General features: G+C 36.7%; 8 protein-coding genes across 8 annotated transcripts in view; 6 read left to right on the forward strand and 2 right to left on the reverse strand.

Moving 5' to 3' along the window:
• Positions 1-6,290, reverse strand: part of LOC110744661 (MICOS complex subunit) — a 6,724-nt gene extending 434 nt beyond the window's left edge. The window contains exons 1-12 of the mRNA XM_088255137.1: positions 6,133-6,290; positions 5,979-6,042; positions 5,253-5,885; positions 4,921-5,049; positions 4,652-4,804; positions 4,462-4,539; positions 3,950-4,042; positions 2,636-2,755; positions 1,767-1,844; positions 1,451-1,630; positions 282-383; positions 1-184 (exon numbers count right to left, since the gene is read on the reverse strand). The exon at positions 1-184 is cut by the window's left edge and continues 434 nt beyond it. Of these exons, the coding sequence (XP_088111263.1) occupies positions 1-184; positions 282-383; positions 1,451-1,630; positions 1,767-1,844; positions 2,636-2,755; positions 3,950-4,042; positions 4,462-4,539; positions 4,652-4,804; positions 4,921-5,049; positions 5,253-5,885; positions 5,979-6,042; positions 6,133-6,143 (1,825 nt within the window). The 5' untranslated portion in view covers positions 6,144-6,290. The remainder of the gene's footprint in view (positions 185-281; positions 384-1,450; positions 1,631-1,766; positions 1,845-2,635; positions 2,756-3,949; positions 4,043-4,461; positions 4,540-4,651; positions 4,805-4,920; positions 5,050-5,252; positions 5,886-5,978; positions 6,043-6,132) is intronic.
• A 10-nt stretch (positions 6,291-6,300) lies between these two features.
• On the forward strand, positions 6,301-8,536 carry LOC110745272 (DNA-directed RNA polymerases II and V subunit 8A-like). The gene is made up of 5 exons (XM_088255138.1): positions 6,301-6,383; positions 6,697-6,806; positions 7,442-7,599; positions 7,906-8,015; positions 8,326-8,536. The coding sequence occupies exons 2-5, from the start codon at positions 6,734-6,736 to the stop codon at positions 8,438-8,440; spliced, it is 456 nt and encodes a 151-aa protein (XP_088111264.1). The 5' UTR covers positions 6,301-6,383; positions 6,697-6,733; the 3' UTR covers positions 8,441-8,536.
• Positions 8,537-28,734: 20,198 nt separating this feature from the next.
• On the forward strand, positions 28,735-33,313 carry LOC110773610 (RNase L inhibitor protein-like protein). The gene is made up of 10 exons (XM_088254063.1): positions 28,735-28,990; positions 29,096-29,124; positions 29,260-29,306; positions 29,758-29,823; positions 30,237-30,277; positions 30,524-30,660; positions 31,484-31,574; positions 31,998-32,069; positions 32,604-32,716; positions 33,057-33,313. The coding sequence occupies exons 1-10, from the start codon at positions 28,914-28,916 to the stop codon at positions 33,176-33,178; spliced, it is 795 nt and encodes a 264-aa protein (XP_088110189.1). The 5' UTR covers positions 28,735-28,913; the 3' UTR covers positions 33,179-33,313.
• An 809-nt stretch (positions 33,314-34,122) lies between these two features.
• Positions 34,123-36,105, reverse strand: LOC110773617 (uncharacterized). Its single transcript, XM_021978147.2, has 2 exons — positions 35,980-36,105; positions 34,123-35,304 (listed from the first exon to the last, which is right to left on the reverse strand). Exon 2 carries the CDS (start codon positions 35,232-35,234, stop codon positions 34,257-34,259), a length of 978 nt encoding a protein of 325 aa, XP_021833839.1. The 5' UTR covers positions 35,235-35,304; positions 35,980-36,105; the 3' UTR covers positions 34,123-34,256.
• Positions 36,106-36,297: 192 nt separating this feature from the next.
• Positions 36,298-41,178, forward strand: LOC110773611 (SAP domain-containing protein). The gene is made up of 5 exons (XM_088254414.1): positions 36,298-36,758; positions 37,761-39,207; positions 40,057-40,254; positions 40,334-40,485; positions 40,569-41,178. The coding sequence occupies exons 2-5, from the start codon at positions 37,791-37,793 to the stop codon at positions 41,034-41,036; spliced, it is 2,235 nt and encodes a 744-aa protein (XP_088110540.1). The 5' UTR covers positions 36,298-36,758; positions 37,761-37,790; the 3' UTR covers positions 41,037-41,178.
• A 3,439-nt stretch (positions 41,179-44,617) lies between these two features.
• LOC110773616 (ENTH/VHS family protein) lies at positions 44,618-51,015 on the forward strand. Its single transcript, XM_021978146.2, has 7 exons — positions 44,618-45,197; positions 46,250-46,497; positions 47,002-47,160; positions 47,329-47,485; positions 47,631-47,773; positions 47,918-47,953; positions 50,131-51,015. Exons 1-7 carry the CDS (start codon positions 45,122-45,124, stop codon positions 50,887-50,889), a joined length of 1,578 nt encoding a protein of 525 aa, XP_021833838.2. The 5' UTR covers positions 44,618-45,121; the 3' UTR covers positions 50,890-51,015.
• A 3,284-nt stretch (positions 51,016-54,299) lies between these two features.
• Positions 54,300-54,668, forward strand: LOC148293737 (protein FAR1-RELATED SEQUENCE 5-like). The gene has a single exon (XM_088254584.1). The coding sequence runs from the start codon at positions 54,300-54,302 to the stop codon at positions 54,666-54,668; it is 369 nt and encodes a 122-aa protein (XP_088110710.1).
• Positions 54,669-54,683: 15 nt separating this feature from the next.
• Positions 54,684-56,708, forward strand: LOC110767039 (protein FAR1-RELATED SEQUENCE 5-like). The gene is made up of 2 exons (XM_088255636.1): positions 54,684-56,446; positions 56,530-56,708. Exons 1-2 carry the CDS (start codon positions 54,684-54,686, stop codon positions 56,621-56,623), a joined length of 1,857 nt encoding a protein of 618 aa, XP_088111762.1. The 3' UTR covers positions 56,624-56,708.
• Positions 56,709-63,149: the final 6,441 nt, after the last annotated feature.

A 63,149-nucleotide genomic window follows, 5' to 3' on the forward strand; every position in this document is an offset into this window, starting at 1 on the left:
GGTCTGTGATAGCCCTATTCCTAGCACGCTTCACCCATTCACGCACTACTTCTGTTGCTTGGGTGCCTTTCACGCCTTCTTCAAGTGCCTCTGCTGCTTCGGCTATTTTCCCGTCAGCAAGGCAGGACTCCACCTTGTTGATGATGGATTCAATTCCATCCCCAGATTGGTCAACTTCCTTTACCTAAACAAAATCCCAAAAACAAGTACAATGAACATTCGAATAAGTTAATTTATACTAGTGATTTAGAATGGAAAACCCAGGCCGCTTATCTACTTACCTTCAACCAGGATGCTATATGTGCCAAGGAATGTGCCAAAATGCCGCCACCACCAAGAGGGATTAAGCTGAGGTGCCGTACTGTCCCTTTCAAGGCATCAAACTGCAAGAAGAATGAAGTTAGTACAGCACTAAGTATTACCCCACTTACTAGGATTTCAAGAATTAACAATTCAGAACTTGAAGCACTCAACTATTCTCATTTCATACTAAGGATTTCCATAATTCTTGTATCTGCAGCAAGTTGAATTAATATCTCATATATTTTTTGTATGGATAATCATTAACTCACAAAATGGCTCGCACTGAACCTGTATCCTTTATGCATTTATTAAGGAAGTCGCTAAGCCAAATTTTTGAATATCCCAACCAAATAGAAGACCAGTGATCAAACAAACATTTGAGAATACTTGAAATGTTAGTCAATACGTCCTTAATGAAGCATATTAAATTTAATCTTACACGTTTTTACAACCAAAAAGTACGCACGAGATAGAGAGAGGGAAATTAGAAACAAGGCTTCAATTTGTCCAGGACAAAGGGAAAAGGAGTAAAAAGGTTTCCAAATTCCGAGCATATGAAGCGGTGCATTTCAGTCAGCATGATAAAACAATTTAAGGCAAAATACTAAAGAGATCCTAGTCAACAATAACTATTTAAGAATATCAGCCCCAATTAAGTTCTATAGTCATGTCTTTAAAATGACAAATGGGGCAATTGCCACCCTTGCTAATAAATGAACAAATGAGTAGACAGAATCTCATCAACAGTTCTGAATGCTTATATACAGAACAATTCAACCCAAAAATCTAATCAGACATCTTTCATGCAGTAGTAACATAGAATATGTTACGTATAAATAACCTGTTGCTCTATGTATGACTTCTGAGGCAACTCTTGAGCACAATTTTAACAACTTTATGTCAAAAAACTTAGACATGCATGAATTACTAGCAGGTCAACGTTGGGCATTCAAACTATCTAGGAGGAATATTATTCCTCCCGTCAACTATATAAAGCAGTAAGGTCGATGTCTTGGCCATTAATTAGAGTGGACCAAAGCAAAGTTCAATCGTAAAAGTAAAAGGTTACAGAAGGATGTTAATAGTTGACGGCATACGAAGGGTGAGTCCATTAGCAAATATTTAATGAAGTAAGAAAATAACTAACCTTCTGATTCAATTGCAGTAAGGTATCTGTGCCATTCCTTCGTGTTTCCTCAGGAAGAGATGACAGGACCAAATCTAAAATTGAATCTTTATCAATGCCTTCAAGATAAGTGTGCAAAGCCTCTATTTCTGTCTGGATTGGTAATCCTTTTGAAAGTGCATCTTCTAGTGCAAGTGCTCCCTGCAAAGAACAACAAAACATATCATTGTTAAGAAGTAACTTACAGGCTTAGAAAATCACTGATGAGGGTATTAACACATTAAGTTATCTTCTAAATAAAAAGTTGGAAGTCAACGAAAAGAATAATAATATTCACCAAAGCAAGCTTGTGAGCAGAGTGAGTCTGACGAGCTTCTTCAGATCTTGCATAGAATGCCACACACAAGGCATTTATCTATAAAAAGAACTTAAACATCAGATTTCGTAATGGACCAATTAGTCATTATTAGAGACATTAATACAGACAAACGTACCATGCACCACCCAACATAGAACTATTTAAGCAAGATTCATCAGTAATTATCACAAAGCTGTATACAATTGAAGTTTACATGAATTAACCCTCTGAACAGGTCATATGTGGACCATTAAGTATGACTTCATTACTAAACTTTGATATACAGATATACAGTTAATTCACTTTTTGACATACAGAGGCTTATAATCTAGAAAAAGCAAGCAAAACTACAAGCACATTTATATATTTAGAGCAGTTTACACCATTTAATGTGGCCTGCAAACTGGAGTTACATTTCCTTCATGTTGAACATGGGCAAAATGGATCTACAAAAAAATAAAAAAAATAAAAAATTTGTATCCCAGCATCTATCACCCTCCTCCTTATTGTTTTGTTCCTTTCCTAAACTACAAAGTTCAAGTAGCCACTAACATAACTACGACTGATTGTATTTGACTGCTTGAATGAAGTGGGAATTTACATCACATATGGGTGAAGTGAGTTCATTTTCTGAGCAATATTCTATTAAGCAACTGTTATAGGCAACACTATGAAGCATCCCCACCTCTATTTTTCTGGTTTTAAATAATCCCCTCAAAATATTAGCATTTTCACTAAAACCCTTTTTTTTCCAGACAGTTCAAATATAAATCAACAGCAAATTAGGACCATAAATCCACATTTTGGTGTGTTCATCCATTCTTAGGTGATTTGAGCAGTCATCTTACGTGAAGATTTGCTTCTGCCATTTTCTCAATCTGGGTTGTCTTCTCACTTGCAATGGCTGCTGCCAGTTCTGCTTTTGCTAATTCCTCAACCTTTTTTAACTTCATTTCTTCTTCATTTTCCTGCATTTACTTAAAATTATCAACTTCAATTTACCAGTCATCATCTGCTGATGCACCATAAAGAAAGAAAAAAGGCTTAATCATCGATGTGTCCCTTGTGCTTCACCAAAAATCCCACTTTACCCCCTACATTTCAAACTGGGTCAATATGCCCCCTGTGCTTTCTTTCCGTGTCCCTCGTTCCCCGTTCCCCCATTCCGTCAATTTGGTTAGTAAAATCGTTAACTTGCTGATGTGGCATAGGTATTTTAGTAATTTTAGCTATTACAAAATTTCAAAATCTAAATTAAATTTAAAAAACAATTTAAAAACATTTTAATAATAATAAGATTAGAAAGATAAAAATTTTAAAAAAAAACCCAGCACCCGAATAGCCCCACTACCACACCACCACACCTCCCACCATAACCCAACCCTTCCCCATGGCCAACTACCGGCCCCAACCCATGGCCACCATTCCCTCCCCATCTCGCCACTCTGGTTTCTCCTCCGCCGTGGTAAAAAACTATTGAAAATCAAAATAAAGTTCTTCATGACTGCACAGAGAATATGGGAAAAGGACACGCATGAAATCAAACCTGGTTGGAAAAGAAAAGAGAAGCTGTGGCTTGGGGTTTTGGTGTTTGGGTACTCTGTTGGGGTGGCTAAGGCTTGGGGCAGATTGGATTATTGAGGTTGGGCGTGAATTTGGGGTGGCGGCTAGGGGTGAGTATGGCTGGGGGGTGAAGGTGGCTAGGTGGATTGGAGGGAGTGTTATCAATGTTTTGTTGTGGGTATATCACCTGGGTGGGGAGATCATATTTGAACCATGGCGGAGTGCAGGCCGGGTGGGGGCGAGAGTAGGGCGGTGGGAGGTGTGGTGGTGCTGGGGCCTCTCTTTTTTTTTTAAATCTGTCTAATCTCATTTATTATTAAAATGTCTTAAAACTAGTTTTTATATTTAATTTAGATTTTGAAATTTTTTAATAGCTAAAATACTAAATTAGCAATGCCATGTCAGCAAGTTAACGGTTTTACTAATCAAATTGATGGAATGAGGTAACGGGGGACGCAAAATTAAAGCACAGGGGGCATATTGACCCAGTTTGAAATGTAGGGGGCAAAATGGGATTTTCGATAAAGCACAGGGGGCGCATCGACAATTAAGCCAAAAAAATTTAAAAAGAAACTGACAGCACCAAAGTAATTATGCACCTTCTGCTCAAGTTCTGTCTTAAATTCCTCTTCAAGCTTTTCTTGAAGTGACTTGAGTGCAGCAGCTGCTTTTGCTCTTTCTCTCTTTAATTCCTGAAAAACCCAAAAAGAAAAAAAATGTAAGAACAACAGCTACATCTGAAGTAAATAGAAACTATTTGTAGGTCCTGAATAGTCAAAACAAACTGGATCTGAGGGTGGGGAAGAATCTCATGAGACTTTGTGCACATGCAGGTTATCTATCTCCACTCCTCATGCATTACATTACTAGTGTCTTCCAATTTCCAACACAATCTGTGTCCTCATATAGACCTTCATGCAGAGAAGTGACGCTATTTTCTAAACTCACAAAGTTCTTCAATAATAGAACCAAAGATTTATTCAAAACCCAATTCAGGTTTAGACTTCTGACATGATTGCAAAAATCCACCCCCCTCCCTCTCCCTCTCTCTAACAAGAAGATAGTCTTTGAAAATAAAACAAAGAGAAGATATATAAGAGAGCTCTTTAACCTTGTCTAGCATTGCTGCCTTTTCTGCAAGCATGAGTTCCCTGACCCCAGCATCCTTTAGTTTCTTTTCATACTTCTCCTGTGATGAGGTAGGTGGTCAAATTCATGAATAGTACAGAGCTCTCAACAACACTTTAGTCGACCATTTTAAAGCAAGGGAATAATAAATTCTTGTAAGTAATATTAGAAACCTTTAACGTTCTCTTTTCTTCAGAAAAAACACGAGCGTCTAACTCAGCTTGCCTTTTTTCAGCAGCATGAATGGCTTGTAAGAAGTCAAGAACTAGCTTTCCATCCTTGGATATGTAAGCATCATTCAACCCTTCAATTGCATCAACGAGAGCCTGTTATTCAGAGAACCAGAATTTAGTGAGTTCCATTGGACATTCTCTTTTGGCATTGCAACAGCACTATGCATAGAAGAGAAAAAAAGTAAAATAAAATAAATGCTGATTACTACCTCTTTTTCTTTAGAAACTTGATCGTTTTCATTGTTAGAGTTGGTTGTGATGCTTTTATCAGCCTCATCGCTCAGATTATATGTCTTGAGGAGAGAACCTGATGGTTCTTCATTATTACCTAATGCAACCTGTAACAAAGTTCCACCAAAAGCAACTTCATATAAATACCATTCAAAATAAGCTCCCCTTTGATGTTAAAGTCTAAATGACAATGTTAACATAATTATTGTGATGTATCAAGTTTCATTGATAAGTGCAGCCTAAAATTCTAGCATTCACAAGTGTATCCACAAGTATTCAGCTTGTTAAAAGGAACCTAAATGAGAACTACCTCTGCCTTGTCTTCTGTGATATCCTGTTGATGCGGCAATGTTTTCACCTCATTTTCTTGCTGCTGATCTGCATTAGTCTGCGAAACTATTGGCGATGTTTGTACCTCCTCATTTATCTCCACACTAGTTTTTTCCTCTGTGCTCTTCACATCTACATTCCCTTCAGATGATAACCCAAGATTTGCATTTTGGGAAAACTCAGGCAAACCTTTCTCACTTGTTATGTCACTCTCAGATTTATTATCATCCACCTGAGAATGTTCTTCACCATCTCTTCCACTCAAACCCTCAACATGAGCAACATCTGAATGAGTTTCAATCTTCTCCTCAACATTGCCAGCTTTTTCTTCATCGTGCTTTTCTTCTTCCACAAGTTTTTCCTCCACACCAATTCCAGCTTCCTTATGCGAATCAATCTTCTCTTTTGCACCGAAAATTGAGTCTAGATACCCAGTTTTGTAAGCTCCCACAAGCCCAGCACCAACAACAGCACTTCCAAGGAAAACTTTGGCACTCGAACCGCCGTTCTCCGGCGGCGGCGGCGGCGGCAAACTGCCTGCACCACCAGGTTGCTGCGGCGCAGTTTTGGACGCTGCGGCGGAGAATTCCCTTCTCAGAAATCTCGAAACGTGCTGCAAATTTGAAGTCCCTATGTGTTATTATCAACAAAAGCATCACCAAATTCATACACTAACTAGCTCTAAATCAAGTGGAAATTTACATGCCTGAGTTGAAATCGACCTCGGAATCTTCCTAAGTCCACGACGACACGAAATTTGCAAAATTGATCTGTGGAACAAAGAAGAAACAGAGTGTCAATAGAGGCATTGGCGTCGCTGAAAGTAATTTGATAGAGAGATTCCTGAGGATTTCCAGTACCTTCGAAACATGGCTTTGTGTGAGAGAGAGAGAGAGAGTGAGGCGCGAAAGGGCGGAGGAGGTGTTTGATGAAATGACGGAGTGAGTCGGTGAGCGACGGAAAAGAGGGCTCGCTTTGGAGGGCTAAAACGAATCGTTTTGGGTTATTAGCTTGGGCCGCGCATATAATAATAAGCCCTAGACTTTCAAAATAAAAAGGTTTTATTCTCTGTCTGACCAAGGAAGAGCCCAGCTCCCAAGCCAACTCCACAGTAAGTCCCTGCTTCTGCTTCTTCTCCTTCTCGTTTTCACTGTTTATGAAGCTCTCTCAGTCTCATCCATGGCTTAACAAAACTACAGCAGAAAAGTAGAAATCCTAGAAAAACCAAAATAAAATAAAAAAACGAAATATAATTTTTTTTCTAAGGAAATGTGTCATTATCTAAACCCTAAACCCTAGACTTTGTTCATAATCTTATTGAGAGTTTCTTTTAATAATTATTTGATTTTAAATCCTGTAGTTCCTTTCTGTTTATGAGACTTTTTCTTATTTATATGTTTTCTTTTTCTTTCTCTATTATGTAGGTATAGCTTTGCTGTTGAGGACAAACTTTCTGTAAGAATGGTTGATTTCCTCTTTGATGATATTTTCACCATTGAGAAAGTGGATCCAGATGGCAAAAAATTTGATAAAGGTTTGTCTGAATTCTTGTTGCCCTCTTATGATTGTATTGAAGGGACTTATGATTCTCGTAACCGAAAAAAAAAAAAAAAAAAAAGGGACAGGAGATTACAGTTTGTACTGATAAGAAGTGAAGCAAATTGTTACCAAAAAAAAAAAAGTGAAGCAAATTTTCCTTGTCCTAAATATAGTCTTTTTGTTTTTCAAGCTTCACCAGATGCAACTATCTGCCTTTCAAGCTTTTCCATCAACTCCTTTTTAGATTAATTATGGTCATGATATGCAAACAATGGAGAAAACAGTTGTCCTCTCGCTGGTGGTCTGTGGATATTGTTTTCTTTTTTTTTTCTTTGAAGTTGTGTAGGGTTGAGGTTTATTTGATTTATGCTACATTGAATTTTGCAATTTAAAAATATGGAGAAATTTCTTCTAGACTGTTTTTAATGGTTTCTTTCGGGTTTTGAGACGTTGCTTTGATTTGATAAATTGTGTAGAGGAGTTCATTGTCACCGACCCCATATAGTTATAAAAGACCTTTTACATTCTATTAGCTTAGGCATGATCGATAAAACTTTTGAATTTTTCTGGAAAATACTCTAATGCTTTTTGGGTGCTTTTGTTTAAATTTTCACAAATGTGCGTCTTTAGTTTCCCGAATTGTAGCACAAAGTGAGAAGCATGGTGTGTCGCTGATCCTAGATGTGAATACGGAGATATATCCGATGCATGAGAAGGATAAATTCTTGATGGTGCTGTCTCCCACACTTAACTGGAGCGGAGCACCTGTTGCTGGAAAACAGGGACAGGTACTGTACTATACTTATGAGGTGAACTTAGAGAGCGGGCGTATCAAAATTATGTCAATTTTAAATGGGAGAAAATTCCATCCACAGATTCATGTCTAAGATTAGCATCTTCCTTGCTTGGCCAATATCCCATGATCACTCGGTGCTGATAATCATGATGGTGTGGATTGTGTAATTGAACAGTGATGAAAATTAAGAATAACATTCTGTTGTAGTTTGTATTTCAACATTTTCTATGGACTAGTGCCTGTATGTTGTGCTTTCTGAATAATTGCCCATTTACTGAAGATGATTACCTTTTGGCAGGTTGAGCAGAAATCTCTTGCAGACAAGTTTGATTATATAATGCATGGATTGCTGTATAAAATGTCAACAGCAAAAGGAAAATCAGAGTATTCAAAAGAAGGTGTCAAAGTGTAAGTGACTACTGCTCAAACTATATATTTCTTGCAAATTATTCACAGAGTGATCATTACTTCCATGTTGAATTAGCGTATTGAGGTACAGTGATGTCTGGCAATTATTTAGGGATTGCTTGTGAATGCAACTAGAACTTATGTTGTAGAAATCATAAAAGGGTTGAGATCCATTTGGTCTCTTTTATATTGCTTTCGTCTTATAATATCTCGAATTTAAATTGTCCGAGTGAAAGAAATCCATTTCTGTTAATCTGAATTTAGTGGCTTTGTGGTTATCTAATTTACTGGGTTTTCTAATTGGCTTCAGGGAGGTATATGCTTCATTTGGTGGGCTTCAGATGATGCTGAAAGGCGATCCAACCAGTTGTACTAAGTTTAAGATTGATCAGAACATGTTTTTGCTTATTAGGAAATTGATATGAAACTTTGTCATATAATTGAACACTGTGGCTTGTTAAACTCACAATTTTTCTGTATACGCCTTTAGATACACTAATTCTACTTTTGTGTTTCATTAACGGTGATATGTTGCAGATTTTCAATGTTCTGATATTCCTTGTTTCTTTTTTTACTTGGTGAACCGTTTTCTGAGATTAGGCAGCGGGCTAATAATTTATAGTGTATAAGGTAAAACAAAAGATATATTATTCCCAGACTTCCACAGGCAAAAATCTTGGATGATTTTGAACTCAATAAATTCTCAATTAATCTCCTTTTTTATGAAATTATTATTAATCCTCCTATCAATTGGTTTATCCCTTATTAGGGGATGGCCATGGTGCAAACTTTTTTTGTCTGCATTTCTTTTCATATTTGAAGGGGAAAAAAAGAATTGTAGACTTTGTGTGGGAATTGCGTATAATTTGATTGTGTTGATATTTGCTCTTTCATGCATCTTCTTTGTTATATTTAGAGGCTCTGGTTGTAAATCTCTCTAGAGAATAAGAAAATGACAAAACAACTGCCAATATAGAAATTAAGACAGTTCGAAAAGTAAATAGAAAGCAAAAGTAAATTGAACTTATAATAACTTAAAAATATAAAATGCCAACAAAATGTCACTGGGGCTTGTTCTTTTCTTTTTCTTTTTTCTTTTTCGGGTAAGAGGGGCCTTGTGCACATAGAGGGCGTGTGCTTAGAGCAAGTCCAGCAGCTAAGGCTGGACTCGAGCTGGGGGGGTTTTGGGCGAAAAACAGGTTCCAGCAGTGCAGGCTAGCCCGAGCTGCATGTGGGGGCCACGAAGACAGGCTGGCCAAAGGGCAAGTCCAGCCCCAGGTCCAAAACTTGGGCGGGCTGACGTCAGCAACAAAAAAAAATTTAAAAAAAATCTAAAAAAATACAAAAAAATTCAGATTTTTTTAAAAATAAATACTTAGTCATATTTTTCACTTCCCACACCAAAAATCTTATCCGAAAATATTATCCAAATTAATTGTTTAGGTAAACAAATTTGTGAAAAAAACATAAAAATGAATAGTGTTTGCCCTTTGCCATGGCAACTGCTGGAAACCAACATTGCTTTTTGCAAGGGCAGCCACTATTCACGTGAATATATACATAAAATAAGACAATGAGGTTTCAACCTAAATAAACTCTAGCCCAGCCGTCTTTTTGCAAGAACTCCAAAGACTCCAGCCGCCTAAAATCCCGCAGCTCCTAACTGCTTAAATCCCGGCTGTTCAAATCCTGGCTGCTCCCAAACTGGACTCCAAATCTAGGCTGCAGCCTCCAGCGCAGCCTGGCCTCCTTCTCCAGCCATACTTTTAAACATAGCTTATTAGTTCATAATTGTATATCAGTTTGTACCCCTCTAGCTTATGATTTGGTTATGTTATTGAGTTAAACTTGTGTTTTTCATCCCTTTTCTGTTTATCATTCAATTCATTGGGCCTTAGGTAGTAATGGTGGCTTTGGATAGGAAAAGATGCAAAATGGTGCAAAAACGAGCAGACTGAGTTAGCAATTTGTTTCGGCCTTATCTTCCTCCTCCCAACTTTTATTGGCCCAATTTATATGTGGTTGGAAAGAAGAGATTCTGAACTGCAAGATGGACTGCTAAAACGTATCAATTGATGAAGTCAATCCCAATCCGTGGGCCCATCAAAATGCACACCATACATTCCAGTCTATTTTCGGCAGTCAACTTGCAAGGCCCAAAACGTACACTTGTACTGCTCATATGGGAATGCATTCTTCATACAAGTTGTTCCAATGGGTGTCTATTATGACATATCCAAATTTGAGCCCAATTTGATACATATTGAAAACCTCAAGCCTTCCTACACTAAGCCTAGTTCAGAAGAATCTTTTATTTCCAACAACCCAAAGAAAACCCACATGGGTTGGCAGTAAAAGGCAGCCACAATTGAACACCTTTGAACACCCATGTGAAGAAAGCTTGAGGTGCAGCAAAAGAAGTATGAGATGAGATTGATTCCAACCACACTAACATAGACAAGATAAAGTGGGAGTTATGGATTGTATTAAAGGAGGAATGGTGGTGTTGGATTTCATCATGATGTTCCTCCCTCTTAGCCCTATAAATAGAGAAGTCTTCAAGCTACAAAATTGACTTCAGCCATCCTCCACACTTCCATCATTCCATCAACACATCCAGAAATCATCCTCATACATTCCCACAACCTCAAACACTCCAACAATCAACCCAATACTCTAAATTGCCCCAAAATCACCAAAACAGCTCCAGAAAACCTCCCTTCCATTTCCCTACGAATTTCCTCTTTCTCAACCATCACAACTCACCCAAACTCATCCCAAATCACTTACTAGCTGTCATACATCATTCTAGACGTGGGGAAGCTCTTGGAGAAGCATTAGACATGGAGAAGCACTTGAAGAAGTCTTGGACACCACAAGAACTTCAAAAAAGGGGTTTGCCATTGAATGCCCAAATGTCAAATCTTTTAAAATTTCTTTCCTTTCGAGGCCTCCCTAGATCCATGGGATTGCATTGACGGAGATATTCTATATGCTTGATTCTTTCTTGCTTTGGAACATTCAGAATTCTTATCAACCTCCTCGATTTCTTTCCTTGTGAAGCCTCTGTCACATGCATGTAATCCTCTGAAAATCCTGGGCTCGAATCGGTGGCTTGGGCTTGGACCTCCGCGCTCTCTTAAATTACCACCCATTTTTATTACAAATAATATATAATAAAACTCTCATGTTCCAGTTGCCCAAAATCCTTCAATCTAGCCCCATCAAAAACCCCCAGCCACATATTCGTATTTATTCACTTGTGTATATTTATACATAAAATAAGACAATGAGGTTTCAACCTAAATAAACTCTAGCCCAGTCGTCTTTTTGCAAGAACTCCAAAGACTCCAGCCGCCTAAAATCAGGCAGCTCCTAACTGCTCAAATCCCAGCTGTTCAAATCCTGGCTGCTCCCAAACTGGGCTCCAAATCTAGGCTGCAGCCTCCAGCACAGCCTGGCCTCCTTCTCCAGCCATACTTTTAAACATAGCCCAACCTCAATCAAGTCTCCGGTTCTGGCCGCAATCGATCCTCTAGCTCCATCCGGCCGCAATCGATTCTCCAGCTGCTATTCGGCCGCAATCAAGTGCAGCTCGGCCGCCAAAATCCCGATCGCTCCTCAAGCTTCCGGCCCGACAGCATTTCGAGCTCCAAGCCACAGCCAAGCCGCCTTCTTGCTTCCAGCCACATCCGGTTGCATCTCGCAAGACTCTAGCCGGCCGCTAGTCCCCAACCATATTCGCACGCAGCCCGACCATTCATACACTGCCCAACCATTCTCTAGACCTCCAGCAGTTCTGACTGGGTTCTAGTGCAGCTCGACCCACCTTTTCGCATCCAGCCCATATTCTTTGTGCTCGGATTCAATTCTCGAACCCGGTCGTAACTCCTAGAGCCCAGTTGCTCGTATTTTCGAAAGGTGCCCGGGTGCGCAAGGAGAAAATACCCCCCGACCCAGCTTTTTGCAAGACAAGTGGCTGACCAAGGTAATTAAGGCGTGCCCGGCCCAACTTTTTTAGAAGTGCCTAACCACTTTTGCAAAAGGAAGCGTTCGGCCACTTTTGCAAGGATACGCTCGACCATTTTGCAAAGGGAAGCGCCCAACCATATTTTTGAGAAGGCACCACGGCTTTTGAAGAAAACACCTCGGCCGCATTTTTTAGAAGGCACCATGGCCTTTGAAGAAAACACATCAGCCACCTTTTTGAGAAAGCACCTCGACCACTAGGAATTCCGCCGCTAGAAATTCTTCGGATGCTAGGAATTCTTGGCGGCTAGGAATTCTTTGACCGCTAGAAATTTTCAGCCTCTATGAATTCTGGGCTACTAGTGATTGCGCCATTAGGAATTTTCGGCCACTAGGAATTTCGCCACTAGGAATTCCTCCTTGGCGGATTGGGTGAATTTTGACCACCCCCAAACAGTAGGGTAGCTAGAATATAGCGTTTTCGCTTTAGGTAATAAATGGTCTCCTTTTATAGAGCTAGCTACAGTCAACTGTAAGAAAAGGGTTGAGCTGGCGCATTGTTTTGTAATTTCAGTATATTTTATTTTGTTTTTTTCTCCCTATTTTCTTCTTTAGCAAAATGCCCTTATCGAGATGATCAAATTGCACTGCAATGTCTGATTGGTTTCAACTAAAGGAAGCTTCCAGAACCCACGAACTTCTTAGCTACATGACAGTTATCTACAAAAAGATATGCATAAATAAATATTCAAATGTGTAGTAAAATAATACATAGCCTAAATAAATAAATAATTAACGAGAGATGAATTGATTCCTCATAAATAAATAAAAACAGATATGCATAAATAAATATAAAAAAGTATATATCACTTGTGTAGCGAGAGATGAATTGATTCCCCATTAAAGAAAAAAGAGAGATGGATTGTATGCATGTAGGTATAGTAATTTAATTGAATGCAATATTTTCTATACAAAAATATATTTTATATACACCTGTCATTGTAAAAGATTTGTGCAGCTTTTTCTTCGTTACATTCATGTATTAAATATGCTCGTTACAGGTCCCCCAATCAGCTGTGGGCTCTGTCGGCTACGTGACTTTCTCAACTTGTCCCTTCAACCCACAACCTCTTCTTACCCTTGGATAATTCCACTTCCTCTATTTTTGGGCTTTAAAACTGCTATTTGTCTGTTTTATATCATTTTTTTTATATTTTTATACCCTGGTTTATATTTTCTCCTTTCTCATTAGAAACAAAATATATTTTGTACAACACAATTTGAATATTTTAATTATTCGGCAAAGTTTCCTTTCTCTTTTTTTTTTTTTCCACTTATAAAATAGAGAATATCCATTTAAAATTGCTTCTTTTATGTCACCTGTGACTATAATGCCAAAAGACCAACTTTCAAGAGTGTTCTGAAGCAGTGCTACAGCCTATAATGCCATTCTCGGTGGGGCGATTACTTGAGGGGCTTGAAATCTTCCGTTGTTGGTAGACGATGCTCAACCAAGTCACGACTCAATCCAGACATCTCGGTGTAATCCCAAGTGAAGCAATCTATGAACTCTCTTAAAAGCTTTTCCATCTCGGTGTAAAACGCAAAAGTAAACCGAACATAAAATAACTCAAAATATAAAAACGCAAACAAAAGGCAACTAAGGGCTTGTGCTTAATTTTTTTTTCCTGGTAAGAGGTGACTTGTGCTCAAAGGAGGCTTGTGCTTATTATTTTCAAGGGTTTCTTATATCCTTAATGACTTTAGATCGCTTCCAAACTTCATCCGTGATGGGGCGCTCTTCAGGGTTGTTTGCGAGACATTTAAGTATCATGTTGGTCATCTGAAAACTCGCTGCAGAGGCATATTACCCTCTAATGGCAAGATCCACAAACTTCTTAAACTTCTTTCTCTGAAAAATTTCCAACAATATATAATATCAATAATATTAATTCTTTAAAATATATTACTAGTTATAAAGTATTTACCCAATAACGACGCTTATTTTTACTATCCTCCAGATACTTTAAAGTATCTATTAACTTAGCTGTCGAATCCCAACAATCTCTCCACTAATTTTCCTTAACCTCCTCATATGTAATCAAGTGTATACGATAATTAACTCATGTCATTAATTTCCTAGATATATTTTCTATTTGTATACCAATATCAACAGTATATAATTGTACATTGTTTACCTCAATGACTATCAAGAATCATATTTCTACATGGTATTTGCCTAAACACTAGTCCTTTCTCCTTAGTTTTTTTTTTTTTTTCGATATGTCCTACGTATCTCAACAGTTGATGGACATGTCAAAAGTTCCAAAACTATAGCTGAATTCCTCACTCATGCCAAATCCTTGGCCGATGCACTTGCCTCCATTGACAAAGTTGTTTCCAATACCGACCTTGTTACTTATGTTCTCAGGGGTCTTGGTTCAGACTATAGACTATCAAATGTTAATCATTGTTATCCTCAATTTTCATCCTCTCCCGGACTTCACAGACTTACGTTCTCCCCTTCTCTCTTTTGAGGCACAAGCCGCCATTGCCCTCCTCACCACTCAATCATCTGCTCCTCGTGCTCCATCTGGCTCTTCCTCTTCTTTCAATCGTGGCGGCCACCGGGGTGATTGTGATTCTAACCGTGGCAACCATCGAGGAGGTTATAGTCGCAAAAACTCACGCTCGCACAACTAGGGTCAATTTGCTCCTCCCTCTTGGCCTACTCACATAGGGTGGAACCAAATTTGACAATTTAGAAATTAAAACATAGTTTGAAAAGTAAACAAAACGCAAAAGTAAACCGAACATAAAATAACTCAAAATATAAAATGCAAACAAAAGACCACTAAGGGCTTGTGTTTTTTTTTTTTTTCTAGTAAGAGAGGGCTTGTACTCAGAGGGAGCTTGTGCTTATTATCTTCAAGGGTTTCTTATATTCTTAATGACTTAAGATCGCTTTCAAACTACATACGCATTGGGGGGCTCTTCAGGGCCCTTTTCAAGACATTTAAGTATCATGATGGTCATTTGAAAACCCGCTACAGAGGCATACTGCCCTCTAATGGCGAATCCATAAACTTCTTAAGCTTATTTCTTTGAAAAATTTCCAACAATATATAAAATCAATAATTATTATTTTTTCAAAAATATATTGCTAGGTATAAAGTATTTACCCGATAACGACTCTTATTTTTATTGTCCTCTAGATACTTTAAAGTATTTGTTAACATAGCTGTCGAATCCCAACAATCTCTCCACTGATTTTCCTTAACCTCCTCATATGTAATCAGGCGTATACGATAGTCAACTCATGTTATTGATTTCCTATATATATTTTCCATTTGCATACGAATATGCACAGTATATAATTGTACCTTGTTTACCTCAATGAATATCAAAAATCATATTTTTACATATTATCAACCAAAACTCTAGTCCTTTTTACTCTTTTTTTTTTTCCCAATATGTCCTATGTATCTCAGTTTTTTCAGTTAATGGACATGTCAAAAGTATCCAAAACTATTGATGAATACCTCACTTATGCCAAATCCTTGGCCAATGCACTTGCCTCCATTGACAAAGCTGTTTCCAATAACGACTTTGTTACTACCATTCTCAAGGTTCTTGGTTCAGACTATCATATGTTAATCACTGCCATCCTCAATTTTCCTCCTCTCCCAGACTTCACAAACTTACATTCGTGCCTTCTCTCCTTTGAAGCACGGGTGCCTCGCTCCATTGCTAATTCTTCCACTTAGGGCGTTATTGCCCTCCTTACCACTCAATCGTCTGCTCCTCGTGCTCCATTTGACTCTTTCTTTTCTTTCAATCGTGGCGGTCACTAGGGTTAAAGTGATTCTAACCATAGCAACTATAGCGGCAATTATCATCGCGAAAACTCACGCTCGCACAACTCGAGTCAATTTGCTCCTCCCTTTTGGCCTATTAACATGGAGTGGAACCAAATTTAACAATTTAGAAATTAAGACATAGTTTGAAAAGTTAAAAAAGGGCAAAAGGAAACTGAACATAAAATAACTCAAAATATAAAACGCAAACAAAAGACCACTAGGGGCTTGTGCTTGTTTTTTTTCCATGGTAAGAGGGGGCTTGTGCTTATTATCTTCAAGGGTTTTTATATTCTTAATGACTTAAGATTGCTTTCAAACTTCATCCGCGTGGGGCGCTTTTCAAGGCTGTTTGCGAGACATTTAAGTATCATGCTAGTCATCTAAGAACCCGTTGAAGAGGCACCTCTAATGCCAGGATCCATAAACTTTTAAGCTTCTTTCTCTGAAAAATTTCCAACTATATATAATATTGATAATTATTATTTTTTATAAAATATATTACTAGTTATAAAGTATTTACCTGGTAAGAATGCTTATTTTTCCTGTTCTCTAGATGCTTTAAAGTATCTGTTAACATAGTTATCGAATCCCAACAATCTCTCCACTGATTTTCCTTAACCTCCTCATATGTAATTAAGTGTATATCAACTCATGTCATTGATTTCCTAGATATATTTTCCATTTCTATACCAACATGCATAATATATAACTGTACCTTTTTTACCTCAATGGGTATCAAAAATCATATTTCTACATGTCATCAGCCTAAAACCCTAATCATTTCTCCTCAGTTTATATATATATATATATATATATATATATATATATATATATATATATATGTCCTGTATATCTCAGTTTTTGTAGTTGATGGACAAGTCAAAAGGTTCCAAAACTATTGATGAATACCTCACTTATACCAAATCCTTGGCCGAAGCACTTGCCTCCTTTGACAAAGTCGTTTCCAATACCGACCTAGTTACTTTCGTTCTCAAGGGTCTTGGTTCATACTATCATATGTTAATCACTGTCATCCTCAATTTTTCTCACCTCCAAGACTTCACAAACTTATGTTCTTACATTTTCTCATTTGAAGTACAGGTGCCTTGCACCATCACTGATTCTTTCACTCAAGCCGTTATTGTCTTCCTCACCACTAAATCGTCTACTCCTCGTGCTTCATCTGGCCCTTCCTCTCTTTTTAATCATGGAAGTCACCAAGGTGATTGTGGTTCTAGTCATGACAACTGTCGCGATGGTTATCGTCGCGAAAACTCACGCTCGCACAACTCGGGTCCATCTGCTCCTCCCTCTTGGCTTACTCATATGAGGTAGAACCAAATTTGACAATTTAGAAATTAAGACATAGTTTGAAAAGTAAACAAAACGCAAAAATAAACCGAACATAAAAGAACTCAAAATATAAAACGCAAACAAAAGGCCACTAGGAGCTTGTACTTGTTTTTTCCCTGGTATGATGGCGCTTGTGCTTATTATCTTCAAGAGTTTCTTTTATTCTTAATGACTTAAGATCGCTTCCAAACATCATGCTCGTATCATGGTCGTATGCGAGACATTTAAGTATCATGCTGGTCATCTCAAAACCTACCGCAGAGGCATAATGCCCTCTAATGACAGGATCCATGAACTTATAAAGCTTTTTTTTCTGAAAATTTTCCAACAATATATAATATTAATAATTATTATTATTTTCTTAAACATATTACAAGTTATAGAGTATTTACCTGATAACTTTAAAGTATCCTTAAGCCCCCCTTTTTTAAATATATCAACAGGTGCATTTATCATGCAACCTGTGACCAATTCCAGGAGGGCTACACCAAGTCCATAAACATCTCCCTCATGAGCCCATTAATCTGTTTCATTCAATTGATGATATTAAGTTATTAACAATAGTGCAAACATAAAGCTATTAATTTGGAAATATGAATAATTTTCTTCATTACCATAATACTTGGGAGGAGACAAATCCTCGATTTCGGGAAATAATTTGCTACTAACATAATACATATGATCTGCTCCATTTAGTTAGTTAATAATATTTAAAAATTAACTATATGAATTAAATTCAAAATAACAATTTGTTACTTACCGGAATACTCGGGAGCAAAATACTGATCATAGAACGATATTTGAGTAAGATGATATTTGGGATCTGTTAAGCCAAAGCCTAACAATTTCACTTTTAAGTTCTTTAAAAACTAATAAAACAGAGTTAGTTAATATAATTAAGGATAACAACAATAATATTGAGATTAAGAAAAAATGGATTTAAGTACCTCATCGAGGTGGATGTTCGTGTCCTTGAAACACATAATAAACCCCACTGGTGGTGACCCACCATGCAGAACAGCCAGTCCCCTAGCCGCTTCAACAGATATGGTGATATGGTTGTCCCACGATAAGTTGCCCATGTTTGTTGTAATACTTGGGAGGAGACAAATCTTCAATTCCGGGAAATAATTTGCTACTAACATAAAACAGAGTTAGTTAATATAATTAAGGACAACAACAATAATATTGAGATTAAGAAAAAATGGATTTAAGTACCTCATCGAGGTGGATGTTCGTGTCCTTAAAGCACATAATAAACCCCACTAGTGGAGACCCACCATGCAAAATAGCCAGTTCCCTAGCCGCTTCAATAGATATGGTGATATGGTTCTCCCACGATAAGTTGACCCTGTTTGTTGTAAGGATATTTATCAAAGTTCTTCTTTCAAATGACGGGTGAACGACAAGTAAAGAATTTTCATTCATAATGTATCCCAAAGGATGAAGGAGATTTGGATGACACAACATCCCCCTTAACCATTTTCTCTCTACATGTATTCAATACAATGCAAAAACTCAGGTTCATGACCATAATAACAAGTTGATATGTCAATGCAATGCATATTAAAAAAAGATTTACCACCTATTTTTGGAAATTTTCTTTAGATCCTTCAGCTACCTCCTTCAAAATTTCAATCTACATTCGTTCCTCAGTTTTCGTAGCCACAGGTTTAAGGGTTGTACTGTTGTGAAGCCCATTTCCCACCTCCCATCTACCCATTTCAAAAATACTAAACGTCTCGCGGTTACCATTTTTCAATACTAGTAATCGAAATTGAGTAACCGCTCGTGACAGATCGTCCATGTCAAATTGATGAAATTCATGTTGCTCTCCTACCTGTTCCAAAATGGAGGGAACTGTTTCATCCAAGACGGAGGGCCCGGTGTTTGAAGCACATGTATCTGTATTCAAAATAAAACAAAGACTAAGAGTTAACACTAACAAACAAAACCCAAAAAGCAAAACGTTTTTTAAGTAAAAATAGTGCAATTAAATTGAATGTGCGTGTAAACGTAAAGACAAGAATTAAAGTGCGATAAAGTGAATCAAAGCGATAAATAAATCAAGAATAAAATAAAAGCGATAAGAACGACAAACTAAAATAAACTTGAAATTAAACTTAATAGAAATGCGATAACAATGAAAAGCAAAATAATGAAAATAAACTTGAATTTAAATGACAAGAAAATATAAATTGAACAAGAATTCAAACTTACACTAGGAAAAGGAAGAACTCGCTATACTAGGTGCTTGAAAAGGAAATTCCTAAGTCTTATGGAGCAGATCATATGTATTATGTTAGAAATACAGCGAAATAATTCATTTAGTTAGTAACCTCAATTTCAGGAAATAATTCGCTATATTAAAAAAAGACTTACCACCCATTTTTGGAAATTTTCTTTAGATCCTTCGGCTACCTCCTTCAAAATTTCAATATCCATCCGTTCCTCAGTTTTCGTAGCCACATGTTTAAGGATTGTACTATTGAGACGCCCATTTCACACCTCCCATCTATCTATTTCACAAATACTAAATGCCTCGAGGTTACTATTTTTCAATACTAGTAATTGAAATTGGGTAACCGCTCGTGACAGGTTGTTCATGTCAAATTGATGAAATTCATGTCACATTATCATTGGCAATACAAAAAGAAAAAGTTATGCACACATGTCACACTATCATTGACAATAATGTAGGAACTCTTACTTACAAGGGAATGAGTGAAGTATTTTCCTTCACAAAATATTGTACTTTTTGATGGCTGAAGAAAGAGGATATGTTAGCTACTTGGATACATGTTTATGTTTGCTACAAGTGCTTTATTTCTTATTGTTAGTAAAAAAAAAGGAAAAAATATGAGGCGGATATGTTTTTTTTTTCTTTTCGCCAAGGCGAATTAAAAGGAATGGTATTTTAGCTTGGTCCATGATACCATCTTTGAGTCTAATGCTATTTTGAGGTCCAATAAAAAAACTACGTCATTGCTAACAAGGATTGGTTCAGTTTGTAAGAAAGCTTCTAATCTAGTACAACTAGACTCACCATACACTCTTTCTTGGACCAATCAGACAACGACGTTGGTAAAATACATATATAATTAAATAATAGGCAGTTCGGGTCAAGTCCACTGGTTTCAACTTTTTTTTTTTACCCGAAGCCTGAACCAACCATAATCAGTTTGGGTCAGGTATACCGTTAACTTTTTTTGGGTAAAAAATCCTCTTTTTCGGCTTGGTTCGGTTCGGTTGTTCGATTTATCAGTTTTTAAGCCCACCTCACCCTAGTCATATGAAAACATGTCATATATCAAAGAGACGTCCAAGTAAGAATCAAAAGGAGCCATGGCTGTATAAAAGCAAGTGGTAACCCATTGATTGGAAAGCAATGAACGATTGAGAAAACCTGGGTAAAAATCAAAATTAGTCATTTCAAGCTTAAAGTTAGGGACTTAAATGATGCTGACATGGGCTTGTTAAGTTACATTTTTAATGATAATGACGAATCTAGTCAGCATGCCCAAAACTTCCAATATTCATACGAATCCAAGTAACTTGCCTTCGTCCTTGCATGTAATACAGAACCCATAATCGAAATGGAGGAAGGACATTAATTAAAAAAAGGAGAGAGTTGTTTATGAGGCAAGAGAAGTGGCTTATTGACTGGTTGATGAATACAAAAATCAGTTATCTACATGAGGTTGGGTCGATAGGTTGGTACTTTAGTAAATATTTTGCGGCTTTAGCTCTTGGGGCAATAACAGATAAAGAGTTGTCGGCTTTTGGCATCAAAATGAGAAGAGATACCTAAAAGCAATTTCAAAGCAATCATAAGAATTGCGAAAAGGTTTGAATTTGTTTTGGTTTTACCCATAATAAGAAATGTATGCATGCAATAAACCTTCACAACCATTTTGTCCTTAGATGTTTATTCCAATTTTGGACAATATCGACGAGCATGGGTACCTATTAGTGATCCGTGTTTGTGAACATGAGGTTCAAATATGGGATAGTCTCCCATCTGCCCGACACAGCTTCTGATCGGTTCATAATTGTATATCATTTTGTACCCTTCTAGCTTATGATTTGGTTATGTTTTTGAGTTAAACTTGTGCTTTTAATCCTTTTTGTGTTTATCTTTCAGTTAATTGACATTTAGGTAACAATGATGACTTTGGATAGGAAATGATGCAATCCATGCATGTTAAGGGCTGATTGGCATATGAGGAATATGAGCTTAAAGACAAACACATTTTGGCTACAGCCCATTTCCAGCCCAGTTTCGTAGGTCAACTTCTTGGCCTTGGATCAGCAAACTCTGGGGCTCGGATGAGGTGAAGATCTTCATGAAAGTTGTTCAATTGGGTGTCTAGTATAACATATCCAGAATTCAGCCCAATTGAACATATGTGGAGTCCTTAGCCCATCCAACACTGAACCATGCTCAGGAGGATTTGCAGCTGCCAGCTTTGAGCCTTGTCTCCTCCTTTAAGCCATGTGCCTCACCCATGCTGCAACTGACTTTGGATCCAACATAATGAGTGAAGTGGGGAGGCATTCCAGCAATGAAATTCTAAAGGAGCAAGTTGGTACATAATGGAGCTATTAAAGAGAAAGCATGTGCATGCATGTAAAGCATAAATGAAATGAAGTCAATTCCAGTCTCTGTTCGGCAGCCAAATTGCAAGGCCCAAAACGCACACTTCTACTACTCCGATGGGAATACTTTCTTCATAGAAGTTGTTCCAATGGGTGTCTACTATAACATATCCAAATTTGAGCCCCATTGGATAAGTTTTGAAACCTCTGGCCTTCCTACACCAAGTCTGGTTCAGAAGACTCGTTTTTGTTCAACAACCAAAAGAAGACCACATGGGTTGGCAGCAAAAGGCAGCCACAATTGATCACCTTTGATCCCATGTGAAGAAAGCTTGAGGTGCAGTAAAAGAAGTATGGGATGAGATTGATTCCAACCACACTAACATAGACAAGATGAAGTGTGAGTTATGGGTTGTATTAAAAGAGGAATGGTGGTGTTGGATTTCATTATGTTGTTCCTCCCTCTTAGCCCTATAAATAGAGAAGCCTTCAAGCTTCAAAACACACCCCAAGGGGGGGAGCTCTCAAACACTTCTCTAGAGCTCCCTTCCATTCTCTCCCTCAAATTCTCTTAGTTTCCTTTCTAGTTTTCAATTGTTGTAATGAAATATTTGTGCTGAAATTCTCCTTAAGTTTTTCAAGTTCTACTTTACTTTTATTTGTAATGTACATTCTTTCTTAAGTATTCAAGTTTAATTAGTTTCCAAGTTTCAATTATGATTTTTGTTCTTATTCATTATGCTTATAAGTTAATATGCTAGTTTGAATGATTGATCACCATTTAGGCTTGCATGTTAGCTATCTTGGTTTGAATTAAGAGTAGACACCATGCTTTAATTCGAATTGAACTATGAATAGGAAGAGTATGTATGGACATTCGACAACAGGGATTAGATACATGCTTGGTTGTTTAAATTGTTCTTCTATGCTTAATGGGTTCCTAATGCTTAGTTTTAGGTTAGACAACAAATGATCAAATTAGGGAATTAGGAACACAAGGTTATGACCAAACACCATGGCTTAATCATACTTTAGCTAGAATCAATCCGTTAATCTAATTGAACTTGGGAACTTATTTGCTTGAGTTATTTCATTCTTTCTTGTTTTATTTATTTTCTTTTTTCATTTCTATTTTGTGTAGGGGAAACAAATTGGATCATTCAATCACCAATCCTCGTGGGATCGACCTCGCACTTACATATGCTATACTACCAAACGGCTCGTGCACTTGCGAGTATCACAAGTTGAGGATGCAGCTGAATCCATTTTGGTGCAGCTGAATCGAAGCAACAGCTTCTCACGATATAAACAAGCGGAACATATTGTAAGTGGGTTGACTTAATATTAGTTCATTTGTGCGTTATTCTAAAGTTACCGCGAATAATAAAAAATATTTCATTTTTGTTGGTAGGTCAAAGCTTTATAATGATGAATTGATGCAGGAGTTTGAAACAGAATGAGGGTTCGCAAAGTTCAACATCTTCCGATCGGACAAGGCTCGTAGGCAAAAGAATGACTGGGATATCGGGCTCTTCGTTTTGAATTGACTTGAAGACATTGGATGCACATCCCATGATGCAAACAAGGTTAATTGGTGTATGTTGGCGGTATATATATGGTTCCAAATTTTCATCTAACTAGTGAATAATGATTGACAGTTCATAATTTGATTTTGTAGTAGTTTCAATCCGTATAGGAGCGGGTACGTATCGCGCTATCGCTTGTAAAGCATATAATTTTTTTGATTAAACGCAAAGTAATGCAGTCCGCTCGACGAGCAATTGACAAAGATTTAGAATGTTTGCTTCATCGTGTTTCACAAACCCTAGTCTACCTAGCTCACACAAACTAAATACAATGTCTCATAAAACACGATAATCTATAAAAAGAAAATGATGACATCACACTTACTTCACAGTCAAGCGCTTTTGTAAATTATGGTCAGTCAATCTTTTGTAAATTATTTTTGTTATTGCATGTTGGGTTTAAAATTTTACACAGTCTCTTAGAGTTTTCATAATCATATGAGCAATTGCATTTTATACGCACAAATACCATATGTCATTGGTCAATTTAATCCATGATTTGTTGTTGATGTTCTTCAGTCACAATTGATAAGTTGCGACAATTTACAATGATAATGTACATTATGTGTAGTTTGGGTTTCGAAATAAATTACATAAGCATATTTTTTGTTCCGAAATAAATTACATTAAAAAGAACTCAAGAAATTGGTGAAGCTGTCGGTTATGGGGATTTGAATATGTGGGTCCTTCTCACTTGCAAGGAGTGTCATGGTTGTCACAACCGTCTTTCTCTATTTTTCTTCCTCCCTTTTGGGCCTGAGTTCATACTGTTGTGAATTAGAATCAATTCACTCCCCTTTAGACCTTGTTGTTGATGGACTTTGGACAAACTCAATGATAGATGAGTCTTACACACACACATAGAAAATTAACCAAGCACAAATGACACAAGTGTTTATAGAGGTTCAGCAAATTTGCCTACATCCTCTTTGGTGATCCCCTTGAGAAATTTCACTAATGAAGATAGGTTACAACTTTGGTTTACACAGAAACCCCCTTAGAACACTACCCTCACAATCTGTTTCTCTCACACCCTTTGCTCAACACCTTGATACACTTGAGAACTCTCTCTTCTCCTTGACTCACTAGTTTCCAGCTACTTCAACTCTCTCTTTGCTGTCTTGCTTCCTCTTTCCTCAAATACACAATCCATTGGACTTGAGAAAATGTCTCATCTCTTTGTCCCACGTTCTGCCCTTGTTTTCTTGAAATAGATCACACCTTGGTCAGACAAAAGGCTAGACAATGATAGCTACAAGTTCAGCTACCCTATCAAGAACCATAGGGTAGGTGCTCCTTGAAACAAGCCAACATCCTTCCTTAATTTGCTCTCTTAGCTTCCCAGCAACTTGCCACCTTTTATTTAAGTATGAAATGACTTAAACTGACCTTGCAAGTGGGTAGAAAACGATAGCACATGACAAAAGAGATAAAAACACCTTTTGAAACAGAAACAACACGTCAGAAACGACCGGTCGCTGATAGCTGGCGACCGGTCACATTTAGGCAGAGTCTCAAGCGACCGGTCGCTGGTTGCTTGCGACCGGTCGCATTCTTGCAGATTCTTCGGCGACCGGTCTTTTGAATCTGGCGACCGGTCGCCCGCTGGTTTCGCTCCAGACCTCCAATCTGCTTCAAAACGACCGGTCGCCAATGTCCAGCGACCGGTCGCTTTCTCTGAGTCACGTATACCTTATGCGAGCCAATTTTCCAACACATACCACATCAAAAAAGCTGAAAACTGGAAGAAACAGAAGAGCACCGAAAGAGTGGAAGCAATTAAAAGCGAATAATATTTCACCCGGTGCAAGCTGAAGAAGCTGCTATTAGAATACGATGAGGCCGAAGGTTCTGGGTTATTTTTTAATTTTGTTATTTTTAATTTCTCTTTTCACACGGTAGACATTTTTTGCTGGTTATTTTTTATTTTATTGCATATTAACTAAAATTTCCATCCAAAGTTTGAATATAGAATTTCGCGAAGTTGTTGGTTTTAATTTGTTTCAGGGGTGTTTATGTCCTTTTTTTTTGTGAAGCCTCTAACCCCAACTATTTTCAGCCTCCCTTTATAATAGTAGAGATTAACTGATTCATTAAGCTCGATCTTGTCCCATTTAGTTAACCCAATGTCAACATGCTAGACATATTTCCTAAATAATTCAAAGTCAATCTCCATCCAGCCGTAGTGCATGTCATGCGTGACATGAAAATAATCCCTCAATTTTTTGTGCCGCATGACCGCTGGATTGACGTGCCTTTCAAGAGTTTCAAATTCAAAGTTAGAAATCGTATCAACATTATTGTTATTTCTCGCCTTAGTGGGTGGCGTAACATCATGGACTCAACAAACTTTTCGGAGGATGTAATTCGTAGTGTCATTGGATCATCAACCATCTTCTTTTTTGTGGAGCCTCTAGTGCTACAACCCTAAGAATTTGACATTGAAATGTATGTTGTAGTGTTCAAAGATGTATGTTGAAAGATGGGATGTTGAGTTTGCTAGAACTCCAAGTGTTGCAATTGCTATATTGGAAATAAGGGGAAGCAAATAAGATGAGATGAACGGTTAGTGTGTTGAAGTAGCTATTTATTGGTCGATGAAGTAGTGTGTGTGTAGGAGTAGTTGGTAGTTGAAATATTTATTACATGATCAACTTTCAGTTGACATTCTATTTATGGCAAGTAATTGAAGTGTAATTGCATAACATTCCATTTGTGGTAATGAATTCAATGTAGATGAATTGTTTGTAGTTGCATAACATTCCATTTGTGGAATGAATTTAATGTACATGACCTATTTGGTGGTAGGTTGCTTACACTTTAAATTCAATGTAATGAATTTCGATCCTCATAGTTGTTCGGTGTTATCGGCTTATGGAACTAGTACAAGTACAGTTCAAACATTGGTAGAGGCAATTCAACTGGATCACATGAATATCAACATAGAATGCACCATGAGAACCGATTTTAGGCAATTTTCACTTGATGACCCATGTCTAATGGCTTTCATCTTATCACTTGAGGAACCACGTGTAATAGTTTTAGCATTACCACTTGATTCACTGATTATAAGGGGTGCGACACCACGAGGTACCTTGCCCCCAAACATTTTCTTCACAATAATCTTATTCTTTTTTACCATGGATTTGTGGATAGAGAATTGAAGTAAGGATGGAAGTGTGATGGAATTGCATGCATCATTTGTGCATGTGAGGGGGTAATTTAATAGCACCATGTTGGTTGATGCAATTGGACAAGTTATATGTGGTGGTTGGTTGAATTAATTTCATTTCTCATCAACAAAACCAAATATCTAATGTTGTACAATTCCAATTAAATTTTTCTAGGGTGATTTACCAACATGTTGTGGACATGAGTGAGGGTGGTTGAAACAATTGACCAAGTGATGAAGCGGGTGGTTGGTTGAATTTATTTTTTTTGTCACACACCAATTCAATTTGTTGTCAACCATGCTGTGATGAAGAGGGTGTGTAATATATTACCTTCCTATATTTATTATTAAATTTATATTTGTTATTATTACTATATTTGTTGAATTGAAATTTTAAAAATGTGTTAAATGGTGGTTTTAATTCTTTTAAAGTTGAGATTTCCAAACCTTTTCATTTTGGTATAGCTGGACTTGTTCTATTGGTATGAATATTAAACTTTTTTTGGCAGTTTTGTTTTGGATTTTAATGTCTTGAATTTGGAGAAAACATGTAGGCCAAATGTAATTGGCTATGATTTGATTGTGTATTAATTTGATATATCTATATTTGGTTTTAAACCATGTTAACGTTGGCAACTTATTGCTTTTAACTGTGGGAGCATTTTATGCAGCTTAATTGCTTGTTTAATAACCAAACCTCCACTTGGAAAGCTTATATATATAAACCATTCAAGCTATATATTTAAGAGAGGGAAAATAGATTGGCACCTTTCTTCATTATTTTCTCCTCCACATTCTTGAGTTTGTGTTCTAATTTGTTTTCTTTTATCAAGGGAAAGATGCAGAGTATCACAAGTTGAAAATGCAGCTTAATCGATTTTGGCTCAGCTGAATCGACAACAACACCACCCAAACCCACCTTCCCAACCCCTCAATCTTGCAACCAAACTAGTGCAATCCCAAACCCATACCCCAATCTTGCTCACATCACTCACACTCAAAATAAAATAATCAAACCTACAACTAGAAAACTTCATCAATTTCAAGAAACAAATTCAATTGAACCTAACCCATCCATATTTGAATGAATTTTGAATATATATATATATATATATATATATATAGAGAGAGAGAGAGAGAGAGAGAGAGAGAGAGAGATTTGATGGGGTCAAGGTTTAGAGTGAGAATGTTGGTTTGTGCTGGCTGGGCTGTCGAATTTACTATAATGATTTGGTGGCGAGGATTAGAGTGAGAGAGAATGGGTGGTGGTTCAGGCGACTTTGTTGATAGTTAGGGTGGCTCGGTGGCTACGTTGGTGGGGGGTGTGGGAAGAGATAGGTGGGATGGGAGAGGATATAACGAGATATATTTTTTCTTTAGGGTTTTTAGGTTTAATAGTCCCTTTCCTCCTGCTAAGCCTTATCCAACACACTGCAGACTAATTTGTGATTATAAGCTACAACGTGTAACATTTATAATGTCTTCAAAGTTTCTGCAAGCCAAATTTAATGTTACTTATTATTTTAATATTCTCTAGGATAGATTTCCCTAAAATAAAATTTCATAGGATAAATTTAATCAGTTTAATGTAATTTATTATTGTATTATGGAGTTGTATTTTTTGGGTTCATATATTATGGAGTTGTATTATTATTCACTATTGAGTTTTAATATTGAACATTATAGGAATTCTTTTTATGTGATACTAAGTTACTTATATATCTTATCTTTATTTTTTTGATCGGGCTTATATATCTTATCAATATGTATAAAGTGTAAAATAATGTACTAACTTATTGTAACTAAAGAATTTTGGTATGTTTAATTTTCTTTCACTAATTCCTACAAATTTTCGGGAATTACAGTGTTTATCAGCTCGCTACATAATCAACTTAAATTACTTAAAAGATGCAATGCATTTCCTTTCAATTTTTTGTGATAAAATAATAGATAATTGACCAAGTAAACATTCTCTAAAGTTTCAATAAAAATTTCCAAGTTTTTCTCATAATTTTCATGATTTTTATTTAATTTTTATCGATATTGATGTTTCCTCAATATCTCCATAGATATATCCGTGTTTTTGGACCATATTTCTGAAACCCTAAGTATTTTAGACTTTGATGGCAATTTGATGGCAACTGAGACGAAAAAAATTGATGGATCGATAAAACTGATTAAACTTCAACGTAATAAAATGAAAATTACCCTAAAAATAAGACAAAGAAACCTACCCGCCACAGACGTCTGGTGCATATACCGACTAAAACCCTCCTGTGAAAGCTAAAACGACATCGGCACGATCTTCACAACCAGCCCATTCCCAGTATTGGGTTTTCTGCAGAAACAAAAACAAAAAATGGGTAACAACAAGCGGTTCAAGAACCACAAGCCCCATCGTGGACAATCTAGTCGGACCAATAACCATCTTCCACGGTAAGTTCATTATTCCATTTCTATTTTACACCAAATTCACCGCGTTGCTCTTGATCATCTTCCCTAACTTTCTTTTTTATCTTTTTTTTTTTTTTTTTTTTTCAGTGAAGGTGATTCCCTACCATCTGATCAAGGTGCCAATTCATCAGCTTTAATTTTTCATTTTTGCATAAGGGCTGGGCTAGAAAGTGTTTGTTATAATTCCAGCTGTGGTATTTTGGGTTTTGGGTTTTGAGTTTTAGTGATTGATGGGTTTATTGTTACTTCAGCTACGGAAGAGGAGCCAACGGGTCCCAAAATCCAGCTTGCAATGTGGGTATGCATTTCTTTTCTTGTTGATTTACTACAAACTACTTTGTTTCTCCGTAACTTTCGATTTTTCTTTGCTTGTTTCTTTGCCATTTTGTTATTGAGTCACCCTCTTGAAATTGGTATGCTTTTGTGTATGTCTTTTTTCCCCACATAATATTAATTTTAGATTCTTATTTTGGGTTATAGTTAAACTGTAATCACTTCTGCGTTATATCGCATTCATGTTTAGAAGGGGCTTCGATTGTTTTCTTCTGCCCTTCTTTTCCAGTTCTAGTTTGAGATTTGAGTTATATAAATCTTTTGAAAAAGATATTAGTTAATTTATTTCTAGATAAAGTCCAAACCTTTGGCTTACTCTGCATTATTCTGCGTGTGAAATGGATTTTGAAATATCATCCTCAACTTCAATCTACTCTGTGAACGTGAAATCATTTGGTGCTATTTTGTTGATTCAGGATTTTGGCCAATGTGATGCAAAAAAGTGCACAGGACGCAAGCTTTCAAGATTTGGGTTTTTGAAAGTAAGTATCCAGCTACGTTTTCCTTTTGAATTACTCATTTGCATTTAAATTTCTATGTTAGCTGGGTTTTTTCCTTTTTCAAACTATAATTTCTTTTATTAAATCAGAATTGGCTTGTGGTCTTCAATGCCATGTCTATAAAATTTTCATCTTTAATGTGGATGGTAAATTGTTCATCATTATTTGAGGTTACCAATTGGCACTGGGATCTCTACTTTATGGAAAGATCACTAGCGTAGTGGAATATTTATCAGATATTTTGGATATGACTTTTTCCAATGGTAAAAAGTAAGTATTTAAAAGAGGCATAGGTCTCATAACATTTTTTTTCAGTGAAATGCAAGAATACCGACTATAAATGATGAAAAGTCTTTTGTAGAAGCTTAGTGTTAACTTCTTACAACTTCATGCAGGAATTGCGTGTCAATAATGGTTTTGGAGGCATTGTTTTGAGGTACCTTACTTTATCTATGATGCTAATTAATTTTCTAGAATGATGTCATGTTGCATTGTGTTAGTTTTATATCATCATCTGTGTGCCCTGGAATATTATACAGGAAAAATAAATAAATTATATACCAAAAATCAAGTGAGCATTTGACCTTTCTGATGGTGTAATGAGCAATACTGAATCATTATAGCCTGTTGCGTTCCCCTCATATATGAATTATTTTACTAATGGTGTTTTCCATTTTTGCAGTCCAGTTGGGACGCTTTGTGTCTCAAGAGAAGATTATAGCTTAATCCAGAGAAAAGGATTAGCTGTTGTGGATTGCTCTTGGGCACGCTTGGATGATGTACCGTTCGTGAAGCTGCGTTGCACTGCTCCTCGCCTCTGTATGAGCTTTAGTTCTTCAATCAATTAGCTTACTTGAAGTATCTTTTTTAAAGTATAATTTGTGGGTACAAACAACCAGGAATGTCCCACATGTCTATTAAAAAATAAATATATATGTGCTGGAATATATATATATATATATATATATATATATATATATATATATATATATATATACATGTGGATTTTTGGATTTTTATAGTAGTTGAAATGTAAAGAGCCATATATATTATAATTATGAAAACATTAAATATGAGGGTACATATTTCATATTTCACAGTGTAAGCCTCTGAAGTCTCACCCACACTTATTCGCTGTTTTTGGAGTGTGTGCGAGTTACCCATAAAATAGAGAAAATACAAATACGAGTGCTAGTATCCTAGCAAAAGATGAAACTGAAAAAGATACTGACTGTTAGTGACTAGGAAGGAGTGAAGGATCGAACAAAATTGCAAAAGAATGGTTATTTAGTTTTATTGATTTTGGTTTCTTAATCTTGATGTATTTGTCTGTATTAATGTTCTTTCCCTTTATGCTCTTTGTGGATTACTTGCCCACTTTACTGTACAGTCTTTCTTATGAAATAGAATTTCATATTTTCATTTTAAAAAATGTGATAATGCTACTAGTCTAAACAAATAACAACCTTGTTTCTCATTTTTATATGGTACTGCCTATGATAATTATGTTATATGGTGTTATTAATGGATCATAAAATTTACTGCACTTATGGTACTGCTATGCATGCATGGAGTTGAATATCCGTCTTCGACAGTTTTCTTCTTACCAACTCTCTAAAATTTACAAATCATATAATTGCAGTGCCTTGGCTTGTAGCAGCAAATCCGGTAAATTATGGTCGACCCTGTCAACTATCTTGTGTGGAGGCATTATCTGCAGCTTTATTCATATGGTACTAAAAACTCTTTTTTTTACCTTGCAGAATGAGAATTTTTTGTTTATTGCTGATGTTTTTTTGGACCTTACACCAGTGCAATCTGTCATGCCTGTTTCTTTTACATATTTTTGTAATTGTATGAAAGACATTAAAGATCTATGACTTCTATGCTTTCCCATAATAATAAAAGTATCTAAGGCTGTTGCGCTACTGCAGTACAACCTACTGACCCAAGTAGGCTCAACCTAATCAAGGCTTAGGCTTAGAGCCTTTTTTCTCCCATGCCTTTGGTATGCTTTAAAGGGTGCTACCATTCATCTTTGTGAATTCTTTGTGGTGAACTTATTTCTTTATTTGGGCCGACAGTTTGATATGTTATCTACCAGACATACAGTTGAATTTTTTCAAATGTTTTTTTTAAAATATATGATTTCACAGTGGAGAAGAAGAAACTGCAAATTTGTTGCTTGGAAAGTTCAAATGGGGTCATGGTTTCTTGTCCCTCAACAGGTATGGGTTTAGTTCATTTGTTGAATTGTTTATTTACTTTTGCATAATATGAACATCAGAATTCATATTCCAGCCAAGAAATTCGAGCTATGTCAGTTGAAACCCATAGACTTACAATATGTAAACCCAATTCACAAAATGAAGTCGAACTTTCGATGACACGGGTCCAGCATCATTTCTTAAATGTATGGTTGAGTGAAGAAAATCCATCTAAAGCCCGTTTTGTGTTTTGAACTTTCACATTGACCTAGGTTGTCATTTCGTTCTGATTTGTTTGCTCAGTTAAAAAGGAAAATTCCATACAATTCTAGATTGACTAGCGTATTCTAACGAGATTAGTGACTGAAATTCAACTATATCCGACTGCTTAAAGTTCATAATGACCACCCTGGTATCATGGTGGTATCTCTGTAATCTCCAAATTATTTTGCATAGTATATTGAGATTACTCTCAATCTTTATCAAACTACACAATTATTCTTGACTTTCATGTCTCTAACACTGTTCAACCTTTGGCATTTTAAATCGATGCAGGGAACTTCTAAAGGCATACTCTAAATGTGAAAATAGTGCTGATATTATTTCAGTCCAAAATGATTGGCTTTCACAAAATAGTCAACTTCCAAAGGTTCCTGCAGAAGTGAAAGGTATTTTTCACTCTTAAACAACAGAATGGATATTCTCTTTACAATATACGGGGCTGGTTCATCTGTTGTTTCAACTTATATGCCATTAGATTTCAGGGTGCATTTTTTTTTTAATCCTTTACATTTTCATGGAGTTTTCTGTTTTGCTCCATCATCTTATCCATCTTAACATCCAGCTGGTGGGTGGTGAAGGGCCATACCATTTTTTGTGGCACATATATTTACAACACTTGGGGCGATTCGTGTGTGCTTTCTATCGAATGAGGATGATCTTTAAAGAGCCATCTTTGTTGAGAAAGTTATGCGAGTCTCACCGTATGTTTGCTTTTTTCTGTTACAGGAGCAGACGAGTCATCCCTCATTGAAGATGAGGGCTCTTATGATTCCGACGATGGACTTCCACCACTGGAAAGGAATATGAATCATTTAGACATACAGGAAAGTGATGATGAAAGTGAGTAACGAAGGGAAAATGTTATATTTCCAGTGTGATTTAATATGTAAAAAATGCTCTTAAAGACTTTTTCTAGCTGACTATACTAATATATCTAATCAGCACGTGATTTTGGCTTTTGGTATGTGCTGAGGTTTGTTTTATTAATTATTGTAATTTCAATTCTTTTTGTTTCATGCCAACTAAAATCCTTTTGCTCCCCGAGTGACGATTTTTACGTTTATGGCCATGTTTGTCAATTGCAATGCAAAAGGTTGTTACCACTCTCCACACTACACTCATACACTCCCATGTTTTAGAAGTGATATACAATTTCTCTCACTCACTCCAGTCACGTAGATTCCATGAACTTTTTAAGACAATATTTCAATATTTTGTAGAAGACACAAGAAAAGGTCATCATTTTATGTTTCGGATTAACCCTTAATAGATTTCTTTAGAAAGAAAAATTTACCAACCTGTAGAGGTCAAGATGGGCCAGAAGGGGTTGAAGGGTGGATGCTAGGTTCAATTCCCCTGTAACAAAAAATAAAATAAAATAAAGTCTTAAAATTCAAACTTATTAGTGGTGCTACTTTCCTCGTCACACAGAAGTTGAGAAACCCATGTTCAGTATCAGTATGCTCTTTTGCACCTGAATTATAAGCTCATTTGGTGTTTCTAGATAAAACACGTTTTCGGATTAGCCGTACGTATATAAACTAACTCAAATTAGACATGTTTAAAGTTTTTAATCATGCCTACAGCTCATACTTCATACTTAAGGAGTGGTAGAAAACTGGGGTTTAATATGACAGGTTGATATGATATCACTTGAAAAATATTTCAGTTATTTATTTATTAGTGTAGTTTTTTCTTTTCCACACAATTTACCAGCCATGATTTTGTACAGCTTTATCACCTTACGCAACATGCTCCAGTCAAATGGTGAAACTCGAAAACAGAAGCACAATAAAACTTAAACATGGCCACCAGTACTAATAAGAATAAATTATCTGATCCCAAATCGCATCCCTGTACGACAAGGGGTGGAAACATTAATTTTCTGTTAGTTTTTACAAACTTTTACGACAAGCAGAAATTTATTCACTGTTCTTTAGCTCTTTTCCTCGCCAGATAGCGTTCTTTCGCTGCAGTTAGGGCATCTTCGCTTCTTTTATGATGGTTACTCTTTGGTTGGTTTTCTGGTGGCTGTTCAACTGACGAGTTTTCCTGTGCCAACGTGTTTGAAGCTTGCTTTTCATCAGAGGGCTCAACGCTACTTTTAGAAATAGTTAAAGTTTCCTCTTGATGCCCCTCTATCACATCGGGAGAATCTACTAGCTCTGATGCTGCAGCAATTGCTCTGTCTGGCTTGTCCATTTCGACTTGCTTCTCTAGCTGCCCCACTTTCAAACTTTCAGACTCCAATGGCTCCGATGCTACAGCAATTGGTCTGTCTTCATGTTTCTCTAGCTTGCTTAATTCAGCCTGCTTCGCTAGCTTCCTTGACTTGGCATCTTCTGCCCCAAAAGCAACATTTTTTCCAAGGTTGAAGTAAAACTCAGTCAAGTCTTTCTTCTTGGTAACATCATCTTTCTCCTCACCAAGTTGACGTAGTCGTTCTTCCTCCATCCATTTTGCCTGCTCTGCAAGTTTCCTTTTGTAAGCACTTGTAACAAATTTGTCCTTGTCTGCATAGAGGTGATCCTCTTGGGTTCTTTCTTTAGCAAGTTTTCTCTCATATACTATTTCATGCTCTCGGTTTCGTTCTTCTGCTTTTTTCATTAAATACTGAATATATCTTGGCTTTCTCTCTTCACGATCTTGAGCACGAGGTTGGATAGCTTTCTGTTTCATCTCGTCATAAACTCCATCGTAGTCAAACACCGATGGGTCCTGCTCCAGCGCCTTCCTCTGCTGCTCCTCAATATCCTTGAGAGACTTGTTCTTGGAAGCCTGGCGAGAAATTTCTTTCTCAACGTCATTGTCATCATCATCGCCAAAACCGAGAGGTTTAGGGAGAGGAGGCCTTGTCGGTTGCTTCTTCTGCTGCGGCCTAAGGTTCAACCCATACCTACTCATTTTTTTTTGGCCTTTCCTGTGTGATGAGTCGAGTCCGTAGGAGTAGGAGGCGCTGCTTCTAAATTCCAATCTACAAAGCAGTTAATTTAGCTTCAATTAATTTAGTAGAAAGTATTTTGGGATTAAAGAGCTGTAAAAGTATACACAAACTACGAAAGCATAGTAATCCAAAATTATAAAGTATTCAGATTAGCTTTCCTGACTGCATAAGGATTCTAATTAACTTTCATAGTTGTAAAAGGTCACCAGCATAAGAATTCTAATTAACCTCCTCCTTTTTTTAAAATATTTTTTTTACTTACATTCACTAATTTTACAAGATTTATAACAACAAAAAACAACTGAAAAATTAGTAAAAAAACCACATATCACAATTGTTATGCATACCACAAATTATTTCTCATAAAAAAAGTTGCCACCCAGTTGCCTATCATAACAATGAATCAGAGAACATGAATGTCCACTAAAGGTGCAATAAACAGGAGAACTTGTAAGCAAATAGCACTCTAGGGTTTCACATCATTTTCAACTCTCAAACACAAAATCCATCAAATAATACAAAATCGAATCAATCAAAACCTCAATTTCACTATGTATACGAAAATCAGGGATGCCCAAATCACAATTTTCACGAAAAAGAAAGAAGAACCCAAAAGAGAGAGCAATCTGAATTACAAAACCCCTACCAATTTAATCGATTCAAATATCACTGAAACATAAATAAATTAATAAAAAAAATACTCACAGGAGGTGGCAGAATCAGGGGCGCCAATCGCAAATTCGTTTCGTCTGTTCCTTCCCAGAGACGACGAGACTGCAAATCCCATCAGATTTGGGAACGAAGGTGATAAAAAAAAGGTTATTTTAGTGAGCGCCCGATGAACAAGCCCAGTTAAGGCCCAGGTTCTCTTAATGGGCCTACATGGGCCTGAGTTCTGTAACTTCAGTCTCATCCTCTATCGAATCAGACACCTCAGAGCCGCCACGTAGGATACGTGACCCAAGGGTATTTCCGGAAACCCGGTAACAAAAATATCACATTTTTAGATGAAAGCCCACTTCGCCTCGTTTTCTTACCTCCTCCTTCGATAACACAAACAAAAAAGAAACTAAAGAAGCAAAATAGGAACCCTAGAAAACCCAAAATCAAATTTCCCAAAACGAAAGAGAAAAGAAGAAAGAAATCGTTTTTGTTGTTTCCGTTTTCCCTCTCTCGCATACTTGTTTTTCACATTTCTTTTGTTTCTCTTTCTCTTTTTTTTGTTTGTTATCGTTTATTTTCAGGAAACGAGAAAATTCACACCGACTCAAGCGCCGGGTCTTTGTTCCATTGGGAGAGCTCTATAAAGATTTAGCCTTGTCAATCTATTTTCTGGGTTTTCTTCATAGATGGTGATGTTTTCTCTGTTTGCTTCTCTAATGGTGGGTTTTGTGTTGTAAATTTAGGGTTTTCAATTTGTCCACTCCCTTTTTTGTGGGCCTTTTGATTCTCTCCTCAAGGCTGTCTAGCAAGCGTTCATTCCTGTGAGTCTTGTTATTTTAATCTTTTCGTTTTGTGGCATGTGACACTGTAATGCATTTTCATAACTAGGGTTTTGGTTTTTTTTTTTTTGTTTTTTTTTGTGTGGCTTTTGTGGATTATTTGTATAAGAAATTGTGTTATTTTCTGCAGCAAAGGTATGGCCTTTGTTTCTAGTTTATCTGTTTTGTTGGATTTGGGGCTTTGCCAAAGTTTTGAATTCAGGATTTCGTATTTGGTTTTTTTTTTTCTCATTAATTACAAGCCTATCATTTAGTTTTCTCGATGAATTGTGACATAGAGCCTCTATAGAATCTATAGAATTTATTATCATGTATTACCTTCAAATGTTTTTCCTTTTCTCTGCATGACAAGTATTTCTTGATGGATATATATATTTTTTTATCAAACATGTTGGTAGATTATGGTCTCTTTGTTTGCGCGTTACTCTTTGCTAAGTTCTTGCATCCGAGTTATTTTACTATGATTGTTTAGTATAATATACTGGTCATTATTTTGTTTTGTTTTTATTTGTTCATATTATTTGCATGGAATTAGTAATTTGTAATTTTCTTGTGATTTTTTGACGGAAGTATTATTTTTTATAGAGGAAAATTTAACTTTTATTGTAATGCCTTGAGTAGAGAAGAGTTTTTCACAGTTTATTTAGCAAGAAGCTTGTGGTATGCAGAAATTGTCGAGACCTAGAGACTTTCATTCTTATTGGGGAAATTGGCCAAATAGTGAACTTGGGATTCCAAAATTTTCTTCTATGTTATTTTCAAACCTTTATGTGTATGTTAGCTTCCTTAAATAGTTAAGTGGAAATATCTGTATCATTGCATTTTTTGAATGTGATTGCTTCTTGTTTGGTACTTGGTGGCTGCATTTTCTTGTTTATGCATGAACTGAAGTTATTTTCCTTGTTTTTGTGTGGTTTGCTTTTTCTTGTTGCTGCTGATATTTGTACCATTGTTGTTGTTTTTTTTGTGTTACTTTAAAATCAGGATTGAAGGTGAGGTTTTAGTTGAACGAAGATGTCATCACCATATCCAATTCTCGATAATCGACCAATTGATCAATGGAAGGTTACAGAGTTAAAAGAGGAGCTCAAGAAGCGGAAATTGACAACCAAGGGTTTGAAGGATGATTTGATAAAGCGTTTGGATGAAGCAATACGAATTGAAAGGGCAAATGCTGATAATGGTCTTAATGGTGATCCCCAACCTGTTGTTGGGGTGAAAGTTGTAGAGCCACGTTCAGGTTCTAGAACACCTAAAAGTATTGGTTCTGGTGGACGTAAAAGGACTGAAAAAGTTGATGTTCCAGTTCAGATTGACAACCGCGCAGCAACCTTGGATCAAGGGAATATTCAAGAAGGTTATATTTTGGTGGATAAAGATGCATGTGCTATTGTTGAAGAGGGGCTGGGTCAATCAACTACTGTGGAAACCACTGTGGAAACCAGTGTTACGGTCACCGAGAGTGTGGTAACTGAGGAAGCAGTAGTTGTGCAAGATTCACAGTACACTGAAGCCAGTAAGGGGAATTGGAATTCAAAGCCCCTACTGGAGAATGAGGATGCAAAGCCCCTGCTTGAGAATGAGGACCCAAAGCCCCGGCTTGAGAATGAGGATCCAAAGCCCCAGCTTGAGAATGAGGATCCAAAGCCCCAGCTGGAGAATGAGGAACCAGAGCCCCAGCTGGAGGATCCAAAGCCCCAGCTGGAGGATCCAAAGCCCCAGCTAGAGAATGTTGATCTAAAGCCCCAGCTGGAGAATGAGGCTCTAAAGCCCCAGTTGGAGATTGAGGATCTAAAGCCCCAGCTGGAAAATGAGGGTTTAGAGCCTACAGCCAAGGATGACATGCTCGGCTCTTCTGCTTCGAACTACCAGGTATCTGAGGTCAGCACTTTAGGGTCTGAAGTAAAATATGATTCTATTTCTACTGATTCTGTGTCAATTAATGAAACGATTGAACTAAAGGATAATATAATTGCTGATCATGTCAAATTAGAATTAGATATTGTTAAGCCGGAGATGGTGGACCCATCATCCAGCACTGTTGTTCCAGTCAGTGGTGATTCACATCCAATGGATGTTGACGAGCCACTTGAGGACAAGGCATCTCTTGGAGAGAAAGATGACAACATTACAAATGCAGACATTAGCAAGAAAAATGATAATGCGGATTTGGGGTACTCAGAAATATTAAATTTAGAGAGAAGTTCTGGAGATGATTCTATGGAAGAAGATGTGTTGGACAGTAAACAAATTGATTCAAAATATAGTTCTGACGATGTGGGAGATATTGGTGAGAAAAATGAAGTTCCTATTGTGAATGAGGAAAGTCGTGCTGGTATTGTGGGAGATGATATTGCCACAGACAAAAATGATGTAAGTGTTGAGAACAAGAATCATCCAGCTCTTCCTGCTGAGAAAAGAAAGCTTAATGGTAAGCATTGCAGCCAGTGTTTCTTGATACTATTATATTTTTCAACCCATCTGTTACTTTACTAACTGTGTAAACTTCTGTGTGAGTTGGGATCCATAAAGTTTATGCATTTGGCTTCTGAAACATATATTATCTTCATGCAATTTCGAGCTATCTGCAGTGCATACGTGTAATAGGGTCATGTGTATATCACAAAGAACACATTTTTCTTTAGGAGCAGGGATTAATACTACCCACCCATTTATGACTTTTAATAAATAGTCAACTAGTCTCTTTAGTTTTAGTTGTTTCTCTATGTAATAAATAGGGTCTTGGAATACTAATGAACTACCTAAAAATATAAGGACATCAATGTTTTATAGGAATTCTACTATTATTAATGTTTTGTTGGAATTTTGGAAATGTCTTTAAGGAGAAGTGAGAGTCATTCTTAGTGTATAAAGGGACAGATAACTTTGTGATGAATATAATCAGTTTCTGAATGTACCTTGATTCCCGTTAGAAAGTTTAGGCTTCGATGTTCTGCCTTTTACTTATTGTGTAAGAGGACTTTACCTACTTTCTGCCACTTGATTTCACTGATCTTATTTTCCTTTGTTTTTTGACGCATATTTTTTATGTATTGCTATTTTGTAAGTTTTGATTACTTTTTGTTATCCAAAAGACGGCCTATATGAATGTTTAGTCATGCCTTTTGGACTAACCAACGCGCCGAGCACTTTCATGATTCCTGTACTTGTTTGAAATAATATCATATGTTTGGCTTTGTACGTTGTTTTTTTTTTCCCCTTTCCCCATTAAAGAATCTGGTATTAGTATGCCCTTTTCATTGGATAACTTACCTTGCAGATCAAGCAGCAGTTGGAAGCAATGAGCCTGTAAAGAGGCGCAGGTGGAACTCTGAAAACCTTAAAGTTCCAGAGCTGCAAAGCCCTCTTCAAACACCTTCAGTCACACCCAAGGATACTTTCCAGAGCCCCAGTTTGAAGCGTAGCTTTTCAAGATCGAACTCTACAATGAGTGAGGATGCCCCCAAGGAACGTGTTGGTGAGTTTTTCTTTGTTTCTTGTATCTGATAATGTCCAGCAACATATGCTTTGATTCCTTATATCTTTGTTTGTTGCAGTTCCACCATCGCAGAAGCCTCCAACTAATTCCCTTAGAATTGATCGTTTTCTGCGACCTTTCACCTTGAAAGCTGTGCAAGAACTTTTAGGCAAAACTGGGAAGGTTACTGATTTCTGGATGGACCACATCAAGACTCATTGCTATGTTACTGTAAGACTCTCTCTCTCTCTCTCTCTCTATCTCATATAGAATGAAACTCATCCCTTCCTCATGAAATTACTGTGTTTATGCAGTATTCATCAACGGAAGAAGCCTTGGAGACACGGAATGCTGTGTATAACCTACAGTGGCCTCCCAACGGTGGGCGCCTTTTAGTGGCTGAGTTTGTTGATCCCCAGGAAGTGCAAACACGGGTTCAGATTCCTCAGACTCCTGCTACACCCATCAGTAGCGGTCCTGCTGTACCTGTTGCCCCATCCACCTCACAGCCACAGCCTTCACCCCGTCAACCTAGGCAGCAGCAGCTTCCACCACCTCCTTCTCTTCCACCTCCACCACCTTTGACTGCCCCTTCCTCAGCAAGAGAACGGCTTCCTTTGCCTCCCCCACCTCCTCTACCAGAGAAACTTGATACACCGATTGTCACTTTGGATGATCTCTTTCGAAAAACCAAGTCAACTCCTCGAATCTATTACTTACCTTTGTCGGAAGAACAAGTGGCTGAAAAACTTGCAGCACAGGGCAAAAATGCCAAGCAGTAGGAGCATCGCCACAGTCCATCCATGGCTGCTGTTCAGATTTTCTTTTCAGTTGGTCAGTATGTTAGATGTAGGGCAGTGTCTTGTAATTGCATGTTTAATGGATTTTGGTTATTATGAAATCTTGTTCATGGTTGAGAGGGCCTGAGACCAAGTGTTTTTCTATATTAGTATTAGAACCCTTATAGACTGAGCCTTATTTATTGGCTTGTGGATCCATTTGTATCTTCGTTTTCTATGGAAGTAGAGTTCCAATTTCACTTTACTTTAAACTGATGGAGCCTAAATTATATTGATGAATCTGGATTTTGAATTTTGGAAAATTGGTTTAGGGATGTTGCTTCCTAGGGTAATTACGGTTGCAGGATAAGCTCTTTGGAATGAGAGCTGAGCACAACATCCATTGAAAACAGGTTTTTCCCTGTTTCAAAATCTTCTCATCATCAGATATGCATTTGGGCAGACAGAGCACACCAACTTGGAAGCTATCATGTAATCGCACACGAACTTAGAACATCACTTTGAGTAGTCGCACGTCAGTAAAGAGTGTTCAATTTCAATAAACGCCATTAATATTGAGGAATTCTCTTAAGACATGGTGGTGCAGGTGAAAAAGTTAGGGGGCATACCACCATCTGTAGGGCGTGTGTGCTAGGTAGTGAGCCTCTATCGAAGCCCGACTTATGTTGTAACTCGTTTTCCCTCTATTAGTATAAATTTGTCGTTCACTCATATTAATGGATTGATTGTTCAAGATTGAGTTACACTTGTATTACAATAATTTCTCCTCGTTGAGTGTTCAAGATGGATTTGACCAATTTTGATCATGAGATAACATTTAGGGGAGGGATTGAAACTCCACAACGAGAATTCCATAATAAGGACTTGATTTGAGGACTTTATTTTGAAAAGTTTTCTTGATAGTCTTTTGTCAGAAGGGCAAATTTGTGTTAAGGACTAGTTGTCATCCATTAGATATCCTAGTGGGTTAATTTTTATTTTTTTTATTTTTACCTATACCATATATGTGATTCAATAACTGAGATTATAAATCCTTAATTAATTCTTAACAAAAAAATTCTTAAGGGAAATTTGCATAAATACCACATGGACTTTTGGGCATGTGCGCTAATACCACTTGAATTTTGAATTTTTATTTTTAACCACTTGAACTTTATAAAGTGTTGCAATCCACCACTTATGTCTAACTTCGTTAAAATTTTAACCTACGAGGAAGGGACTCGAACTTCGGTACAAGGAGGCGGACTCACTACTCTAGCCAATTGACCTAACCCGTCTAATAAGCTAATTAAGATATTGTAAATAAATAGTTATTTCTCTTTCATATATGGTCCATTTTTTTTCTCATTAATCATATACGAATAGGGAATGCTCCATTAAGGATTGGGAAATTTGCATAAATGCCATCTGAACTTTGTAAAGTGTTGCAATCCACCACTTAAGTTTGATGGCATTTATGTCAACTCACTATAACTAAAAATAATTATAAAAAACATAATTTAGAAATTAAAAAAAAAAAACCTAATTGCACCACACATTCCCTAGCCCCACCTTTTCCAACGCCAATTCTCCCCCTCACCCTCATGGGAAGCTAAAGATTCAAAACTCATTTTTATCTTTTTATTCAAAGCTTTAAAATAAAATAAAAATTAGAAACTCATCCATCATTTAGACCACCTGTGATCAGGGGCGGATCCACAGAGGAGCAAGGGTGGTCAATTGACCCCTGCAACCTCTGAAATCCTCCATTAGAGCAGCCAAACTTGACCCTCGCAAAGTGTTCGATGAAATGCCCCAAAGGGGCAACCTGTGTGCAGCTGGGGGGGCTATAAGTGCTGGGCTTTTGAGGCTGAGAGATGGAGAGGAGGGATGAGAAGGAAGAAGAAGAAGAGTGTCTCATTTGGTGGTGGTGGTGGTAAGCAGCAGCTGCTGCTTCTGGCTGGAGGTCATGACTCATGAGGGTAAACTGATATAAAAAAGAAAGAAAAAGGAAACAGACATACATGAGTATCAACAAAAGAAGGAAAGAGAAGGTCAAATAATTTTTTTAAAAATAGCATAATTAAATAGGTAGGTCCAAATAATTATAGCCCAATTCGTGTAGGGCCAGTTACCTTCTGTCAAAATAATTATAGCCCAATTCGTGTAGCGCTAGTTTGTATGTTTTTTGGGTTCTTTTTTTTTGGTTGGAAAATTAGCGATAAGCTTTTTTGGATTATTTGGTTGATGATTATCAGCGGCATCTATCGCAAGTGTGGGGCATCGCCTCATTGCGAAATCTCATGATGTGCAAGTACTGAGAGCTCAGTTGGTGATAGAGCGGAATTTGGTTGATAATTATCAGCGTGACATCAAAAAATTGAAAAGGGATAGGGCAAATACAACAGAGGAGAACCGACGCCAGCTTCAAATATCGTAGGAAGAGAATGAAAAGCTATCAAAGATAGTAGATTTTTATTCTAAAAAATGCAAAAGCAGCTAGAGCCCTTGGAGAACCCAAAGAAACGCAAGCGAGATCACGAGAGGAGTTCAAGAGAGAAGTGTGTGATCTTTGGAGGCTCAAGTGATGAGCCCTAAGAAGCGATCCGTGAAAACCCAAGAGAGGATATCGAGAGGGCCAAACTAAAGTCTCCTCCTGTGGAAAAATGTAGCTTTGATTTCTTTACTTTAGAAGTGAATGGTGTGGTTGATTTTTGTTGTTTTTGTTGTTATTATTATTTTTAATGTGGATAATTGTAATGTGGTTTTTTCTATTAATTAATAATTATAATATTTTCATTTTATTTTATTTTTGTTCTATTTTGTATAGAATTTTTTTACCTTTTAGATGTTGACCCCTGCAAGGAAAATTCCTGGATCCGCCACTGCCTGTGATATATACCATTTATATTAGATTTAATTTTAATTTAGGTGCATAGGCATAGCCATAGCATGCTCATTCATGGCTGGGTCGATGAGTGTAATTAGGTTAAAAAAAAATTTGGAAGTTGCTGTGTAATCAGGTTAACTTTTTTTAAAAAAAATTATTTTAGTTAGAGTGAATTGATAAAAATGCCTTTAAATTTAACGGAAGCTTTAACTGAGTTAGACATAGGTGGTGGATTGCAACACTTTACAAAGTTCAGATGGCATTCCCTATTCGTATATGATTAATGAGAAAAAAAATGGACCATATAGGAAAGAGAAATAACTATTTATTTACAATATCCTAATTAGCTTATTAGACAGGTTAGGTCAATTGGCTAGAGCAGTGAGTCCGCCTCCTTGTACCGAAGTTCGAGTCCCCTCCTCGTAGGTTAGACTATTTATTGTTTAAAAAGAAGAAGATGATTTTAGCTTATGAGGGTGTTTAGACTAGATGGTGTGCTAAATGTTTGTTTTGGATCCAATGAGAGCCAAAACCTTAATCATAAAAGGGAGTGTAATTGTGTAAGTAGATAAAAGAGGAGCGGGAAAATCAGCTCCCTAAAAAAAACTAAAAAGAAACAAAATAAAATTGGGGTAAATCTGCAGATCCGTTTTAGTTCACGCTGGGTTTTAGACAAAAAAAAAAACATTGAGTTACTCCCTCAAAACCGTTGGTTTTTATCTGCAACTCTCTCTCTCTCTCTCTCTCTCTCTCTCTCTATGTTAGAAGCGTTTCTCTTTGCCACTCCCCTGCAACAGAGAATAGAAAACCGTTTCTAGGGTTTGGCAGATTCAACAATTCTTCCCCTTCATCAATCGCACTTGAATCTCACATACAGACTCTCATTCTTTAATTTGCTCAACGTCGTCGTATTGCTGGTCCAAGAACTTTCTGAAGTCTAATTCTCCATTTCTTTTCATTTGCTCCAATCTTGTTACTGCCTTCCGCTAATTGGAGCTGCTTCGTTCTTGATTTTGGGGTTCAAGTTCAAAAGTTTACGAGGTTTTATTTGAAGTCCTGCAAAGGGTTTTTGCTTTTTTGAATTTTGAAGATTCTTTTTCGTTTTTCTTGTTTTAGTAAAGAACAGTGCTTTAGGGTATCTTGTTTTATATATTTTTCTGGTGGGGTGGGTGGTGAGAAGGCATTCTTGAGGTAGGATATGAATAGTGTATTCAGTGAGCAGATACTTGCAGACAAGCTCTCGAAGCTCAACAGCACACAGCAATGCATTGAAAGTATCCTTTCCTGTTAATAAATTAGAAAGTTCTTTGTACCTTTTAATCTTTGGTTACATTCTTGGGTGCTTGTGTAATTGGTACTCTGAGGTAGCGGGTATGGGCCCAGATGGTAGCTACATCTCTGCTGTGAGAATAATGGATTTATAAGGTTGTATCTAAATTTCTCTGAATGACACTTACTTGATTTTTGCTCTAATTGATGAACAGTTGTCACATGTTGTGGAATTGGTAATTTGGCTTTTCATGGTCTGGTTTTCTGTTTGGATTATGCTTTACTTGATGGGGATAAATTCGAATTATCTCTCTTCTGAAGTAGTTTGCTAAAACGGGACATGGAAAGGTTATCTGATTTTAAACTTTGAGTTGCTGCTGTAGAAACCAATAAGGTAAATTCCAAACTTAATTGCTTGTGTGCCGTCGATTGGTTGGAGGAGATGGCTTGATTCGACTGTTTTTACCATTTTGCTTCCTTTGTCAAGTTCAGCATTTTCAATGTTGTAAAGAGTACCCTTTTCTTTCTTAACGAAAGTTTGTTAGCTAATTTGGTACTTATGAATTCATGATTAAATTTTTCTTTAAAAAATAGGGGAAAACAATAGAATAACTTTCCAGAAATGTGGAAGATGTCTATTGAATGGTTGATGAACCCTAACTTGGAACTAAGTGATGGTTTGATCCTTGGAGGAGTAGGTGCACAACACCATTCATTTAATTCTATGAGTACCATCAATCTGCATATCAAGCTGGTTTGGTTTATGACTTACATTAGTGAAAACATCAAATGTTTTCAAATGTTGGCTAGATGACAGTACGTGCACAAGATACATATGATTGAAGCCCAATTTGAATAACCTTTTGGCCTATTGCTCATTTATTTATTTATTGGTTTCAATTTTTAAACATTTTTTTTTATAAAAAATTTCATTGAAGGTTGAGTTTAAAGTTAAAAAAAACGTGCAGGAGTCTACTTCTTGTTAACTTGAATGCATTCTGAAGCATTGTTGTTTAATGTCTAAGGTAAAACCCTGTTTCCTTGACTTTATAATAAGCTTTGTCACATTGGTGTATATTTCACCGAAGCAAAGCAGAACTGGTTGTTGCAACATGGGATAAACAGTTCCATAATGCACAGATGGTTCAGAAAGTTCCTCTCTTGTATCTTGCAAATGACATCCTACAGAACAGTAAGCGTAAAGGAAATGAATTTGTTACTGAGTTTTGGAAGGTTCTTCCAGCTGCGCTCAAAGTTGTTATTGAGGAAGGCGATGATCATGGAAAGACTGTTGTCTCTAGATTAGTAAGTTCCTCCTTCATTTATTTTGTTTCAGTTAGCAAATCCTGCAACTGATAGCATGAACCTATAGCCACTAATTTAAAATGCGGTGTTATACTAATAACAAATTTACAGTTAGGCATTGCTGTCACAATTTTTTAATTTCAATCTTGAATATTTTTCAAGGAAATTATTATTAGCACTCCAAAATAGTCATCCTGCACAGCTCCCTCCCTTTTTTTTATATTTTTCATTAGTGGGGAGTGCCAATAACATCTTCCTTTTTTTAACCATAAGTAGGCGGACAAGTAATGGGTTTTGGGTATTTGACATATATCTGTTTGTACTTTTAACATAAATATTCTTCTCTCCCTCTTTACCTGGCCCAAAGAATGCTAGCTGACTCTACTTATATTTTAATCATGTGCACCAGTCTAACTGTAGGAATTTTTGATCGACTGGTTTATTAATTCCTTCTATGATGTACAAAATGGCTCAACTTGGTTTGCTCTCTTACAAATTTTTTAGGTTGGAATATGGGAAGAGAGGCGAGTATTTGGCTCTCGTGCCCGGAGCCTCAAAGAACTAATGCTTGGGGAAGAAGTGCCTCCACCCTTGGAATTCAGCGGCAAGAAGCGCTCACGTTCAGTCAGAATTGTAAAAAGAGATTCACGCTCTATCAGAACGGTGAGCATAAGAGCTTCTGTGATAGTTCCTTTTCCATTTTGCTTCATTTTATTTCTATGTGACTACCATCTCCGCAGAACTAAGTCTTTTGTTCAACTTAATACATGTTCTGCTCCTGTATTTCTACTTATTTGAGTGATTGCTAACTTCATAATATTTGGATACCAGAAACTTTCCATTGGTGGTCCAGCTGAGAAGATCGTATCTGCATTTCACTCGGTGATCAGTGAACATCCCACTGAAGATGCTGAGATGAGTAAATGCAAATCTGCAGTTCATCGTGTAAGGAAGTTGGAGAAAGATGTTGACATAGCCTGTACTAATGGTAAACTATCTTTGGTTATGACTAGAACAGTTGACTGGAAATCATTTTAACTCTTTCAGAATTACGTCCTTTTGCATAAGGGCATTTAAGTCTTGCCTGATTTCCAAATTTGTGGCCTCTTAACCTATTTTCTTTTTATCTTCAGCAAAGGATCCAAAGCGGAAAACTTTATCAAAAGAACTAGAGGAGGAAGAAAATCTTTTGAAGCAATGTATTGAAAAACTTAAATTAGTTGAAGCAAGTAGAGTAGCGCTTGTATCTCAATTAAAAGAAGCTCTGCATGAACAGGTATTGAATCAAGCCATTTTAAAAAAAAAGTGTTCATCAGGTTTCTAGTTCAAAAACACGCAAATAAGGAAGCATGTTGTGCTTCATTCAACAAGAAGCTTTTCATGTTGTACGCTTCTGCTAACTTTCTGGAAACTTTGTCAGGAATCTGAACTGGAGAATGTTCGGACTCATATGCAGGTATGTCCCTAATGATTGTATCTTTCAATAAGTTCTTGTTGTTGTTTGTTTGTGTTTTTTTTTCTGCTTTTGTTTAAAGTTTTATGAGATGGAGTGTTTGCATGTTATAATATTTTACCTTTGATCATCATGCCATAGTGTTTACTGGAAGATTGTTGGATGGTTATGTGGCACATTGTATTTTCATGATTTAGAATGCTATATTGCCTCTTCTTTGGTAATTTGTAAGGCAACATCCACTTGGCCACCGGAAACTGTTACAAGAAGGGGTGCCAAATTTTTTTTGTGTAACATCCAAACCAAATGAGTTACTCTCCTCTTCCACAGACAGGTGCAAGTTTCTGGGAAGACCAAAATGAAAACAGGATACAACCTTCTCATCATTATCCTTTTGGATTAAGTGTCTTACTTGGGAAAGAGACACCCAGAATGATATTGGGTCAGTGGAGAAGGGGAGTGGCTATTGATCTTTGCTTTTCTCTGTTATTTTTCCCTCCTTTTTTCCCCTCATGGTGTAATTTCCTTCCGTTTTTATTAGTTACTAAAGTTGAACCCAGATCTGGGTTGTCCCCTAACCAAAGTCGCTAGGAGCTAGCTCAGATCTTTAGGACTTCAGAAGATGAAGTTAGTTATTTTAACCTAACATCAAGGGATTTTGTGAAATTTTGTAATTACATGTGTGGGTTTGCTTGACGACTGATAAACTAGAGAACAGAGTAGAGAAGGAATGCAATTTCTGCCTTAACTGAACTTCAAAAACTTCACATTTTCTGCTGTAAATGACCCACTAGTGTAGTGGTTTGGAGCAATTGCTCTCCTAGGAAAGGTCTTGGGTTCAAGTCCTAGCATCCGTGTGGTGTGGGTGAGTTTAGTATATTATCGTCCCTCTCAATAGGAAAGGTCTTCAAAAAACGTTTTTTGGATTTTTCTTGGAATATTCATGTGTGAATTGGGTTGAACAATAACTAGTCAGACAGAAACTCCACATTGTGTCCTGTCCATATATTTAGGGTAGTTTGGGTAACGCATAAGTGGGCAAAAGGATAAATTAAGGACCTGGCCCATTTATGTCCTAACCTGCTTTGACATACCAAATTGCCACCCATGGTCAGAACTGTTGCAACGCCTCTTAATTTTCATGTTGGTTTGATTATTAGCGAACTGTTAGTTGATGAGTCAATGTAATTTTTTTCAAAATACATGCAAGTTGGAGCTAAAAATTGAGGGCAGATGTGGTAGCTGTTAACACTGTTGCTGTGGTTGAGAAATGGTCTTAATTTCCATTACAGCAGAAGTTGCTGAATTGGGGAAATTTTCAAAGCATGTATAAGTGAATGCTAAAAAAATAAAAAAATAAAAAAGTTGTCTAACAAACCTTGAGATTTGATTCTGTTCTGAGCCTCTTACGAGACTTTTGCTGTAGGAGTGCTATTGGTTAGTACAAGTTCAGGACATTTGTTCTTTTGTCAATACCATTCATTTTAATGAAAGTCCAGTATTCTTATAAACATATAATGGGCTTTCCATTACAGTGGCTTTCCTTCAATATTAAATGACTTGAAGTGTTATATACTATAAGTAGATCAACTATGGAGGTGAATTTTGGCATTGGGACTTTTGTGTGTGATGATGGCCAGCTCTCCTGTTACTATTGTTACAGTTCTGAGAAAGACTTTGTTGTTGCATGACCCTACGCTAGGTCAGAGCATGTTTAGTTGGTCATGGACAAACATGTATGCTGTCTAGTCCAATTGTATCATCTCAAATTTTCAGTGAACTTTGTGCTAATAGATGCATTCAATTCCCACTCTTAATATCATACTAGCAAGCGTTGCATTGATCTCAAGCTAGTTTTTAATTCTTTCGTTGTGATTATGAGATCATGCAAAATAAATTATCTAGTACATCAAAGCATTTGACATGATATAACATTGTTGTGATAAGTTCCAAGTCTACTATCTTTTGTCCCCCTAATTTATTGGACCTTGATAATTTAACATGTGTGCTTTGTTGTGTTGTGTCAAGTAAAGAATACGAGTCTTGCTCTCGAAGTCATTAGTTCTCTATTTGTCTGCAGTTGATACAGATATAGGGATCACTATTGTTTAGCTTCATTATAGTAACAATTGAGCAACGGATCATCTGACTGCTAAGCTGATACATTTTGACAAGTGTAGGTAGCACAGGCACAGGCAGAAGAAGCCACGAACATGCGGAAGCAACTCAATGATGAAGATTATGTATTTAAACCATCAAGTGCGACTAGTCCACCAACTGATGGAAATTCTAAAAGGGGACAAACACCTAGGAAATCAGCTGCAGCCATTGCAGCTTTGGTTGCAGACAAGCTTGCTGCTTCTAGTTCTTCTCAATTGATTATGACTTCTGTTCTTTCTACTTTCGCTGCTGAAGAAGCGAAGAATGCTGGTCTGACAAAGCCCTCCACGTCTTCAAATTCATTCACATCCATGCCCAAGAGTTCGGGGACTGATTCAATGTCCAAACCTGAAAGGTCCATGCCAGTTTCAGATGCCAATGTTTTTATGTCAGCACAGCCGCCTGCTGTGCCGCCAAACCATTCGTACCAATCAGCATTGGTTCCCCAACCTCAGAATCAAGCCCCCACCTCTCAAGGTCAATTTCACATGCTTCCAAACCCACCCTCCCAACAATATTTACAGCCAGCAGGAGGGGTCATGAGCTCATATGGTTATGGGAGCATTCCACCTTTGCCTCTAGGACCACCACCTCCCCCACCTCATATGGTGAGTCCAATGGTGCCTTTGACTCAACAGCCATTGCAAATGAATCAACAGGCCGTACAAATTACCCAGCAGCAACCAATACCCTTAACTCAGCAACCTCCAGCTCCTAGTTTCCGGCCACTTCAGCCACCCGGAATGGTGTATTATGGTCATCCTCATAATTCTCAGTGAATTTGAATTATTTAGGTAGACAGTATAACAAATGTGAAATTTGAATAACTTAGGTAGGAATTATAACCAATGAGAAATTTTGAGGAAAAAGCATTTTGTGCCGAGATCAAAATTTTTGTTTATTCATTTGGGCGGCTTTGGTTTTTTTTCGTTTCTTCTGAGATCAGCATTTTGGCTCTAATTTTTGGGGTCAGCATTTACTCTTTTAGGATCCCATATAAATTTAAGGATTTTTAGCCGTTTTGCCCCCTGAACTATTAAGCAATTTGAACTTACCCCCTTGAATTATTTCGTCTGCCGATTTAGTCATACTCATAATAAATATTCAAGGGTCAACTATTGATTTGCTCCCTAAACTTGTACCTAATTTTCGATTTATTCCCTATTTTTTTAAAAAAAGAAAATTAAGGACTTCAATTATTTTTTTTTGTCAATTTCCTCCATACCGTTAGATTCACTCACATTTCATCCAATTAGTGTTAAGAATGGTCATATGCAGAGGGAGCAACGGAGAGGGTGGGTGTAGGAAAGGGGAGGTGAGGGGAAGGGCAAGGGCAAAGGGATGGAGATGGTTGATGGGTGGGGGTAACAATAGTGGGGAAAGGGGAAAGAGGTAGAAGGGTTTTTAATTAGGGTATTGATTTTCCCACTCCCTTTTTATCTACTTACACTCTATTTTTCTAAACAAAAAGGAGTGTAGGTGGATAAAAGGGGAGTGAGAAAATCATTTACCTTTAATTATTATAATTTTGTGTTTTTTGCTTTAATTTTTATCTCAAAATTTTAATTGTTAAGGTGAAAAAATGACCAAATTGCCCTTAAATAGCCTCACACGCTTGGTACATGATATTTTTACTGGTAAATTGGATGGAACACGAGGAAAATTAACGGCAGGGGGGAAACTGGCTAAAAATAATAATTGAGGTCCTTAATTTTCCTAAAAAAAAGGGATTGGGGGTAAATTGAAAGTAAGGTACAAATTCAGGGGGCAAATCAGCAGTTAACCCTACTATACAAAACAATTAGTAGGCTACTAGGTAGCTATTTCCAAAATATAAGTTCATTTTGCACTTCCAAATTCATAAATATTTACCCATATACCAAATTAACCACACCATAGCTTATTAAAGAATATACAACCATCTTGTCATTAAAAAAAAAAAAAAAAAGAAGAATATACAGCCATCCCCACCCCAATATTACCAATTATCTAATTAACAACACAGCAACTTATTAAAAGAATAAGAAGAAACCCCATGGTGGCTCTGCCAGTGCCTAGAGCCAATGGCGGACCCAGGAATATTTATTCTTTCACTTCCTCGGACTCGAGGATGGTTAGGTTTCGTACGGATGTTTTTGTGATTTTTATGGTTTTAAGTAAAAATAATGTAATTAAACTAAATATGCATATAAATGTAAAGACAAGAATTGAAATGCGATAAAATAAATCGAAGCGATAAATAAAGCAAGAACGAAATAAAAGCAATAAAAACAATAAGAACGATAAAATAAACAAACTTGAAATTAAACTTAATTGAAGTGCGATAACAATGAAATGTAAAGGAATCAAAATAAACTTGAATTTAAATGACAAGAAAATTATAAACGTACACTAGAAAAATGAAGAACTCACTACACTAGGTGCTTGAAAATTAAAATCCTAAGTCTAGGAAAAGAAAAGTGCGAGACGAAAGATAGGTTTGTCTGTTTGGCTAATTTTTTGTGTGTTGGGATCAATTATAAGCTGTATTTTTAAACAAATATATATATATATATATATATATATATATCGATATTTCCTTCAAATTAATGAAAGTGGTATACTTTTTTACTAATTCAGTATATTTCCTTCAAATTAAAAACTATTTTCATAATTCATTAAAAAAAAAAACTATTTTCATAAAGATATGTGAACAAAGAAACCTACAATAAACAAAGAAAACCTAGAAAAACCAAAATTCAGAGGCTCAGACGAAGAACAATTTAAACCTCAAGGACTTCGGCTTAGCAGAGTGGTTTAGTTAGGGAGGGTCCATATTTCAAAATTTCCAAAAGAAGCAACATCAATAAATTTGAAAAAACAAAATCAGAGAGACATATAAACATTATTTGAGCCAAATCAAAAGTTGAATAAACCAAAAAAGAGAGAGAAAAAAAGAAACTTTAGTAATTGAAGTATTAAAGTATTTGGTTGTAGATGTGGGCTGCTTTCTAAAAAAAGTGGTGGGCTATTATTTAATTATTTTTTGGATTGAGTTTACACGGGAGCTTCTATAGTGAGGGGAAAGTTATAAGGGGTTTTTTTGAGGGGTATGTTAGAGCCGTTGGATTTCATCCAACGATGAGTTTTTAAAAGAGGGTGCATGTAGAACCGGGTTGAAATTTGACCCGTTGGAAACCCAACTTCAGTTGAAGATATTTCCCTCTCTGAAAAATTCAAGAACACAATCCTCTGTTTTTGAATGTAACACAAACCCAGAATTAGAAAGATCCAAAGCTCCCAAACCCTATAGTCGCTCCATTGTCATCAGCTCCTTGGGAGGCCTGCGATCTATGGCATCCTCGGTATGACGATTAATGGCTCTTATCTAGCTATTGCCCTGTTTTGATTCTATGGCTGAAGTGAAAACCCCTTCTCTTTTTCGTTCAGCACACGAGATTCCAGATGAAAGCAAAGTAGCATATCTGGTTCTGTAGCTAGACGCCGCAGCAGCATTTGTTCCTCGATTGTGGTAGAGATGGAGGCTCCACTACCAAAGAGTCTTCTCTAATGTCCACCACATTCTCTTAAGCTGATTGACTTCGGAGCTCCCGCTTGAGTTTGAGAGGTAAGTTTATTGTTGCTGGATTGATTTTATTGGGTTTGGTTTGTTTTTTGTGAGGGTGAGAAATTCGTCATTTGTGGCATCAATAATGCGTCATTTCTGCGGTCAATAATGTGTTATTCTGCCGTCAATAATGCGTCAGTTTTCTGTCAATAATGCGTCATTTCCTTATGAATATTCAATATATTTAGTTGATTGTTTTTGGTGGGGGTGAGAAATTATAAAATGTAGGTAAAAGATCCTAAACTTAGGCTTAATGGCATTAGGAGTAAGCATTTGGAGAGGATATTGGGAGAAGTTCTGTAATTGCTAGTTTGAATTACATTTGTGTTCTTAGTTGAACATGTTGGTTCTAATGTTATTTTTTCCAGATTATTGCACAAGAGATGACGTAACTATTATTAAATTTTGTGTAATAATGGCTCTTACAAACAAGCTAGGCTATGCGTCTTTTTTGTGTCAATTTGGGCAATGTTTTGTGTAAGTGGAATGCATTGATATGTTGTAATGCAGTAATGATTGATTAATGAATTAATATTTGCTATGCAGTGATATAGAAGTAGTTCAAAAATATATGTGGGTAAAATGTCTGGGGGCTCAGAGAGTGATGACTGTGTAACAGCTAATGGGATGGTTTACATTCCTGAAGTAAGAAATGAGGAAACACCAGCGGTTGGGATGAAGTTCGACTCGCTTGACCTCGCTTATAATTTCTATAACAGATATGCATTCTTGGCTGGCTTTGGTATTCGACTTCATTCCAGCTTTCGGGGGACAAATAAGAAAGAGATTCTGAGGAAAGAATTTGTTTGTTGCAAACAAGGTGCATACAGGAAAGATGAAACTCGGGAGAGAAAAAGACAGCGGGGAATAAGTAGATGCAATTGCAAAGCTAAGATTGTGGTTGTGAAGACAAATGGGAGCAAGAAGTATGCCATCTCTCTTTTTGCATAGGGACACAATCATAAGATGACAGCCTCAGAAAGAGTGCATTTATTGAGATCACACCGTCGTATTTCGGATTCTACAAAAGTACTTACAAAACAGTTGGGTTCGGTTAATATCCCCATTCATCAGAAGGTAAGTATTTTCGAGGTGCAATCCGGAGGAATGGATAAAATCGGTTTTATCAAAAAGGATATTTACAATCTTGAATGTAGTGTGAATGGGAAGCTGAGGAACCACGATGTTGAACTAGTGACCGAGTATTTTATGGCTGAACAGAAAAAAAATGAGGCTTTTTATTTCAAGATTGAGGGAGATGGCGAAGACAGGTTTAGTCGATGTTTTTGGGCAGATGCAACTTCTAGACGGGCGTACCGGTTGTATGGAGATGTTGTTGTATTCGATACCACATTCAACACGAATCGATACGACTTGACATTTGCACCAATATTGGGAGTTAATAACCATGGTCAGACAATTGTCTTAGCATGCACATTTTTTAGCAAGGAAACGACTGAGTCGTTTATTTGGATGTTTGAGGAGTTTAAGAAAGCCATGCAAGGTGGCGAACCTAAAACGATCATTATAGATCAAGATGCGGCCATCACCAGAGCGATTTCAATAGCCTTCCCGACTACATTTCATCGGCTTTGCATATGGCACATCACATCAAAGTTCCATGTTAAGTTACCACATTCTGCTTATAAGGAGTATTGGCGTGAATTTCAGAAAGCCATATGGGATACTGACAATAAGGATGAGTTTGATGCAAAGTGGAATATTGTGGTTACAAAGGCTGGTTTGACTGACCATCAATGGCTAAGTTCAATGTTTGATTTAAGGGAATCTTGGGTTCTAGCCTACGCACGAGACTTTTTTGCCGCTGGAATGTCAAGCAGCCAAAGAGCGGAAGGTTCTCATGCTTTCTTCAAGCAATACATATCAAGGAGAAATTCGTTGATGGATTTCATAATACGATTTGAGAGGGCACTTTCCCATCAACGTCAAAAAGAGTTAGTTGCTGATCACGTAGATGCATTTGAAGTGGCTCAATGTATTCTATCAATGCCAATGAACAAACAAATGGCTACCTTGTACACAAGGGCAATGTTTCAAAAGTTTGAGAAAGAACTAATAAAAAGTACAGCATGTTTCCTAGAGCTCAAAACAGAGGATGCTTCAAAAGTTGTCTTTAATGTGAGCGAAAGGAAAAATTGGCAAACAAGAGTGGCAGAAGTCGTTTATGTCAAAGATTCTGACCACGCATCGTGTAGCTGCAAAAAATTTGAATTTGTTGGGATGATTTGCAAGCACATCCTAGCATTGTTCAGAAGGGACCAGATTGAATATATGCCCGATAAATATATTTGGAAAAGGTGGAAGAAAACTGCGAAAGCTGGATTGGTGTCAGATGCAAATGGCAACGAAATTAAAGACTCTGCAGATCCTGGTCTTTTAATAAAGCGGAGTACAATGTCCCGACTTGCTTCAGATGTGGTTGAGGATGCATTAATGTGTGAAGAAGGATGTGAGCTAGTGTCAGAGACTCTAAAAAATTTGCGGGTGAAGTTGAAGTTGTTGAAGGATGGACCAAGTAATAACGAAGTTGGAGGGTCCAGCTCTCAAACACAATATATGAAAGACCCTAAGAGAGTAAGGTGCAAAGGAAGGTGGAAACAAGTAACGGGAGCAAAGGAAAAGCCAATGAAGCGAGGGATTCGACACTGTCGGGAGTGTGGAGACATTGGTCATGATAGAAGACAATGCCCAAGAAATTTGAACACACCGTAAGATGTTAAAACTATTTATAATAACACCTAAAATTTGAATAGTTAAATTTTTTATGTGCTTGTGTTTGGTGTTTATGCAGGACATCACCGTCAAACAATGAGGAATCAACTCCAATAGATCTCAGTGACCCATTATTCGACGAATTTTACAGGATGCACGGACCTACCGAATGATTTATGTTTGTATTATACAAAGGCCGGTTGTTATGAAGGCTAATGATCAGGTTAAGTTTTCTATATGCAGTTTTATTTTATTTGTTTGTTCATGTCCACTGATAAGCTTTTACTTTGTCCACTGCTAATTGAAATGGAAATTTGGTTGGTTTACTTCTTGCATGAAATTTGGACACATGTTAATTTTACATGTCTTCTCCCTATTTGGAAATTTTCATAGACATTTGATAAAGTATCAAATTTTGAGTTTTGTGAAGAAGCAATGACTTTTACCATGTACAATGGGTAGTTTATGTTGAATTATGAACGAGTGACACAGATTCATTGATTATATCACAGGGTAATGTAGCATTTCTAGCAGGGAGCTGTTGTTTCCATCAGCAGTAATGATTTCCAGCACTAATCATTTCTAGCAACACTAATCATTTACAGCAGCAACCAATTTTTCCTAATGTTATGTTCTAGTGCTTGACTGGTTATTAAGATCTGACCTTGACTATGAAGCAATATTGGTGCACGATTTTGTAAACATTCGTACCTGAAGGATACTTGAAATTTGCACTATGTTGGAACACAATGATTAGAAATCAGCGTGTAAAATACAAACTACAATACAACATCTTCTATGCATGATAAGTACATTGCAGCTAATCACATTTCGAATGCTTGGAGAATATTAAAGTGTACACCAACATTTCAACTACTCGTAATTTCGCACACACAAGAAAATTACATTGCAAAGCATTTTATGTGCTCCCTCTTAGCAATATCACGATCACCCCAACCAACTGAACAATGGTACCATATTCACTCGGTCGTATGGGTCAGCTTTTTCCGAGCAGTTTGCACGTGCTTATGGTCACTCGTGTCCCCACTCATATAGACGAAATAAATATTCAGCAATATTTGTAATATTTTGTTATATAAATAACCCATAAATCATTCACCAAAGAATGTATAGCACATTGGCATGTAAAGTGAATAAGGAGAGTGTTACTTATGACTGACGTGTCAATTTTTTGAAAAAAGTACGCCATCTGTTTAATGTGAAGGGACATGATAATGCGACTTTACTGATTCCCAACGCGTGGTGATATTGACAACTTATTGAATAATATTTCAGTTTTTGCAAAATACAATTTTAGACACAAGGAATTGCAATACATAGTCCCAATAATTATATATGAAGCAAATGAAAGTAATACTTGTGTTATTATAAATTAGATAATGAACATTAAGGAAATATACTTATAATTTGTCCCAGTTCTATGTTGTTGTTTGTACTGTTTCATGTCACACTTTTTCTATCTTTCTTTATATTATATGTTTAGGGAATCCCTCAAAGCAACATATACTGTGAAAAATAAAATATTGTGTGAAGTTCTAATCACTCATATAGGCTAGGACAAATATTCAGTACTATTTCAAAATTGCTTGACTGGTGTCAGGCCATCGAACGATGTGATTTGACATGATAGAGATATTTACTACGAACCCAAGACGGAGCCATATTGACAACTTATTGAATAGCGTTGACGTGTTCAAAGATCTAGATGCACGCACCCATGATGGCTTCAGAGCATTGTCCAATTATTATATATGTGGATTATTATAACAAAACAGATACGTTTACAGCCTTTTATATGAAAGGAAACTAATTATTGTATTATTAAAACTTAGATAATTAATATTAGGGAAATATACTTGTGATGTTGGTTGTTGCAAAATATATAGCTAGGGTTAAGAGGAAAGTGAGTTATCTAAAGGCATTCAAATTTTTTCTTTATGAAATTGATGATTTCTAGCTTCCCCTAGTTGTATAACGTCACAAGGAGGCCGGAGTAATTTTTGGGGCATTTTTCCAATTTTCCTACTATTTATTTAACTTTTTTCAAGATTTTTGCACTAAAAAAAGCCAAAATAATTGCAAGATGACACCTGGCGCGATCTGAGCGCATCACCTTTCACCACTTGCACAAGTGTACGTCAATACACATGGCCACATCCTTGGTTTTTACCATAAATTCTTATTTTATTGTTTTTTCTTATGAAATTCATAACTAAATACACAAAAATGATAAAAATGTTCCGAAAATTGATACGAACTCATTGACACTTCATCTTCCTTACTGAATTCCCCGTTTCATGGTTATTCATTTTAAAAGACAATTTCGAGCATTCACGGGAGATGCTTGTTGATGTAGGTTATCTAGGTTAAAGTTAACAACATATATAGCTAGGGTTAAGAGGAAAGTGAGTTATCTAAAGGCATTCAAATTTTTTCTTTATGAAATTGATGATTTCTAGCTTCCCCCAGTTGTATAACGTCACAAGGAGGCCGGAGTCATTTTCGGGGCATTTTTCCAATTTTCCTACAATTTATTTAACTTTTTTCAAGATATTTGCACTAAAAAAAGCCAAAATAATCAGAAGCTGACACCTGGCGCGATCTGAGCGCATCACCTTTCACCACTTGCACAAGTGTACGTCAATACACATGACCACATCCTTGGTTTTTACCCTAAATTCTTATTTTATTGTTTTTTCTTATGAAATTCATAACTAAATACACAAAAATGATAAAAATGTTCCGAAAATTGATACGAACTCATTGACACTTCATCTTCCTTACTGAATTCCCCGTTTCATGGTTATTCATTTTAAAAGACAATTTCGAGCATTCACGGGAGATGCTTGTTGATGTAGGTTATCTAGGTTAAAGTTAACAACATATATAGCTAGGGTTAAGAGGAAAGTGAGTTATCTAAAGGCATTCAAATTTTTTCTTTATGAAATTGATGATTTCTAGCTTCCCCCAATTGTATAACGTCACAAGGAGGCCGGAGTCATTTTCGGGGCATTTTTCCAATTTTCCTACAATTTATTTAACTTTTTTCAAGATTTTTGCACTAAAAAAAGCCAAAATAATCAGAAGCTGACACCTGGCGCGATCTGAGCGCATCACCTTTCACCACTTGCACAAGTGTACGTCAATACACATGGCCACATCCTTGGTTTTTACTCTAAATTCTTATTTTATTGTTTTTTCTTATGAAATTCATAACTAAATACACAAAAATGATAAAAATGTTTCGAAAATTGATACGAACTCATTGACACTTCATCTTCCTTACTGAATTCCCTGTTTCATGGTTACGCTATATTATTATTTTATTATTATTTACCCTACATTATTATTATATTACTTTTTAGCCTCTACATTTGTTAATTATATTTACTCGAAATTATTATTTTTATTGTTATTTTGAGTGAGAATAGACCATTTCTGGTGTTAATCAGTTTCTCTCTTCTTCAATTTGTTAATTTTTTTTTCCTTTATTAGGGTGAAGGGATGTTTTGAAAAATAAAAAGAACAAATTACATTCCAAGTATTATATAACATCAGAAAAAAGTCCATGAATAACCCATTATTTGTATAGCTTAATTTATTGCATCCAAACATTTCATTCATTCATACAAAATTGACGAATTACTGACGACTGACATAATGGTCCCATAAGATAGTTTTACATTGCAAAGCATATTATTTGGTCCCTGTTAGCAATACCACGATCACCCCAACCAACTGAACAGCCGTAGCCGCAATTAGTCAGTCGTATTGGTCGGCTTCTTCCGAGCAGCTTTGACGTGCTTATGCTCACTCATGTCACCACCATCGTCTAGTATCTCTCTCACAGCATCAGGGGATACATAGTCCCAATTATAACTTGTATGAGTAGTTGCCGCAAATGCTCGGAAATTTTTGAATCCTTCGTTGAATGCCATCTCCAGTTCACTATGGTGCTCTTCGCATCGCATATGGTTCATCAAACAACCTTTAATTTCATCATTCATTACTGTATCCAACTCCTCTGCTTTCAACTTCCTTGTATGACTCAACTTCAAGTACTTGTTCTTTTGGGAGAACGCTTTGTTAACTCTAATGTTAAGATCAGCCAGAATGGCCTCGTCTTCAACACATTTCTCGTGCCACGAAATGATCAGTCTAGAATTATAATCTAGCTTGCTACTGACTGCATGTATTGCCTATAATGGATCATCGGAGTCCCCCTCACTCCCAAATGATGTTGAAAATGGAAGGGGTCGGCGAGTACAACGTGGAAATGGAGCCTGCAACTCCAATTTTTCATATTCGATTGTGTTGTTGGCGCCTGAAGAGGATGACATGCTTGAATAATCCTATTTGTTTTTAGAGGATGAGGATTGCATATGCAATTTCGTTTGAGGAAGGGGACATAGCTTTATAGACCAACATACTAAAGCTTGCGTGTAGTCAACATATGTACTTTATTTCAATTTTTAAAAAGAGGTGTCAGGTTTTGCTTTTCAAGCATGTCAACCTCATTACACCACTGTCAGTGGTTGAAAGAAACTCAATGGAAGTGACATCTAGTTAGTGAACCCAACCACAGTGGTTAGGATTAAACTTAGATTGTATCAGACAAAAAATTAATTTATACATTGTCAACCAAATATTTTTTGGCGGGAACCTTTTTATTGGTATTACTATCACATCCTTCATAGAAACTCTCCTTCCACGAAAAACTGACTCCTCCACCGAATCTCTCTCCATCGACTGAAACTCTCTCCCTCCATAGAATGGATTTACTAACCAAGTTTGATGTCAGCATAATAAACACCCGTCCAAACAAAGACCGCCTTCGACACGCAAGTGAGTCACCAGACAAGCAGTGTCACATTCCTAGACAGAATGACCATTTTGTTGGAAGTTTTGAGTCTGAAAGGGTTCTTGGATTCTGGAAGGAGAGGCATCTTCAACTTGGTGATGAAATCCAAAGGGCAAGGGCACGTTTGGAATTTGTTGAAGGCCAAATTGAAGATGACAAAAGGCAGGCCAATCTGGATAGGGCGAAGTTGCAGCGCATGAAGCGTAGACACAAACGACTTCGGAGTGTAGCTGTTCAAAAATACAAGAACTCATCTAATGCAGTGGAGTCAAAGAAGCGTGTGATGCAAGCTGGATTCGACTACTTCCGGTCCTATGCAAAACTCGTCGTACCCGGGTTTGATTGGTCATCTATTACCTTTTCCGACGTTAACAAATATACTCACCAAGGGAAGTAACCATTTTGGTTATTGTGTTTGAGCAGAGGCAAATCAGTGGAATTGGAATTTTCGTTCAACTCTGCTTCAAACCTATTTTGATGCTTACTATTATGGAAGATTTCAACCTTCATATTTTGATGTCTTTAATGATGAGAACACGTGATGCAACATGGCCATCTACTTCAGTCATATGTTGCTGCCATGTCCATTTTTGTGTGATCACGTATCAAATTTGGACATGGTTGCATCATATGCAATGTTGCCTTTATTTATTATATGTTAGGGCAAGGTTTATGGAAAAGCATTTGTGAGTGCGTTTGTGACAAGGTTATGTTATTGTTTTTTTGTACTGGTTCATCTCCTACTATTGTTTTCTTCCTTTATATTATATGTTTGTGGAATCCCTCAAAGTTAACATATACTGTGAAAAAAATACAGAGTGAATATATAATCACTTATATAGACTAGGACAAATATTCACTAATATTTTAAAATTGCTTGAGTGGTGTGAGGTTTTTCAAAAAAGTATGGCATTATTTTATGTGATTGGACATGATGGATATTTTGTACTGATTCCCGATGGACTACTTATTGAATACCTGTGACGGTTCATAACTCTAGACGCAGTTGTTTATGAACTACTTATTGAATACCTCTGACGTGTTCAAAGCTCTAGGCGCAGTTGCAATGATGGCTTCAAAGCAGTGTGCAATTATTATATATGTACATTATTATAACAAAACAAAAACAGATTATGTTACATCCTTATATTTGAAAGGAAACTATTTCTTGTCTTATTACAAATTATATAACGAATATTAAGGAAATATACTTGTTAAAGTGAACAAACATATATACTTAGGGTTAAGAGGAAAGTCAGTTCTCTGAAACAATTTGGATTTTTTCATTGCGAAATGGATGCTTTATAGGTTCCTCTAGTTTTATAACGTCACAAGGAGGCCGGAGTAATTTTCGGGGCATTTTTACGATTTTCCGACTATTTATTACAATTTGTTCAAGTTGTTTGCACTAAAAAACCCCAAATAATAGCAAGTTGACACATGGCGCGATCTCAGTGCATACCTTTCACCACTTGCACAAGTGTACGTCAGTTGCAACCAAACATTCTTGCTTTTTACCCTAAATTCTTATTTTATTGTTTTGCCTTACAAAATTCATAACTAAAAACACAAAAATGATAATAAAAAAAACTTCCGAAAATTGCTACGAATTCATTGAGGCTTCATCTTTCTTACTGAATTCCCCGTTTCGTGGTGACGCTAAATTATTATGATATTGTTCTTGACCCTAAATTATTATTATATGACTTTTTACCTTCTATATTTATTAATTTTATTAACCCTAATTTTTTTTTTTTTTAATTTTGTTATGCGAAAAGACCATTTCAGGTGCCAATTAGTTTCTCTCTTCTTCAATT

Source organism: Prunus avium, chromosome 6 (genome assembly GCF_965620075.1).
Source record: "Prunus avium chromosome 6, drPruAviu1.hap1.1, whole genome shotgun sequence".
In the NCBI taxonomy this organism is placed as follows: Eukaryota; Viridiplantae; Streptophyta; class Magnoliopsida; order Rosales; family Rosaceae; genus Prunus; species Prunus avium.

Coding starts and splice junctions, on each gene's coding strand:
- LOC110745272 (XM_088255138.1), top strand. CDS start 6,734: ATGGTTGATTTCCTCTTTGATGATATTTTCACCATTGAGAAAGTGGAT. Junction 6,807..7,441: donor TGGCAAAAAATTTGATAAAG/GTTTGTCTGAAT, acceptor GTGCGTCTTTAG/TTTCCCGAATTGTAGCACAA. Junction 8,016..8,325: donor TCAAAAGAAGGTGTCAAAGT/GTAAGTGACTAC, acceptor AATTGGCTTCAG/GGAGGTATATGCTTCATTTG.
- LOC110773610 (XM_088254063.1), top strand. CDS start 28,914: ATGGGTAACAACAAGCGGTTCAAGAACCACAAGCCCCATCGTGGACAA. Junction 29,125..29,259: donor TTCCCTACCATCTGATCAAG/GTGCCAATTCAT, acceptor TTGTTACTTCAG/CTACGGAAGAGGAGCCAACG. Junction 32,070..32,603: donor GGTTTCTTGTCCCTCAACAG/GTATGGGTTTAG, acceptor AAATCGATGCAG/GGAACTTCTAAAGGCATACT.
- LOC110773617 (XM_021978147.2), bottom strand. CDS start 35,234: ATGAGTAGGTATGGGTTGAACCTTAGGCCGCAGCAGAAGAAGCAACCG.
- LOC110773611 (XM_088254414.1), top strand. CDS start 37,791: ATGTCATCACCATATCCAATTCTCGATAATCGACCAATTGATCAATGG. Junction 40,255..40,333: donor TGCCCCCAAGGAACGTGTTG/GTGAGTTTTTCT, acceptor TGTTTGTTGCAG/TTCCACCATCGCAGAAGCCT. Junction 40,486..40,568: donor AGACTCATTGCTATGTTACT/GTAAGACTCTCT, acceptor GTGTTTATGCAG/TATTCATCAACGGAAGAAGC.
- LOC110773616 (XM_021978146.2), top strand. CDS start 45,122: ATGAATAGTGTATTCAGTGAGCAGATACTTGCAGACAAGCTCTCGAAG. Junction 45,198..46,249: donor CACACAGCAATGCATTGAAA/GTATCCTTTCCT, acceptor CTTTATAATAAG/CTTTGTCACATTGGTGTATA. Junction 47,774..47,917: donor AAGAAGCTCTGCATGAACAG/GTATTGAATCAA, acceptor AAACTTTGTCAG/GAATCTGAACTGGAGAATGT.
- LOC148293737 (XM_088254584.1), top strand. CDS start 54,300: ATGTCTGGGGGCTCAGAGAGTGATGACTGTGTAACAGCTAATGGGATG.
- LOC110767039 (XM_088255636.1), top strand. CDS start 54,684: ATGACAGCCTCAGAAAGAGTGCATTTATTGAGATCACACCGTCGTATT. Junction 56,447..56,529: donor CCAAGAAATTTGAACACACC/GTAAGATGTTAA, acceptor GTGTTTATGCAG/GACATCACCGTCAAACAATG.